Source organism: Ictidomys tridecemlineatus, chromosome 3 (assembly GCF_052094955.1).
Source record: "Ictidomys tridecemlineatus isolate mIctTri1 chromosome 3, mIctTri1.hap1, whole genome shotgun sequence".
In the NCBI taxonomy this organism is placed as follows: Eukaryota; Metazoa; Chordata; class Mammalia; order Rodentia; family Sciuridae; genus Ictidomys; species Ictidomys tridecemlineatus.
Genome location: NC_135479.1, coordinates 19,012,497 through 19,082,978, shown reverse-complemented (window position 1 = coordinate 19,082,978; position 70,482 = coordinate 19,012,497). Strand labels below are relative to the sequence as shown.

General features: G+C 47.8%; 2 protein-coding genes and 1 long non-coding RNA gene across 5 annotated transcripts; 1 reads left to right on the top strand and 2 right to left on the bottom strand.

Annotated features, from left to right (window-relative positions):
* Positions 1 to 6,826: 6,826 nt before the first annotated feature.
* On the bottom strand, positions 6,827 to 7,458 carry LOC144375608 (large ribosomal subunit protein eL21-like). The gene is made up of 2 exons (XM_078041064.1): positions 7,060 to 7,458; positions 6,827 to 6,856 (listed from the first exon to the last, which is right to left on the bottom strand). The coding sequence occupies exons 1-2, from the start codon at positions 7,456 to 7,458 to the stop codon at positions 6,827 to 6,829; spliced, it is 429 nt and encodes a 142-aa protein (XP_077897190.1).
* A 13,941-nt stretch (positions 7,459 to 21,399) lies between these two features.
* On the bottom strand, positions 21,400 to 41,675 carry Meox1 (mesenchyme homeobox 1). 3 transcript variants are annotated; one of them, XM_078041059.1, is made up of 4 exons: positions 41,445 to 41,658; positions 40,614 to 40,941; positions 24,137 to 24,309; positions 21,400 to 22,913 (listed from the first exon to the last, which is right to left on the bottom strand). In XM_078041059.1, exons 2-4 carry the CDS (start codon positions 40,735 to 40,737, stop codon positions 22,791 to 22,793), a joined length of 420 nt encoding a protein of 139 aa, XP_077897185.1. In that variant the 5' UTR covers positions 40,738 to 40,941; positions 41,445 to 41,658; the 3' UTR covers positions 21,400 to 22,790. The 3 variants fall into 3 exon arrangements, with proteins under 3 accessions (XP_077897185.1, XP_005328312.2, XP_077897186.1); XM_005328255.5 differs by having other exon boundaries at positions 40,614 to 41,663; XM_078041060.1 differs by lacking the exon at positions 24,137 to 24,309 and having other exon boundaries at positions 40,614 to 41,675.
* A 13,625-nt stretch (positions 41,676 to 55,300) lies between these two features.
* On the top strand, positions 55,301 to 60,543 carry LOC144375616 (uncharacterized). The gene is made up of 3 exons (XR_013435633.1): positions 55,301 to 55,953; positions 57,884 to 57,972; positions 60,247 to 60,543. It is a non-coding gene; the product is annotated as an uncharacterized LOC144375616 (long non-coding RNA).
* Positions 60,544 to 70,482: the final 9,939 nt, after the last annotated feature.

Here is a 70,482-nt window from a genome sequence, read left to right as displayed (position 1 = left end):
ATCCCCATTTTATAGATGAGAAAGTTGAGTCTCAGAGAGGGAAAGGACTTTGACTGAGATCAGACAGCTGGTGGCTAGATCTGATGTTCTTCTCTAGAATGCTCACCACCCCTTCAGCCAGGCCAGGCATCTGGTTATTTCTTTCTCTGTCCCTCCCTCCCTCCCTCCCTTCCTCCCTCCCTTCCTTCCTTCCTTCCTTCCTTTCTTTCTTTCTCTAGGAATTGACTCCAGGGGCACTTAACTACTGAGCCACATCTCCAGCCCTTTTTATTCTTTATTTTGAGGCAGTTGCTTAGGGCCTTACTAAATTGCTGAGACTGGCTTTGAACTTGTGATCCTTATGTCTCAGCCTCCAGAGTCGCTAGGATTACAGGTGTGTGCCACCACGCTGGGCAGCATCTGGTTCTTGATTCTTGGCTCAGACTCCAAGGCTCCCCATGGTCTCACCAGGGCCTGGGTGTTCAGTCTCACTCAGTGAGGGGGATGATGCACCATGGCTTTAAGCTCAGCCCTGGGTTGTCCATGTTGGTGTCACTATGTCTCCCCAGGTCCCCTTGCCCGGCACTACATTTTTCATTGTGCTCAGAGCTGTTTCCCTCCAGGTTTTTGGCCACACTCTTGTCTAAGGCTCTAAGAATTCTCTGTTTTCAGATAATAAATAACAAGTTTCTCAAGTCTTCCAGAGATGTGGGAAGGGAGACGCTTAGCAGCTCTCAAGCCTGAAGAGCCCTTGGATCTTACCCAAGAGTTCCTGGCATCCTGGTTCATCTGTCCCCAAAGACATCTACTCTCCTACTTCTCTGACCTGCTGGCATGTAAATTATCCCCAATTCTTCCTAGGGAAAATAGAAGGGAGGAGTGGAGAATCAGAGAAAGAGAAAGTGAGGAAAGAAACGCCAAGACCCTGGGGAGAAAAGAATAAACGCTTACTCACTCTCACCTCATAGTTTAGAGCATAGCTTCAGGAGTGGCCCCTGATTGGTGTGTTCAGCCATCTGCTGAGCCCAGGGCTGGATTTCTCCTGCCATACTGCCTTCATAGGGCCAAAGATATGTGGCCACTTGCAGGTCGCATCTCCCTCTGTACCATGCTGTGCATGACTGGGATCCTGGGGTTCCCTGCCCCTAAGGCTCTGAGCCCTTTTCCAGGATCTGCATGGGCCTCTTCCTGGACTCTATCCTCCCCAAATGCCCCAGGTGTGCACCTCTGGGTTCACAGCTGTTTGTAGGAGGACTATGGGTTAGGCATGAGGGCTGGGGCTTCCTTATGCATCTGCATGAAGCCCTTGCCAGGCAGGATGGAGCTGGTGGGGGAAGAGAGGAAGGGAATGAGCCAAGGGTAAGAGCCAAAAGCTGCTTTTCCCCATGCTGTGGTGTTCCATGCTGAACTCCAAGGAGTCCAGGGCCTCTAAATTCAAACTGGCCTTCTGGGCATGATAGAATATTAGTCAAGGTTGGAGGATGGAACAAGTTTAAATTTTGTAAACTTGATTTTTAGCTCTATAGTGTTTAGGCACATGTAGGTGGACCACCATCTGTATTCTTTATTTTTATTTCATTTATTTTATTTTTTTTAGGACTGGGGATTGAACTCAGGAGCACTCAACCACTGAGCCACATCCCCAGCCCTATTTTGTATTTTATTTAGAGACAGGGTCTCACTGAGTTGCTAAACGCCTTGCCCTTGTTGAGGCTGACTTTTACTTTAGGGTCCTCCTGACTCAGCCTCTTGAATCTCTGGGATTTCAGGTGTTGCACCACCTCCCCAGCTCTCCATCTGTATTCTTTTTTTTTTTTTTAAATAAAGAGAGAGAGAGAGAGAGAGAGAGAGAGAGAGAGAGAGAGAGAGAGAGAGAGAGAATTTTTTTAACATTTATTTTTTAGTTCTCGGCGGACACAACATCTTTGTTGGTATGTGGTGCTGAGGATCGAACCCGGGCTGCACGCATGCCAGGCGAGCACGCTACCGCTTGAGCCACATCCCCAGCCCTCCATCTGTATTCTTGCCCCAGGCCCTGCGATTGTTGGGGATTGTCCTGGTTTCCAAATTCTTTTATTCCCCCCACAGATATCATCTCACTTAGTCCACAAGTAATCCTATGAGCTGGGTATACAGTAGTCCCCCACTTTGTCCATGAGGGATGTGTTCTAAAACCCCCAATGGGTCTTGAAACTGATGCCTAAATAGGATAGGACCAAACCTTATATACACTGTGGTTCTGTTCTATACATACTTACCTATAATTAAGTTGAATTTATAAATTAGACACAGTAAGAGATTAATAGCAATGACTAGCAATAACAGAACAATCATAACAGTGTACTATAATAAAAGTTATTTAAAACTTATGGATTATTATTTCTAGAATCTTCCACTTAATATTTTCGGATCATGGTTGACCTTAGGTAACTGAAACCCTAGAAAGCAGGATGGCTATGGGTAAGGAGGGGAAGTTGTAATCCTTTTCAGTGACAAATGAAGTCTTGGGGTGGGGCTCAGGGAGCTGGCTGAGTTTGCATAGCTGGAAAGTGGCATAACTTGGACTTGAAATCAAACTCTCCAACCCACATCTGGCTTTTCCTACTCTACTGTCCCTTCCCCGCTTTCCCCCTTCCTCCTGTCCTGTCCCGAGGACCTCCTTCCCTTGAGGAGGTGACCTCCGTGGGTGCCTAGGTTGAGTGATCAGCCAGGTTTGGAAAGGGGCATACTCAGGCTGGGAAATCCAATAGGACAGACTCACCCCAGAGGAGGGGCCCTACCCTGAGGGCAACCAAGGAGAGCTCAGAAGGAAAGGAAAATGAGACCTTGTTGCTCATCAGATTGGCCGTTCCTGACAGCTCCTGTTTCAAAACCATAACCTCATCAGGAGGCCCCCCTCTCAAATCTCCTTTCTTGTAACAAACTAGAGTTTTCCATTGTAGACAAAGAAAGAAATGTGGCTCTAATCTCCTTTGTTCCATGATTTCATCTTCTCTCTCTCTCTCTCTCTCTCTCTCTCTCTCTCTCTCTCTCTCTCGGGGGGCGGGGCTCCAAGCAAATAGTGGGGAGGGAAGGTGGGGCGGGAGGAGAGTCAACACTCTCCTCTCCGGGGTCTGTGGGGGTCATGGGGGCTTTAGAAAGGAGGGGAGGAGCTGGAAGGGGATAGTCCCGCCCTTTCCCAGCAGCCAACAGAGCTGGAAACCTGGGAGTTTTCTCTGAGGCCACCCTCTGCTTCCCTGCTCCCAGGCCCACATGCCACTGATTTCATCCTCCTGCCTCTGTCCCCAGTAATCCATCATGGATACTCGAGCTGCCTGAGCGTATCCTCATCATTTCCCACTGGATTCTGCAACACCTCCCACAGTGGCCTCGGAGTCCAGCACTATCTGCCATGGGCTCTCTTCCACCAGCAAGTCTCCTCCTGGCCACCCCTCAGGGGCTCTGCACTACCTTCAAGATAAAGCCCAGGCTCCAGCATGACACCCTAGGCCCTCCTTTGTCCTCTCTCTGCGTTTTCTCCAACTCAGTGGTCACAATGTCTTCTTGACACCTTTACTATTCATTACCCCCACACTCCTTACACGGTGCTGTCCTGGCCTCTACAAACATGGTTCCTGTTGCTTTCTGTCTTCCAGAAAGATGGATTACACACACACACACACACACACACACACACACACTGCTTGGACTACCACTTCTTGGGGTTTCTTTAGTCTCCTGTGATTATTTCTATCATGTACACTTCCCATTTATTTCCCCCCAACCATCTACTTATCTCTCACCCACTAAGCTCCTTGAGGGGTGGGTATCCCCACATTTTAATGTTTTTCTTTCTCAGGTCCTACTGAAGCTCTTAGCCAAGCAGCCCTACCCTGGTTTCCAAGTGCTTGGGGAAGCCTGGAAAGCTGTAGTGTCCTAAACTCATCTACCATCTCTCAGTCTTTCCTGCTGCCCAGCATGACCCCAATGCAGAGCCCTTCTTTCCTTCCATCTAAAGATGGCTGACCAACACATGCGCATTGGCCCTTCCTACCTCCTCAACCAAAATCCCCAAAAAGAAGAGGATTTTTTTTCCCCAAAGGTATAAATGCACAAGATTAGGAAGATAGGAGAAGAGGCAACATATAACAGGAATTTGGAAACTTGAGAGAAGGTGGATGGAATGGAATGGAGAAAGCTCAATCTTGCATCAGCCGCAGGGAAAGTTGGGAACCAGTCTGATTTTCATTACCTGAATCCCCAAACTCTTGGGAATGGTGGCATTGGGAAGCTCTAGAAACTCTGGGGAAATATGTGAGGGGGGCTCTGAACTGCTAGTGGCACATGACTTCTCAGGCCCTTTGATAAGTGAGCATATTTATTGGGACTCTCCAGGAAAGGAATTCACTAGGCAGTATTTTCAAAATATATTTACCCACAAAACTTTTTTCCTACTTTTTTTTTTTTGTGTGTCAGGGATTGAACTCAGAGGCACTAGACCACTGAGCCATATCCCCAGAACTTACTTTGTATTTTATTTAGAGACAGGGTCTCATTCAGTTGCTTAGTGCCTCACTTTTGCTGAAGCTGGCTTTGTACTCAGGATCCTCCTGCCTCAATCTCCCAAGCCCCTGGGATTACAGGCATGTGCCACCACACCAGGTTTTTTCTACATTTTAACATCTTGAGGAACACAGCTTGGGTAATACCATTAAAATTTGTCTAGGAAAGAGGGTGGCGGTATGTATCAGAGGTCTTTACTCAGATCAGCTAAATCCAATAACTCAGGGAATTATCATTTACTCATTAATAGTGGGTTTGTTAAATACCTACTATGTACATTGGGCATGGTAGCATAAACCTGTAATCCCATCTGCTAAGAAGGCTGAGGCAGGAGGATCACAAGTTCAGTAATTTTACAAGGCCCTAAGTAACTTAGTGAGACGCTGTCTCAATACAAAAAATAAGAAGGGTTGGGGATGTGGCTTAGTGGTTACATGTCCCTGGGTCAATCCCTAGTACCTCAAACAAAACAAAACAAAAATATCCAAACCAACAACAAGAGCAACAACAAACCACTATGTGGGAGGCTATGTGTGTTGAGGAAACCAAGAACAAGACCATCCTGTTCCCACCCTTAGGAAACTGACCTCCAGTGAGAGAGTAATCAACTGCCTGTCTCCATGTGGTTCTATTCAGGTAGCAGAAGAATCCAGCCCTGTCCTATTCTTCTACAGGAACCATCTTTCTATAGAATATTCAGGAAAAGCAGCTCTATCTCCATGGGCTGTGGCTCAGTTCATGGTCTTTGCATCTCTCCTTAGTGCTCCCCTGCCTCCACCTCCTATCTGGCGATGGCTTACAATTGATAGACTTGCACTCCAGGTTTGGGGAAATGTGGGGTTTCCTGACAGGCACCACTTAAGATGGAATATCATCCATTGCTAGACCATGGATAAGCAGGCTCTTTCTGTCAAAGGCCAAATAGTAAATATTTTAGGTGCTGTGGGCCAAGAGCAAAATCAAGATTATTATGTATAGATTTATATAACAAAATAGAAAACAAATTTCCATAATTTTTTATATTAACAAAATTCAAAATATAATAATAATTGAGTACTTTTTTTTTTATAATTCAAGTAAACTAATGAGAAGAGTGGAATTATTTGGGGGATATAACATTTTGCTTAATTGAGGTTTGCATTTATAAACTGTCTATCCACATATCAAAATGCCCAAAACAATTAACTTATAAAGTTCATTGGTATTGGTTCTAGAGATTCTAGTTCCTTATTGCTCTGGCAAGAGAAGTATGTCATGTTAGGATTGCATGGGGGAGCAAAACTTCTCACCTCTCAGCCAGGAAGCAAAAGGAAGAGCAAGAGGCCAGGATCCCACAATTTCTTTAAGACTTTCTCCCAGTGATCTAAAGATCTCCTACTAGGCCCCATCTCTCTCTCTCTCTCTCTCTCTTTTTTTTTTTTTTTTTTTTGGTGCTGGGGACTGAACCCAGGGCCTTAGTGCATGCAAACCAAGCACTCTACCAACTGAGCTATATCCCCAGCCCTAGGCCCCATGTCTTTAAAGGCCTTCTTACCTCCCAACAGTGTCATACTAGAGACCAAGACTTTAACACATAGACTTTTGGGAGACACTAAACCATTGCAGCGGTTAGTGTAGGTTTCCCTATCCATTTGCAAACATTCATCTATAAAAATTATTCTTACTTCACAGGCCTTACTAAAACAGACAATAGACTATGGTTTATTGACTTTTGGTGTTTTAGTCCATTTTGTGTTCACTATAACAGAATTATCTGGGACTGGTTAATTTATAAACAATAGAAGTTTTTTTGACTCATGGTTCAGAAGGCTGAGAAGCCCAAGATCAAAGGGCTGCTTCTGGTGAGGGCCTTCATGTTGTATTATCCCATAGCAGAAGGCATAGAATAAGAGAACTGGCTCAAGTCTGTCTTCCTCTTCTCATAAAGCCACTGATCCAACCATGGGGGGCCCCATCCTCATGACCTCACCTAACCCTAATTAACTCTCAAAGACTTCACCTCCAAATACCATCTACACATGAATTTGGTGATTAAGTTTCTAACATATGAACTGTGGGGAACACTTTCAAACCACAGCACCTGGCCTAGACAGTTATCCTTGCCTCACTACCTAGCTGTCTAACATGGCCCTGGCCTGTCCTCATGTCACCCCACCAGACCTCTCCTATCTAACTCCCCACCTCCTCCCCACCCGCTCAAGTCTAGATTCAACTTTGAGAACACTGTTCATTTAGTATGTGGAGATTTGAATTTTTTAACAGTCTAAGGGCCTTTATTTTTTAATATCTAGCATGCTATAAATTCTTAGGGTACAGGTTCCAGCAGCTCAGGTTCCTTTCTGTTGATTCTCTCTCTCTCTTTTTTTGGTACCGGGGATTGAACTCAGGAGCGCTTAACCACTGAGCCACATCCCCAGCCCTATTTTGTATTTTATTTAGAGACAGGGTCTCGCTGAGTTGCTTAATGCCTCCCTTTTGTTGAGGCTGGCTTTGAACTCACAATCCTCCTGCCTCAGCCTCCCAAGCCGCAGGGACTACAGGACCACTGCAGCCAGCTCCGTTGGTTTTTCTGGGTGGAGCAGGCTGGTGCTTCTGCTGAACCCAGGCCCCTTTCTCTTTGGCTTCCTTCTTTTTCTGATCATTTTTCTTCACACGTTTCAAGAAGCTGTCTCCGCTCTTAGAGTGCTTAATGGGCTTAACATGCACATTAATTTTCTTGGCAAGAATCTTGCCCTTAACTTTCTTGCCCACAACTATGCACATAGCAGGCTGGGTAACTTTGTAGACTTTCCCAGTATTGCCACAGTAATATTTGTGGGTCATTCCTTTTTGAACAGTAGCCTTTCCCCTGATGTCTACTGTATCACCCTTCTTGTAGATTTGCATATATGTGACCAAAGGAATGACTCCATGTTTTCTAAAAGGTCTAGAGAACATCTATCAGATTCCTCTCCTCTTTCCCTTTGTGTTTTTCATTCTGCAGAATTACTGGAAAATGGTGGTTCTGGCCAAATGGAAGAAAGCATTTAAATCTTGTTGAGCTCAATTTTTCCTACATGCTCCAGGGGTCTGCTGAACTCATGAGCTGAATCTTACCTGCTGTCTGTCTGTGTGTGGTCTGTGAGCTAAGAGTTTTTTTGTTTGTTTTTTAGAAACAGCTTCATTGATATATAGTTCACCCATTTAAAGTGTGCAATCCTGTGGTTTTTAGTATACTCACAGATATGTGCTTTTGATCACTCCAAGAAGAAACTCCGCCCCCTTAACCTGTCATCCCCCACTCCCTCACCCTCCCAGGCCTAAGCAACTACACGTCTACTTTAAGTCTCTATGAAGAATGGTGTTTACATTTTAAGTGGTTAAAGGAATCAAAAGAAGAGCCATGTACAGTGGAGCACACCTATAGTCACAATGACTCAGGAGGCTGAGGCGGGAGGATCACAAGTTCAAGGACTTCCTGAGTAACTTAGTGACACCCTACTCAAATAAAAACTTAAAAAAGCTAGGGATGCATCTTAGTGGAAGAGTAACCCTGGGTTCCACCCCCAGTACTAGGAGGGAAAAAAATCAAAAGAAGAATATTTTATGATGTGGGACAACTATAGGAAATTCAAATTTCAGTATCCACAAATAAAGTTTAATTGGAATACAGCCATCCCATTCATTTACATGTTTGTGGCTTTCATGCTACAAGGCATGTTGAGTAGTTGTCCCAGATATTCCATGGTCCACAAGCCTAAAATATTTAGTATCTGACCCTTTGCAGAAAAAATTTTCTGACCTCTGCTTAGGCCAAACTCAGGGTGGGGTTAGAGAGGAGGCAGGGATAGGTTTCTTCCCCGGATTAGTAAGTCCATTAGGAGAGGTTTCTCACCTGGGAGGAACATGAGGCTCTCCGGGGCTAGTGTTTTTAGCTGTCAGTGTGGGGGGCCTTGGCTCTAATGCTGTTTCCTGCACCTCATTCCAGTCAATCTGGTTTAGTGGGTCTGAGGTGGGGACCTGAGTCTGCCTTTCAATTAGCACCTGTGATTCGGAGGTGTGGGGGGGTGTCTCCAGGTCACACTGAGAAGTGATGTCCTCTGCCAATGTACGCAGACCTGTAGCTCCTGTCAGGGGATCAAGGACATTTCCTTTCTGTTCTTGGAGGCAGACCCTACATTGTTATGACCCTACAATGTGACAAATGCCACTAAGATGTATAGTTGTGTGTAGTTGAGGGGAACCCAGAGGAGGGCTGCTGAGGGGGTCTGCAGGAGTCCTGTGGGAGCATCACCAGGGAGCAGGGGTTCCTGAAGGGACCTGTCTGGTCTCCAGGGAGAAGGTGCAAGAGGTTGGGACTAGACATGCGCAATCTTACATGTCCTTAGCACCCAGGCTGGTGAAAGTAATTGGAGATTCTGGTCAGTTGCTGAGTACCTGGCTCAGGGCTGACCCAGGAAATGTTTTGTTCGTATTCAGGGTCCCGGATGTAAGGGTGAGGCCTATGGAGGAATGGTTGTTCTCCCCTTTGCTCCTGGGCCGCACAGGGTCAGGCTGACTCGTCAGAGGTAATTCTCCTCTTTAGATTTTAAAAAATACCAAATGTGCAGAAAAACAGAAAGATTGGCACAATATATACCTTTATATCCACACTTAGACACAACAACAGTCAAATTTTGCCATTCACTTTCTCTTTTTCTTCCAATATCTCTCTTACTCTTTTTAAGATTATTCATTAAGCCTGGCGCAGTGGTGCACCCCTGTAATCCTAGTGATTTGGGAGGCTGAGGCAGAATTGCAAGTTGGAGGTTAGCGTCAGTCACTTACCGAGACCCTGTCTCAGAATAAAAAAGAAAAAGGGCAAGGATGTGGCTCAGTGGTTAAGTGCCTCTAACCACAAAAATTATACATTAAAATTGGCTCGTGTGTGTGTGTGTGTGTGTGTGTGTGTGTGTGTACAGTTCTGTGAATTTTAACATATGTATATGAGGTTTTTAAACACATTTTAACAATGTATAATGAGGTTATGGAACAGCTCCATCACCCAAACAGCTCCTGGGTGCAAGTCCTCTCCAGATACACCTTCTGCTGCTCCCATTGATAACTCCTGGCAACCACTGCTCTGTTCTTCACCCCTATTGTTTCTCTCTTTGGGAGTGTCATACAGGTGGAACCAAACTGAACACCACCTTTTAAGATTGGATCCTTGCACTCAGCATAACACTTATTTAAATTTTTTTTTTTAGTTGTAGTTGGACACAATACCTTTATTTATTTGTTTTTATGTGGTACCAGGGATTGAACCCAGTGCCTCACACATGTTAGTTTTAATTTCTCTACCACTGAGCCACAACCCTGGTCTCTCAGCACAACACTTTTGAGCTTAATCCAAGTAGTTGTTTGTATTAGTAATTCATTTCTTTTCTTTTCTTTCTTTCTTTCTTTCTTTTTTTTTTTTTTTTGGTACCGGGGATTGAACTCAGGGACACTTGACCACTAAACCACATCCCCAGCTCTATTTTGTATTTTATTTAGAGACAGAGTCTCACTGAGTTGCTTTACACTTTGCTTTTGCTGAGGCTGGCTTTGAACTTGTGATCTTCCTGACTCAGCCTCCTGAGCTGCTGGGATTATAGGCCTGTGCCGCCATACCCAGCTTCATTCCTTTTTATTGCTGAATGGTATTCCGTTGTATGGAAGTGTCACTGTTTGTTTTTTTACTTGTCTCCTAGAGGACATTTGGGTGTTTCAGCTTTTGGCAATTATGAATACAGCTGCAATCAACATTTGTGTACAGGTTTTCTTTTGGAAATATGTTTTTATTTCTCTAAGGTAGACACCCAGGAGTGTATAGGGTACACACATGGTAAACACATGCTGACATTTATAAAAACTTGGTTAAAAAATAAAGTCTGAGGACATAGCTTGGTGGCAGAGTGCTTGCCTAATATACATAAAGCCTTGGATTGGATTGCCAGCACAGACAAACAAACAAATAAAAACCAAAAAAATTTTGGTCATGCATTTCAGATTAGCGATTGCACAGGAAGAGGAGAGAGGGGGTATTTATTTAAAGGATGTAAGATGTTCAGGAATGATGGGGAAGTTTTCAACTAGAGAGATATGGTAGTTGTACAATATTTTGAATGCAACAAACACCATCCCTTTGTTCACTTTAAAATGGTTACTTGCAACTGGGTGTGGTGGCACATGTTTAAAACCCCAGCAACTCCAGAGGCTGAGGCAGGAAGATTGCAAGTTCAAGGCTAGCCTCAGTGACTTAGTGAGGCCTTAAGCAACTCAGCAAGACCCTGTCTCCAAATAAAAAATAAAAAGGGCTAGGAATGTGGCTCAGTGGTTAATGGTCCCTAGGTTCAATCCCTGGTAGTTTCAATCCCAGAAATAACAATTAAAAAAAAAAAAAAGAAAAAAAAGTTAATTGTGTTATATGAATTTCATCTCAATAAAAGAAAACCCCATAATTCTTATAAGAACCACAGATTATACTTGATGGTTATGCCTCTTAACCCCCTTTTCTCTAAAGCAGCCTCTCCTCATGCCCATCACTTTATTTTCTTGACATCGACTTTTGAAGACAGACTGGACCAGTTGTCTTTAGGAATCGCCCTTTATTTCCTTCTCTTATTTAACTCACTCCCACATCCTCTGACTTTCTCATATAGTTAGGTGACCATTTTGGACAAGGAGGTTTCTGGGCCATGTGGGGCACTGCATGCAGCATCTCCTCAGGAAGCACCCTGTGACTTGTGGGTACCCTGTGACTTGTGATGCAAAGTTGATCACTGGATTATGACAAGAGAAGTCAGATCTCTTCATAGGCAATATATTTGTTTCTCTTTGCCACTGGTCAGCAATCTGGGGTGAAACTGGCAGCATGTGAACATCTGGATTCCCCAGAAGAATTCTAAGTCTTCCTAACATCCCTGCCATGTAAATGATTGTATCCGCCTTATGAGTAAAGTTTCAGGGAGACTCAATAATCTGCCCAGCAGGTGCGATGGCACACGCCTGTAATCCCAGCATTTCAGGAGGCTGAGGCAGGAGGATCACAAGTTCAACACCAGCCTTAGGAACTCAGTGAGGCCCTAAGCAACTCAGTGAGATCCTGCCTCTAAATAAAATACAAAAAAGGGCTGAAGATGTGGCTCAGTGGTTAAGGGCCCCTAGGTTCTGTGCCTGGTACCCCAAAAATAAAATATAAAAAAAAAATTTCCCCCAAGCATGGAGAATTGAGTTTGAGAATCTTACTTGTATTGCTCTCCTTCCTTTTAGTTTTCCCTTCTGTAAGCTGCACGTATTTACCTCACAGGTCAGACACATGGTACCTTCCTGAATGTAACCATGCCCTGCCCAAAGTGTGGTTCTGGTGGGCCCTGCCCAAAGTATGGTTCTCTGGAGGCTCCAGACACAGCCTGAGACCCTGAGGGGCTGACAGTGGCTGGGGAGAAAGGACTCCCTCGATGGGCATGATGGGAAGAAGACTGCCCCTCCCTCCCCCATCCTTCCTTTCTAGCCTCATGAATCCAGCAAGAAGAGCTGACCAGATCCCCTCTAAGGCGGAGGAAAAGAAGGGAAAAAACTTCTCGCATCTGTTGAGAATTAACCTCTGAACCATTTAACCAAACATTGGCTTCTCCTGTCATTTGATAAGGTGTATCCAGCAAAGGGAGATGAGAAAATTGGGAGGTTATTCTTTTAAATTACATCAGCAGGGGGTTTGTTCCTGCTGCAGAGCTCAGAGGGTCCCGTCTGGGACATCACATCACCACCAGCACACTCAAGGACAGACTTGAGTGCTTTCCTCTGCCTGGGAGTTCAGGCATTCACAGGGATATAAAAAAAAAAAGCAAGAGGGATTTTAAAATAAAGTCCGTGCACGGCAGGCTGTCTGCCCTGAGCCAGCGCTGCAGCGAGGGTGATTATGGAGGAAGGAATGGTTTGTGTCACCGTCACACGGAAATGTCCGACGGCTTTTCTGCAGAGACAACACCTCTCAGTCTTCCAGAGACTCCGTGTGCAGACTTCCGGAGCTGTCGGGGACCTCCAAGGCCATCCTGCCTGCCCCAGCCCCGCTTTGAGTGCAGAGTTTTTCCTTTCTCGGCAGGATGGGCCAGGAGCAGTCTAGACAGATAGGGACCTCCAGGGCTGGCCAGCCAGTTTCCGCTGGTGGCAGATCGGACTTGTTGCAAGGACACCAGCCTTGGACAGAGGGGTGGGGTCCAGGCTTTGGATGCTGCCAATGGACCCGCCCTCACTCCTGTCCCTTTCTGACCTCCAGTGGATAGGAGCAGGTTCTCTTTCCCTTCCCATGACACACTTAGGCCCTCTTCCAGTCCCACCCAGGCAGCCTTCGAGATGCAATGAACACTGGAGGGAGTTGGGAGTCTGCCCTGAATGCCTTTCTGTCACACAAAAACTAATCTCTTCTCTTTGTGCCTCAGTTTCTGCATGGGTAAAGCAGCCGGATAAGGTGATCTTCAAGGCCCTATTAACTCTGCACATAATGGTGTTTGTTCCTAAGATTCCCCAGGAGGGAGTGAATTTTTTTCTTGAGATTGATTTATTTTTTTCGAGAAGCAACTTTCTCTGCTTCTCCCAGGGACTTCTTAGCCCATGCATGTTTCTGAACTTGTCCCCATGAGTTTTTCTGGACTTGTCTTACTGAAGCTTAGCTCCTTTTCTTAGGACCCTGGTGGCCAGAGCTGGTAAGTTCTCCTCTGCCTGCTCCCTGGGACTCACCATCTTCTATCTCTACATGTAAATTCTTCCCCAGTGGGGGAAAGACAAAGGTGCCCCCTCTCCCTGAGCATTGACTAAGTGCTGGGCCCCAGGCTGGGCTCTTCCATGTGGGTTAGTTAATTCACTGAATCTTCAAAGACATCCCAAAGCCACGGATGAGTCAGTTCAGATGAGGAAACTGAGGCTCAGAAACCATGGCTTGGGCAAAGCCCCAAAGAAGAGGTGACACTGGGAACCAACTGCATTTGTTTGTCCCTAAAGCCAGATTCTTTCCTTTGCATCATGTAATCACCTGGCTTCTTCCTGGAGGAAATTCCTGGCTCAAGGACAGGGGTGGCCAAATGGCAGAGAAGACAGAGCACAGAATGTTGCTCTGAAGACACAAATACTCCTCAGGTAAACAGGACAGGGGAAAAGGAAGCACTCAAATCTCAGAAACTGGTTAGGATGTGGCAATAATTCACCTGAAGTCAAGATTCCTGGCAAGGGACATCACCCCCAGTCTGCTCCCCACCCAGCTTTGTCAATTTGACTCTTTAAAGAGGGCTTTTTAACAAATCCTACAAGAACCCAAGTGACACTGTGTAAGGTGACATCATTTCCATCACAGAGGAACTGTGAGGACTTGGATAAGTTCCTCCCAAGTTCAAAAACCTTGGTGTCTTCATGTGCATAATGGGTGTGCGAATAGTCTCCTTTCTCAACAGATTATGGTGAGCAGCAACAGTGAACAGACTTTTCTAACTCAGAGGTAAAAACATACTATCTTCTTTCACTCATAGAACCCACCCATCCCAAGTGTCACCTGTAGCAATACCTGGCAGACATTATTGGAGGTATACCTGTCACCCACCTTGGACTGCCCTTTAGAGCTTAGTGAATATTTCCATGTCTTCTAGTTTTAATTCTCCCAACAGATCTTTCAGCAGGCAGAGCTGCCCCTCTCCTTGGCTCTAGTTCACAGATGTAGAAACTGAGGCCGACCCTTTATGGTTCCCAGCTTGTCGAAGGGTTGACGTGGTTTTGGAGCACTCTGTCAACAGTTCTCTGTCTTCTTGTCATTTGGAGAGATCAGGCTTGTAAGGGCAACTCTGCAGCCAGCTGCGGCCCAGATGTGGAGACCTGACTGGTCACAAAGGAGGTGGGTGTGTGGGAACATCCTCCCATTTCCTCTCTCGAAGACAAATGGTTCAGGGGCCGCTGGAGGCTCTTCAGGCCACGGTTGGATTAGAAGCCTCCCTTAGACAGGAGGTAGCTTGGTCATAAAAACTATTCCTACCTGATGAGGTGACTTCTTGGAGGATGGACTCAGAGGACAGGGTGCTTAGGCAGCTGCTACCCCTTCCCCTCATAATATGACTCTCTAAAGAATTTTGTTTAGGCTCCAGTTTTCAAAGGTCCCCCATCCTGGGCTGGGGGTGCTAAAAGAAGGAGCCATCTTGGCTCACATTTTTTTTTTAGCCAGTATCTTGAACCCTCTCCTCTGGCCACGAATCAAGAGAAACACACTCAAAAAAGACCCAAAACACCGGCACTGTGCACACACCCATATGTGGACGCACACACAGGCACACACACATACACACGCACATACACCCATACCTACCAGAAGCGGCCATAAGTTCCCTCAAGCTCTCAGAACTCTCATCAGCCCCTCAGGAGAGGAGGGAAGGAAGCTGGGAGTCATATATCATTTCTCTTCAAACAGGCAGTGTCCCCTCTGCCCAGAGCAGGGTTGGGGGTGGTCGGCAGCCATGACTGGCCTCGGGAAAGAGCCCCTCTGGCCCATATTTCACAGACACCCAGACGGGGCCTGCTGTCAGGAGCGCTGTCTAATTTCCTCCCCTGACTGCTGGCCCAGATCCCCCCAACAAAGAGGGGCATTGTGTCCTCCTCCCCACCCCTGGCATCTGCTCCACAGAGATCCGTTGGGGGACGCACAGAGGGGATTTAAGGGATGAAGGCGCCGCATCCTGCACCACAGGCCCAGAAGGGTCACAAATTCTTGAGTTGAAAGAAGCTGGTCCTGGCTGAGGGATGGGGCAGCCTTGCAGCCTTGGCCGTCCCAGTGCCCCCAGCATCCCACAGTCCTCTCAGCCCCCGCCCCCAAAGGCTGTGACAATAGCATCTCTTCAGGTCTGTCAGGATTGAGGATAGAAAAACCTTTTAAGGGGACTGGGCCTCTTCACCCTCTATGAGAAGAAATAGCCTTCAGCATTGGCTGTCTCCTTCTGGAGGGGGACTTAGCCATGTGGCAGGCCACGTACAGGGCACCTCACCATTGCTGGGAAGATCTTTCACGGGTTGGTCATGCAGGAAGGAAAGGTGAGGTTCCAGCGGGGAGAGCCTTGGAAAGACAGAATGAAAGGACAGTGGGCAGGTGAGAAATGACATGGCCTGAGTGGCATTGCCAGGCCTCTGGGAGAACACTGCCAGGAGGTACCCTGTGCCTCCGTTCTCCAGTTCCCTCCTGGGACACCTCTAAATAGGCTGCCCCACCCTAGGTGCCACTGGGTCAAGATCTGAGTGACACCCTATGGAAGGTGTGTGGGGGGGGTTGATTTAATAACTGAAGGTGCACTTAGGGGCTGTGGTGTGTGGCCACACTGTGGAAGTAGGTAGAGGTTCTGTTCTGGGCCCACATGTTGAAAGCAAATCTGGACTCATCATCTTGGAAGCCCTTGACCTTCTTGCTGTCCTCTACTGCCTCTCAGCTGCTTACAGCTGTTTATAGCTGGGTGCTTCAAAAACATTTTGCTCACAGAGCATTTACCATTTGTATTCAGGGCACAGCAAGTACTAGAATGTTCACTTTTTCAGACAGAACATTGGTCTAGGGAGGTAGCAGGCTAGTTAAAATTCACACAGCAAATGAATAGGAGAATAGCTACTAAAACCCAGGCTCCTCCTGCCTGATTCTCCCGGGTTTCAGTCTCCTTATAGACCAGAGTTTGTTGTATCTGAGATAGGGGTAGAGTACATGCTAACTATGTGCAAGGCCCTGGGTCCATCCCCCACATCATTGATGATAATGATGATGGCGACAATGACAAGGTATGCATATGTAAGGAACAGAGAGGAGCTCATGCCCACTGAGGGCCCACTCTGAGCCAGGTACTGTTGCAAGGTCCTCTGTAGACCTTACCCCACTGTCCTGGGGACAGGCTGCCTGTGCCTCCAATGATCATCTCTAAGACTTAACACATACTTGGCACTTGAGAAATATTTTTGTGGAATGAAGAAATGACTCTCATCTTCCCATCAGACTGTGAGTAAAACATGATCTCTTCTTTGCAGAAGCATTTTTCAACAAATCAAGCCCAACTTCTGCAGGCCACTGGGATATGGAAACTGAGGCTCAGTGAAGGTTGGTGGCTTCCAAAAACCACAGAGTAAGTCTGTGGCAGAATTCATGCTGGCCCCTAAGCCTGTCAGTCTCCCAAGTATGTGTGTGTGTGTGTGTGTGTGTGTGTGTGTGTGTGTGTGTGTATGTGTGTGTGTACTTGTGCATGGGACAGGAGCTGGGGAGGAAGGTGATAAGGAGTGAGGGATTTCTCCTCCTGCAATGCAGAGAATATTAAAGGAAAATAACTGGAGAGAGCTTAGCCCCTAGAGAGTTGCCAGCTCAGACACAGGCCTGCAGCCCTCTAGCCAGGTGTGCTGGGTGCTTTAGACGGGATTTGTGTTCCTGGAAAACTGGGTTTAAATCATCTGTAAAAACACAAATAAAACCATCCCTCATAGCCACTGGGGACGCCTGCAGCATGATGAAAGTCTGCAGCAAGTTTTCCTGTGCACCATGAGGAACTTTCGAAACTTGGGATTTGCCCTTCTTGGAACTTCTCAAAGAGTGGTAAATGTGCTGGGTGGGAGAAAAAGCCAATCACAGGCTAAGAACCTCTGGCTAAGAAAAGCCCAGATTCAATGGTGAATGTGCTTCACGGGGGTTCTCAGACCCCAGCTAAGCCTGCTACCTTCCCAGTCACGTTGGAGTTAAGCCCAGCCGTGGGCCCCAGCTCTGGGGACAGCCCAGAGTCCTGAGCCAGCAGCTCTGGTTAGGAAACTAATAAAGACAGAGAATCTCTTGCAGCCAGGCCCGTGGTGAGAGACGAGTTAGGTCATGTCTCTCTCTGTTCAATCGGATATTACTCCCAACCCTGATGTCACCTTCAAGCTATTAAGCATCACCCTCTGAGACGTACATGTGCAGCTCACAGGCCTCTTATCAGGCTGTCCTCTGAGTCTTACTGTGGTCAGGGGTCAGGGCTGAAAGCTGTTTCTTTGCCAATTGCTGGTCAAAGAGGACAGGCTTGTTCAGACTTCAGACAGGGTTGAGAGGGTAGGCAAATGATCAGCAGAGGATCTTGGTTTGGTGACCAGGATCAGAGAGAGCTCCCCTGGGCTCTAGAAACAGGGTAGGCATCCCATCTTCAAGGGTAATGTCTGCTAGACCTTGTGGTCTCTGAAGGGCTGGACTGAATCAAGCCATCCAACTAGCCTCTGGGCCAGAGCTTCTCTACATGGCCCATGTGTCCAGCAATGGGTTGTTTGCAGCTAAGAATCCAGGTGATACCAAGGATTTAAGTTTCCCCATGCATCCATCCATGCAGTAACATCTATTGAGTGTTCATTATGTTCCAGGCTTCATGATAATAGTTAGGAATAAAATGGTTAGAGAAACACATCCCTTCCCTTCCTTCCAGCTTGGAAAGCAGACCACAAATAAACAATCAAAAATTAGAAGAAACTGAAATTTAAATTGAGATCATGGCCAAAAAGGATCAGACACACAAGATGAGAAGACAGAAAGGGATGGTATCGGACATGGGTGTGGGTGATATTAAAGAAGGGCATGGATTTGAGATATTCTTGAAGGGGTTTCAAAACTATTCAGATGTTCAGGGTTTTGGGGAAAATGGGTCTGAGAATGGACAAACAGTGAGAAAAGGAACATGGTGGGAGCCCAGTGCCGAGGTGGCCAAGAGAGGACACAATTGGCAATTGCCTCGTTGGTGGTTGTAAGGGGTTAGCTAGCACAGTCTCCTCCATCTGGCTGGAGAACATACAGCTATTAATGGAAAACTTTTCTACTTAAAGGAAAGAGAGAAATCCACCCAACAGAGGCTTACCCAGTTACTGGCACTGTGCAGCTTTGGGGATCATGGCAGGAGAGTGGATCTGAACATGACACTGGTTTTCTTTTTAAATAGAAGAGCTGTCAGAAATGCATCAGGGCCTGGCCCAGGCTGGTGGGCAGATTTCTGCAGCTCTGAGCCCCTTCAGGCCCTTCATTTGGAAATGAATTCTGTATTCACTTCCTCTTTCTCTTCTCTCCCCACCTCTCTGGGAAGGGTAGCCATACATTCCTTTGTCCCTGATGCTCTCTCAAGGAGAGATAAACCCATTACTGAAAAGTTCCTGTCTGGGAATTCTCAGTTGTTTGATTTTCTACCATGTCACCCTCTCTGGGCACAGTCAGTGGCTCCCATCAGGGAGTCACCAGTGGGTGGCCCTTCTTCCCCTGCACAGCTTTCCCCTAGAGAGACAGTAGTGGGTTTTTACCAATTGGTCCCAGCTACCGTTCAGCCAGCACAGGTGAATCAAATGCCAACGCTGAGGAGGGAGACAGGGAGTATGCAAAAGTTGACAGTCTGAACAAGGGCAGCGGTGGAAGGGGGACAAAGGATGTTGTGGGTGGGAGGACTACCTCTGTGGCAAGTAAAATGAGCAAGACCTGGTCATGGATTTGTTCTGAAAAGCAAAGACATTAGCACCAAGGGTGTGTCCCAGATGCACAGTATAGGCGAATGGGTAGGCTGTGGTGTTGCCAACTAACAAAGAAGAATCAGAGTATAGGCAAGAGGGGCCAGGCCAGCTGAGGGAGATGGAGGTTTCTGGTTCAGGATTTTGAGTTTGAAGTGTTCGCAGTCATCTAGGTGACAAAGGGCACTAGGAAATGGACTATATATAATACCTAAAGATCCCGGATCAGCCATAGGTTTCATCACTGGAGTACTCAGTCTTGATGAGGTTGTGCAGCAGTGACACATGACCTCAGATCCCAGTGGCTTACAACATCAAGCATTTATATCCTCACTGACAAATGTGAAGGTCATGGAGTCAGTTGTGACTTTGCCCCACATCTTTCCCATTCTAGAACCCAGGCTAAAGGGGGAACCTCCACCTCAGGTTTATTCAAGGGAAAAGAATGATGGCAGAGTCACCCTGTGACTCAAAGCTTCTACTTGGACAGTGCATATGTCACTTCTGCTCATATTCTGTTGGACAAAATGAGTCACACAGATCCACAAGGTAGGACAGCACCCCCCCACACTGCTGTGAATACTTCATATGGCAATGGTCAGGGAGGCACATTCCCCCAGTGGAGAGGAAAGAAAATAATTGGGCCTAATGATACAATTGGCTATAAAATGTTGGGGGTTCATACAACTTCTGTTTGGGGGACCTAATCTGTGAAAGGGAATGATAGTACTACCTCTTAAGTTTGTTAATAGAATTAACTTGGTTCATACATGGAAAGCATTCAAAATGGTGCCCAGGGGGGCTGGGGATGTGGCTCAAGCGGTAGTGCGCTTGCCTGGCATGCGTGCGACCCGGGTTCGATCCTCAGCACCACATACCAACAAAGATGTTGTGTCCGCCGAGAACTAAAAAATAAATATTAAAAAAAAAAATTCTCTCTCTCTCCTCTCTCTTTAAAAAAAAAAAAAAAAAGAAAAACAAAATGGTGCCCAACACAGTAAATACTATAAATGTCGTGGGGTAGAGGGGAGGGGAAAGGAGTAAGGCTCGTGTTTAATTGGTACAGAGTTTCACTGGGGAAGATAACCAAGTTCTGAAGATGGATGGAGGCAATGGTTACACAGCAATATAAAAAGTACTTAATGCAACAAGTTGGACACTTAAAAGTTGTCAGAATAGTAACATAATGACCAATATATAATGTTATGTATATTTTACCAAAATTTAAAAACTGTGGGTGATAGGATCATTTAGGGAGGAAATGAAGAGTAAGGAAGGTGATGGGCAGAAAGAAGAGAGCTTGGGAACCAGCTGTGAGGACAATGGCATTGAGAAAGGATCTTCAAGGAACATTTGGGACATGGAAAGAAAATCAGAAGTTGATGTCTCCCTAAGTATGAGAGTTGAGTTTCCTGTAGGGAGGAGTGTTGGATTGCCTGAAGACATTCATGTCACTTGACTTTGAACCTAAACCTTAGCCCACTGAGCTAAGATTCCCTTTGGTACATTGATTTTTGTGAGTCGGCTTCACTCTGCCAGTCCTGATGATGTCACTTCCAGCCACCTACCATACCTGACCTAGGCTACCTCAATGCAAAATCCTGGTCAGGTCTCCTCTCCTTGCTCCCTCCCTCCCCCCAAGCCAGTCCTATTTGTCCTTTGTGGATATCCTGGTGAGATAAAATTGTTCTTTAATTAAAAAGATATAGAATATGGGACTTTTTTCCCCATATGTCATTATTATTGGTGTATGTATATTTTCTACCCTGAACCAAAAAAAAAAAAAAAAAAAAAAACTCCAATCTTGGAATCTCAAGAGACAAAGAGAGAGAGAGAGAGAGAGAGAGAGAGAGAGAGAGAGAGAGAGAGAGAGAGAACCTTACTAGGGATTGTTATTTTATGGTCAAGATTCCTTTACTAATAGAAGAGTTCATCTTTTGATTATTGAACTTTGACTCTTTGATAAGTCATAGGTTGGGGAAACAAAGTGAAACTTTTACAAATGGGAAATGAACACAATTCATCTGTATGGGCAAAAAGTTCTTTTTTTGGAGTTTGTTTTTCAGTGATTACATTTTGAAGAACCTAAAGTAGATTCAATGATTTCTTTCCTTTTCTTGTTTTTCCTAGACATTGTCTGGGAAATCATCCGATGAGAATCAGAAGATTGCACACAAGAACTGTGGTTCTTAGTGCTGCAAAGAAAAGGGCCTGGAAACTTTTTTTTTTTTTGTATTGATTTTATTTCTCCAAGAGATTTCTTACAAAGTGAATTGACCTTGTACAGTTAATTTGATGTTATCTTAAGAAAATAAATGAAGTATGCTTTAGAAAAGAATTATACATGTTCCAACCAGCCATCTCATTTGGCAGTCATTTTCCACAGCTTTTGTGCTTTCTGGGGGTGGGGAGGTGGGGTTGTTTTTACACATAAATGATTAAATCTACACACAGAAATCCAAATTCCAAATTCTTTCTGACCTTCTTCTATAATACCAGCTGAGATCCAGAGACTAAGCACCAATCAAGGGGCGGGGTTGGGGGGGGTGTTCTTTTTCCAAGGCTGCAGTCGCCTCGGGCTGCTTGGCCATCAATCCTCAAAGTGGCATCCCCAGAAGATGTGACTGAGGTCCGAGCAGTGCCCACACATGAACCTAGCCATTCTTCCCAAAGTTATGGCATTTGTGGGACACACAAGAGGGACTTAATTGCATCCCATGGAAAAAGAGGTTGTCTCCTTGTCCTGTTTGCAGTCAGCCCTTTGAGAGCACAAGATGCTGCAGCCAGGGAACCTTCCACTCCAGAGTTCCACATTGATAGGTCCTCACCCAGCAGCCCTCATGTTTTCACTCCATCCCTGGGACATAGGGGCCACTGTCCAGCTCTCAATAGTATCAGCATCTGGAGAGGTTTTCAATCTGGAAATTGTGGATTGAAAAGGAATCGCTGCTGCACTTCCCGGGACCTTTGCTCGGGAGCCTCAGCTCTGTATTCCTGCATTGAGCTGAGCAGCAGGTGCTGTCCTGGGTTTGTTCTCAGTCACCCAATCAAACCTGCCTGAACAGGGACATAAGGACCTATACCAGGCTATTTTTCTGCCTTCTTTCAGTCAATGCTCATAAATTTGCTCACTCAACAGCCAACACATTTGGAGACAGGGACAGGTTACTGATGTGCAGTCCCTGGGTTGCTGTCTTTAGCCCTCCTCGTGCTGGTTTCCCTTGGGGTTTGGGGACAACTAACAACCCCCAAAGCCTCAGATGTAGAGCTCAGAGAGGAAAATGGGAAGGTGGGCCAGGATGTGTGTGTGTCTCCATCATTTCCTTTCTTTTGGAGCATTTGCTTTTATGAGTCACCAGCTGGTTCCAAGGTTTCTTTCCCTGCAGGCCAGGTGGTGTCCAGAACTGGAGGAGGCCTGGCCGAGCAGGAGGAAGGTGGCAGGAGGAGGTGTGGGTGACGGCCAAGAGACCCTGAGAAGCAGCATCCCTGGAGCTCTTTCCAGACTCATTCAGTTCAGTTGGCGCTGGATGATTCCACGAGAGTGTGGGAAGCAAAGGGCCCTGGGGAGGGGCTGCTAAGCCAGCAATGTGGACAGCACTTTCTGGGAAACTCAAAGCGCCGGGGCATCCTGGGCAGCTTCGTTTCTGAGTCAGTGAAAGGTATGGAGAGGCAACTGTGGGGCAGAGGGGGAAAGGTGAAGGTGGGACAGGGAAGGGGCAGTTGGGGAGGGGCTCAGTCCTTAGTCTTTATTTTCTCCATGGAGAACCTCACTCTGAACTTGGAGAGGCTGCAGAGTCCCCATCCTCAGGGTCCTGCCCATGGGGAGAGACAGGCTGACCCCCTTTCACACGCTTCCACTTCATCCTTCGGTTCTGGAACCACACTTTCACCTGAGGGAGGAAGTAAAGGAGACTGATCACTCCAGGGCCCAGGTGACTTTCTCCCCATGGTGATGCTCAAGATAGCCAGGGTACAACTAACTCCAGGGACCCCAGCTTAAATCCCTCACTTGCTGCTCCCCATTTTCCCAAGACCTCAAGAACTGAGGCTAAAGGGAGAACATACCAGTCAGCTGAGAGGTCCACCTTGTATCTCAAGATGAAGCCCCAGACAGGTGCAGGAACCTCTGCATGGGCCCCACTCTTTCACATGTCCCACCTTTCCTGTGCCAACACACCTCCCTCAAAGGTCTGGGAGCAGAGGGTCATCAGCCTCATCTTTTTTCTTTTTTTTTTAATATTTATTTTTTAGTTCTCGGCGGACACAACATCTTTGTTTGTATGTGGTGCTGAGGATCGAACCCGGGCCGCACGAATGTCAGGAAAGCGCGCTACCGCTTGAGCCACATCCCCAGCCCCATCAGCCTCATCTTTAGGTACATTTATAGAGCACTTTTCAGTTTAGATAGTTCTGATCAGCACATTTTCTGGTCTGAGTGTAGGATTATGACCTCAATTAACAAATGGAGACCCCAGAGTCGTGGACTTGGCAGAGACAGGATCTACAGACAGGATCTTCTGATTCAAAATCTAACACTCTGGCAGAGTCCTCTGTCAACTAAATACTGTTATAGAATGTTGTTGGTGTTATTCTATATCAGAACATGGGTATGAGCAGGGTGAGATGTTCTGAGGAAAGGCCTCAGCAAAGGGCCAGGGAAGTTTTTCTCCAAGTGTGCCCAGGAATGAACTGCATATCCTCATGACCTGCAGAACTTATCACAAATGCAGATTCTCATTCCCTCTCATCATTATTGCAAAATTCCAGAACCCCAGGGTTCTGGAACCTGCATTTGAACAAGTGCCGAGGTGATTCCAATACCTGCTCAAGTCTGGGGAATAAGCAGATCAGATGTACAGAGAATCACCTGGGGGACATTTGAGAAATCTGGGTGTCTGGATTCCATCCCAGATCAATTACAATGATCCCAAAGAGTGGAGCCCAAACATCAGTGTTATTAAAATCTCCTCGGATGATTCTCAGGTACAACACAGTTGAGAACCACTGGTTGGGTGGAGGGAAAAGAAAAACAAAGTCCAGGGAGGGGTAATGGGAAGGGAGAGAAGGAAGCAGGTGAGAGAGCAGTGAGAAGGTAGGGCTGCCTGGGCTGTACCTGTCGTTCAGAGAGGTCCAGGTTTACCGCGATCTCATATCTGCGGAGCCGGGTCAGGTAGTTATGGTGAGCGAACTCAGCCTCCAGCTCCCGAAGCTGCTCCTTGGTGAAGGCTGTCCTCTCCTTCCGGGCCTTGCTGCTGCCTTCTGGTTTCCCTCGGTTCTCTTGATTGTCTAGGGAGAAAGGACCCCCAAATGTGAGCTGAGGGGCTAGGTTGGGCAACCTTCTTTGGAGGATGCTGAGAAAGAAGTTACCTCGTTCCTTCATTCTTTTTAGTGCTGTATCCTTCTGACAATTGGGAAGCTTTGGGGGCTTCCAATCTCAGTCCCAACCCCTGCCCTGCAACTTTTCTATTTCCAAAGGATGTAAAGCTGTTCTTGGCTGTTTAATGATCTCTGACCCCAGCCAACCCTAGCATGACATTAGTGCCTGTTGTATGTGTACCAGATACTCTACAACAAATTCTCAAGGCATGTCAGGCCAGCAGCATCAGTCTCACTTGAAAACTTGTTAGAAATGCAAATCCTAGGGCTTCACCCCAGACCCATTGGATTAGAAATTGGGGTGGGGTGGGGACTCAGTCATTTGTTTTAACAAGACTTCCTGATATTTCTCGTGCATGATCAAGTTTACACACTTCTGCTCTAAGACCTCACTACCCAAAGTTTCTCAGGCAGCCAGCAGCATCAGCATTGCTGGGAAGCTGGTCACACAGGCTGGCTCTACTGACTCAGCCTCAGAGGGCCAAGTCTGGAAAGCCATCTGAGCCCTGGGGAGGAGGCTGGTTAGACACAGTGGGACTCTGTCATAAAAGCTAACAGGGCCAGGGGAACATAAACTCTGTGCCAGGCACTCTACCAAACACCTGGCATGCATTAATCCCCTAATCTTCACAATTGCCCAACCAGGTGATTTTAGTATTAGCCATATTTTATACACCAGAAAACTAAGCACAGAGTTCAAATTGATCAAGTTTATCCAGCCAGGGAGTGATGGAGACCGGAATGAAACCCAGGCAGTTTGACTCGCAAACTGTTCAAACGCAATATTTGTAGGAAGACTTACAAACTGTAAAGTCCTGTGCAGATCAAAGGGGCTGTGCTGTGTCTTATCTTTTGAGCTAGTGGCTGGACCTTCACTTCCACGGTGGTACACAGAGCGGCACAGGGAGGAGATCTACACACCCACACAATTAACTAACAATGCGTGCCACGTGGCCCGTGAATGGCTGCAAGAAGCATTCCTGCCATGCTCTAATATTCTGCGCTCTCTTCATTGGTCTCCTTTTACAGGCACGGGGACTGTGGCTCAGAATCAGGGGCTTTACCGAGAGCTGCGCCCCAACCCACTGCCGGCTCCGAGTCTCTGGTCCCCTCGTCGCCTACGCGGCCAGGGGTGGGTTCTCTGTTCTCGGAGGCCAGGTTTAACCCGACCTGGGTGGTGGGCGGAGGATGCAGACGGGATGTAAGTCAGGCCAGCCGCCCACACTCTGGGCTCAGCTGCCAAACGGCGGAGGGGCCTGGGGAGGTAGAAACCCCACATTAACCGGGAGATCCAATTAGAACTTTGAGCCTGGCTGGTTCTTTCTTATGCTTTCCATTCAACTCGTTTGCACTTTGGTTTCCCCGACTTCCGCCCCCGGGGCGACTGCGGGGGCACCAGGAGAGAGGGGCGGGGTGGGCGGCTCTGCAATCCCGAGGGGAGCGGGGCCATCGATGCTCCTCTCCCGCTGTGGCCGCCCCGGGAACCCCGAGATGGCCCGAGGGTGCTTCCCGCAGTCTAGATGCCTAGCCCGTGGGTGTCACGGCGCCCTGGCCCCCGGTGCCCGCGCCCGATTCGCGGGGGCTGCCTGCAGGGCTCTCCTGGGGACAGGGGAGGGGGCGAGTTCCCCAGCGCGGGCTGCCTGCCCGGAGGCCTCTGGCTCCAGACCGGAGAAGGCTGGCCAGACCCCTCCGGAAGCCGGAGCGTGGGCCGGAGAGGAAGGACGCGCAGCTCCGGGCCGGGGTCCCCGAGGAGCCCCCCGGCCTTGGCGGCTGCCAGAGCCGCACCCCGTCCTGGCGGCGGTCTGGGGAGGATCAGGCAGCGGATGGACGGCCTCCCCGGGGCACATCCCGGCCCGTGGACGCTAAAGTGAGGCCAGGAACACCCCCCCTCCCCCCCCCCCGCCCTGACTCCTGGTGTCTAGTTCCACAACCTCCTGTCCCGGGGTTCACAGTGCCCAGAGCCTTTCCTTGTCACAGCTGCGGGTAGCCAATAGTCCAGAGGACTTGCGCAGAGGTTTCAATCCTGGTCTTCTTGCTGGAGACTTTGAGGAAGTTACTTAACCTCTCCGGGCTCTCCTCACAAGAAATGGGAGAAATTAAGGCACCTACCTCCCAGGGCTATTTTGGGAAGACTGGATGAGCTAATGTGTGTAGAAAATGCTTTTAAAATCTAAAGTTACTGGACAAATATATTGTTCCAGTGTTTTCACTCCACGAGCTGCCATGGGAAAGCTGGTATAATAAGAGCTGGCATTTCTGAAGGCTTCTCTGTGCTTAAATACACTCACTTGTTTAATCCTTGCCACACATCTCCTCTGGGAGTAGGTGCTATTATTATCCCCTTTTAGCAAGGCTATGTGGATTTGCCTTGATCATTTGGTTAATAGCTCTTTCCCAGGGATGCTTTCCTCACTCTTGCTTCTAGCCAGTAGCTCCTGTACCTGGCACATGCTAAACCATTTGTGGTTATACAGAGGAAGCAGCCTCAGAGAGGCCCAGGAGCTTGCCCAGTGTGCCCAGCAGCCTTTCAGCCACAGAAGGGAGATTTGAATACAGATCCACCTGATTAAAGCCAAAGCTTTCTCAATCTTAGCATCAGATTCTCTATCTTCTGGTTGGCCCTGGCCAGGTCCGGGAAAGGGACCATAGCAGCTCTGCTTGCCTCCCCCTCCAGGGCTCTTAGGGGCATGGCCCTAGGTTGCCACCCATACCCACCCTCCCCTTTGCTTGGGACTTCCTAGGTGTGCACAGCTGCCTTGTGCTCTTCCAGAAAACAACTCCCATGTCCCCCCAAGTCCTGAACACAATCCTCCCTAGCAAAAGTGAAGAAAGGGAAATGACCCCTTTGCAGCTGGTCTGGGACCAATTGTGTGGGCAGCTGGCCACCCCCACCAAGCCAACTCCCGCCCTCCCCCTTTCCTCTCCTGTCTCCTGTCCTGATTTAGGTTCTGGGGCTTCAGGGCCTAATGCCTCCCCATGCTCTGGGAGAACGCTTGTCCTTCATTAACTTTCCAGAGTGGCATAAACTTTTACACTGTTAGGATTGATAAAGGCACCAGAAGTATGGGGAGGCGCTGGGAATCTCAGGGGGAAGTTATTGTTCTCTTGTTTTGCAACAGTATTAAAAATGGCAATATTTTTATCAAGACAGGAAAAGAAAACCATGAGCACTTTCTTGCCATTTCTGGCTGGGGGTGTCCAAGTCTGCCAATTCAGGGGCTCAGTTCAAGTGCATACTACTATATGTAAGGAACTCATGCCCTGGGTAGAGTACATCTTTGTTGGGCAGGCTCCCTCTCCTTTCTGGGCCAATTTCTCCATGTGTAGAAGCATGAGATCAGACAGGACTCTTTCCCCTGGAGAGCTGGAGTTCCTTCCAATATACAAGCCCTGACACCCTCTTTTCCTCTCCCTGTCCCTTTTCTTTGGACAACATCTGGCCTTGATGAACTCTGTGGCCCCTTCCATCTCTTACTGTGTGATCAGTCACAAAACTGTCTCCAACCTTCCCTCAGTCCTGAGCCCAAAGATTGGGCATATGCTAGAGAATTTCTCTCTCCCTCCCACATGCAAAACTTCCTGTCCTGAGCTGAGTGAGGGGTACTGTATTTACAGATGCATCTGAGGACCCATTGGAGAGCCTAGGCCTTTGCACTCACAGGTGCTGGCTCCAAGGAGGAGTTTTCTGACCTTGGGCAAGTCACTGAGGTTCTCTGAGCCCCACTTTCTTCATTTGCAAAATGAGAATAGCTATACCCACTGTGATTATAAAGCAAATGAGAAGGTAAAATGAGACGGATAACACGTACTCAGCCCTAGCGTGGTGCTGGGCCCAGTGAGACTCTGATTTTAATGGATGTGATGTTTGAGATGTGATTCACCAGCTTAAATAAGATGCTTGAAAAGCACCACTTCTCCAGCCCTGTGTGGAAGGGATGCCCTTCCAATGTCTGAGTTTTCAGCAATTTTCCCTTCACTTCTTTTCTACATCTGTGAATACAGATCTGCATATTCTGGACACTATTGGCACCACTCCTTGAGTCTTCCAGGGGGCCCAGACTCCCACGCACAGTTACAGAATGGCCATCCACATTAGTTCTCCTGGTCCTGCTTCTCTCAGGGGTAGCCACTGCTTTTGGCAGGATCACAGAGGGAGGAGGCAAACCCTCAGCTGGCTGCCTCTGTGGTTAGGGAGGGAGGAGCCACCCACCCCAAGCAGGGCCATGAGGGAACAGTCAACAGTACCCCAAGAAATGCAAACAGGATGTGTGTGTGATTGCAGTTTCCACCATGAGCTTTTACATAGTCCAAGGCGAATTATTTCATAAGTAGCTGTCAGGTTTGGCAGGCCTTCCTAAAGTTAGCAGACAGCCTTATCAGAGCTGCAGGAAGGTTCCATCAGCCGAGTGGAACATGCCTTTCTGGAGTCCTGTGTTCCCACTCCCCACTCCACAGCATTATTTTACATATATTTCTATCCAAGACCATACAGAAAGCCACATGTCCCAGATTCAAATAGCACTTTGCAGTTGCTGGTGGATTTCTTTCTCCCATAGAGAAACTTCTTTTGGACTTTCATATCTACTCCAGGATCACAGAATAGTAGAGCTGGAAGGGATTTTAGAGAAGACTTATTGTCCCTGTTCATTTTATAGGTGAGACAGAGAAGGTAAGGGACTAGCCTAAGAATACAGAAAGTTAGTTGCTTACTGGGCCTGGATTCTACGTACTTCCTTATAGGTAGCTATTTATACACCATCATGCTGCTTCCTATTGAATCATTATTATTATTATTATTATTACTTTTTTTCCAGTTCTGGGGGTTGAACCCAGGGCCTTGCACATGCTAGGCAAGTGCTCTACTACTGAGCTACACCCCAGTCCCTGTCCTAGTAATTATTCTGGGAGAACCCCTGAGGACCTGCTTGGGCCCCAATCTCTGTTCTAAATTTCAGTTAGCCCATTGAACAGGTAAGGAAATTAGACCCAGAGGCTAAATGGCTTGTCTAATTCTCCTGGGACAAGTCTAGGGCTATAGTCACATATCACACTGCCCTAAAGCAAGGTGGCAGGGGTGGATAATGGAGGCTGTGTCTACTCCAGGTCTGGGTCTGGGTCCAGGTCTGGATCCCTATTGCCAGGGAAGGGAGAGAAAGGGACTGTTTGGCTATGACCTCAGTAGGTGAGGCAAACCCCCTGAACATGGTGTCTGCAGCTTCTTGGGCTGCCACACTAGGGACACTTGGAGGTGATCATTAGCTCTGCTGTTTTCACCTTCAGGAGCAGGGCTCCAAGTCCATCAAAACCAAACCAGACCTGAAATGAGCCAGACCAAGACCAGTTGGATATTCCCATCTGGGACCTCCTGGGCTTGGCCTGACTTTCTCACTCAGCCCTTCCCGAATAGCCAGACCCTTCCACTCTCTTGCAAGTGCCTAATTGCATATATGGGCAGGGGTCCTCTTTGAGGAGCCCAGCAATGGGGACAGGGAATTCAGGGTATGTTTTCTGGGAAAGAAGTAGATTCTTCTGAATGGGAAGGCCTGGTTTTGGAGAGTCCCAGATGTGGTGGAACTGTGAGTTTAGGCAGTGGTGAGGAGAGTGGGGGGGACTGTGGAATACAGAAAAACCAGGAATAGGGGGAACAGAGGTGGTGGTGGCAACAGGAGGTGAAGATAGTGGGTTTTTTTTTGTTGTGTGGTGGTGATGTGGGAAATGGAACTCAGGGCCTTGTGCATACTAGGCAAGCAAGCACCTTATCCCTAGCCACATCCCCAGACTTGGGGAGCAGCCTTTGAGAGAGGCTGGGGAGGCGCAGGCAGCACTGGGCTTTGTTCATGTTTATAAGTTCCAGATGTCACCCTCAGTTGTCACCAAAGGAAGTAGAGGCTTCAGGATCTAGGGCTGCTGCTCATGTGGCCCCCCTGTACTGTGCAAAGAAAACAGGGAAAAGCAAGAAATAGAAGAGGACAGGGTGGGTCCTGGCCAGAGGCAGGGAGTTGGATGTGAAACTCCCAACTCTGTGTGCCAAGAGGGCATTGGGGGCTCCGGGGCCTGCAGGGGACATAAGGCCTGCCTCTCAGGAAGAAAGAATCCCTCCAACCTTCCTGATTTATTCAAACCAGAGAAATAGGCAACCTGAGTCCCTATCTGGTAGGGCAGTGGGCAGAGTTGAAGCAGTCCCTTCACTGACCTTCTCGTGGCCCATGGGTCCTTTGAACCTTTCCATCTTACAGATGTCAAGATTCTGCTGCCTCAGCAGAAATAGACTTTCTCCAGAACTTCCTGACCATAGCTGGTTAGGGGCCTGAGCAGGCCAGGGTTTGTGCTGGTGCCTCTGAGTTCAGATGTGGCCAAGGCCTCAGTCCTGTTTGGGCCCCAAACTTTGCTTTTCAGAGACAGAGCAGGAGCTCGGACTCTGGCCAGGAGCTCTAGCCAGGAGGCAGGGAATGCGAGGAGGAAGGATGGCCAAGTGTGGAGTTATTTTCTCCTCTAAGCTAGTCACCTCAGGCCCTAAGCTTCTTTCTCGCTGTGGCTTCTGGGTTGGGTGTGGTGGTGCACGCCTATAATCCCAGCGTCTCTGGAGGCTGAGGCAGGAGAATTGGGAGTTCAAAGCCAGCCTCAGCAACTTAGTGAGGCCCTAAGCAACTCAGTGAGACCCTGTTTCTAAAAATAAAATACAAAAAGGGCTGGGGTTGTGGCTTAGTGGTTGAGTGCCTCAGAGTTCAATCCCTGGTACAAAAAAAAAAAAAAAAAAGAGGGGCTATAGCCACTGTGTACCCTTCAACCACACCCTGCCCAGCACTGCAATGACCCTTGACCAGAGAGCATTTAAAGCCAGGCCACCCTGGCTGATGGCAGGTAGCAAAGGCTCCAATTTAGCTCACGTCACTTTGCCTAGCCAGGATTTGAACATGAGCAATTTGGGATGCAGCCAGCATGAAGGGGGAGATGTTGAAGACAGAAGGGGACTCATTTATCTCCACGTCTGACCCCAGCACCACATGAGGGATTCCTGAAGAGTCAGCCCAGCCTGCATGTTTATGCATCTTTCTGACCCCAGACCCCAGCACTCACTCTGACCATGGGCTGAGTTTATGATTAAAGTCTGCCTCTTTGAAACCCTTTTTCATCAGTGAGACTGTAAAAGCACATGACTCAGGGTGAAACACTCATGCCAGGCGGTGCAGCTGCTCTCAGAGAGAAAGTGAGAAAATAAATGCAATTGAGACTATTGACCAGATATTGAATGAGCAATTCCTTGTGTATAAATGTGTCACCAGGAGCTAGGGGAGATGGCACAGGTGATGTGATACCATTCTGATCTTCTAGACCCTTTAGTTTTAAGGGGACAGGGAGTTGTGTGCATCCATAACTCTGGATGCAAGGTCAACTGGGTTTGATGCCACTGTAGAGGTACACACAAGGCACCATTCATGTGTGCAGGGATGGAGATCAAGAAAGGATTTTGACATATTTAGGAAACTAGGAACAGCAGGAAATTACCACAACCTAATGAGGAGCATATGTGAAAAACCCACAGCTAATATCATACTCAATGGTGAAAAACTGAAAGCTTCACTCTAAAATTAGGATCTGGAACAAGGCAAGGATGCTCATTCTTGCCACATACATTCAAAACAGTACTGGAAGGGGCTGGGGTTGTGGCTCTGAGGTAGAGTGCTTGCCTGGCATGCATGAGGCACTGGGTTCGATCCTCAGCACCACATAAATATAAAATAAAGATATTGTGTCCACCTATGACTAAAAAATAAATATTAAAAAATATAGTACTGGAAGTACTGGCCAGAGCAATTAGGCAAGAAAAAGAAAAAGTCATCCAAATATGAAAAGAAGAAATAAAATTATCTCTCTATTCACAGATGACATGATCTTATATGCTGAAAACCCTAAGATTTCACATAAAAAAGAACTGTTAGAATTAATAAATTTAGCAAAATTGCAAGATATAAAATAACACACAAAAATCAGTTGTGTTTCTATACACTAACAATCCAAAAGGGAAATTAAAGAAAACAATTCCATTTACAAACCTAACCAAGGTCTATATACAGAAAACTATAAAACATTGCTGAAAGAAATTTAAAAAAAAATACACAAATAAATGGAAAGACATTGTGTTCATGGATCAGAAGTCTTAATATAGTAAAACAATCCACATTTCCTCAAATGTGTAAGGCCCTGGGTTCAAGCCCCAGCATCACAAAAGCAAAGTAAAACAAAACAAACAAACAAAACCCTAGAAATTCAATAAAATCCCTATCAAAATCCCAATGACATTTTTCAACAAAAATCTTAATATTCATATGGAATCTAAAAGGACTCTAAATAGCCAAAACAAATTTGAGAAGGAAAAACAAAACTGGAGGCCTCATGCTTCCTAATTTTTAAACAATTTTTTCTTTTTTAAAGAGAGAGATAATTTTAATATTTATTTTTTAGTTTTCAGCAGACACAACATCTTTGTTGGTATGTGGTGCTGAGGATCGAACCCGGGCTCCACGCATGCCAGGCGAGCACACTACCGCTTGAACCACATCCCCAGCCCTATGCTTTCTAATTTTGAAACATTACAAAGCTACAGCAATTGAACCATGGAATAAAGACAAAGACAAATGGAACAGAATAGAGAGGTCAAAAATAAACCCTCAAATGATCTTTGACAAAGTTACTAAGGCTACCCGATGGGAAAAGGATAGCTTTTTTTTTTTTTTTTTTTTTTGTACCAGGGATTGAACTCAGGGGCACTCAACCACTGAGCTACATCCCCTATTTTGTATTTTATTTAGATTTAGGGTCTCACCGAGTTGCTAAGTGCCAAGGTCAATGCTTGGCACCAGAATCACGAGCCACCACACAGCTTTGTAGGTTCAAACAGCAATTCTTTTTTTTTTTTTTTTTTTAAAGAGAGAGAGGGGGGGACAGAGAGAGAGAGAGAGAGAATTTTAACATTTATTTATTTTTTCTTAGTTCTCGGCGGACACAACATCTTTGTTGGTATGTGGTGCTGCTGAGGATCGAACCCGGGCCGCAAGCATGCTAGGCGAGCGCGCTACCGCTTGAGCCACATCCCCAGCCCCAAACAGCAATTCTTTATTCCCGCTCTCACACCACCTCCACACAGGTCCAGGGGCAATCGCGTTCTGCCGTCTCCCCCACAATCCACCTACTCCACGAGGCTATCTCCAAATCCCATTTTAATCTCACGAGAACTCAACAGGAACAAGCAGCAGGAACACCCTAATCCCAGCAATAATCTTCAACTTCCAACTTCCCTAAAACCCATTATCTTAAACTGGCAACGCCTTAAACTCAAGGAGCCGGTTACTTCCTCAAACCTGATCAGCTCTAAACCCGGATCCTCCTTGGTTCTTGAGCAAGGTCACCTTATTAAAGCATGCATGCAATGTCCCATCGAATGTCCTCTAAGCAGCATGGGGTACGCTTGGCAAGGAAATTTCGATGCGTCATTCCTACTTGGTAATGGCCCTCAGCAGCTAAGTGCCTCTCTGTTCCTGAGGCTGGCTTTGAACTGGCTATCCTTCTGTCTCAGCCTCTGGAGCTGCTGGGGTTACAGGCATGTGCTACTTTGCATGGCAAGGTTAGCATCTTTAACAGATGGTGCTGGGAGAACTAGACACCCACATGTATGAAGCCAGATCCTGACCTCACACTGTACAAAATTAATTCAAGATGGATTGAAGACCTAAATGAAAGACCTACAAATATAAAACTCCTAAACTCTTTTGGGAAAGCTTCATGATTTGGATTTGGTGATGATTTTTGTAGATATGATTGCAAAAGCACAGGCAACAAAAGCAAAAATAGACAAACAGGACTGCATTAAACTTTAAAACTGCAAGGCAAAGAAAACAATCAATAGAGTGAAAACAACCAATGGAGTGGGAGAAAATATTTGCAAATTATATTTCTGATAAGGGTTAATATTCAGAATATATGAAGAACTACAACTCAATACAACCCTCCCCAAAGAATCCATTCAAGATGGATGAAGAACCTGAATAGACATTTCTCCAAAGAAGATACATAAATGGCCAACACTGATATTGGAGGGTGTTCAATGTGACTAATCATAATGGAAATGCAAATCAGAACAATCATAAGCTATCACCTTAAACCGTTAGGATGGCAAGGAAGGAAGGAAGGAATAAGTGCTGGCCAGGATGTAGAGCAATCTGAACCCTTGGAATATACAACAGTGAGGCTGCTATGGAAAACAGCACGGAGACTCCTTAAAAAAAATTAAGAATTATCATATAATCTAGAAATTCTACTTCTAAGCATATATATCCTCTGAAGAACTGAAAACATGAGCTCAAAGAGATATTTGCAAACCCAAGTTCACTTCAGCATTATTAACAATTGTCAGTTGTATCCATCAACAGATGAATAGATAAAGGAAATATGGTATGGGGTTGGGGATGTGGCTCAATGGTAGAGCACTTGCCTAGCATGCATGAGGATCTGGGTTTGATTCTGTCAGGCTACAATGTTGACAAAACCCAAGGGTATAAATGGTATAAGACAGTCACAAAAAGACCAATACTACATGGTTCCACTTACATGAGATATCTAAAATAACCAACCTTCTAGAAAATAGCATGATGATTTTTCAACAGATATAGTTTTTTTCTTTTTTTGCTGAGACGACAGGAATTGAATACAGGGCCTTGTGCATCCTCTGCAAGCACTCTACCACTGAACTGCATCCCCTACCCTTGCAAAATTTTAATTTAATTGAATATTGAGACAGGGTCTTACTATGTTACCCAGGCTGGCCTTGAATTTGTAATCCTCCTGCCTCAGCCTCCTGAGTTGCTAGGATCAGAGGCAGGTGCCACCACACCTGGCTAGAATTTTGTTTTCACAAAAATGCAACAATTCTAGAAATCTATCACACAACAATGTATCTATATTTAATTACTGTACAGTATCATTTCAAAATAGTTAAAGATAGCAAATTTTATATTATGTTGTTTTGACCATTATAAGAAAAAAGGAGATTTCAAATATAGAATGTCACATGATAAGAAATCTTAGGAGAGTTCCTTTATGAAGTTGCAAATTATAGTTCACCAAAACTTTTTCCTTTTTGGGGGGGAGGTGTACCAGGGATTAAACTAAGGTGCACTTGGCCACTGAGCCACATCCCCAGCCCATTTTTTTTTATTTGGAGACAGGGTCTCACTGCATTGCTTAGTGCCTCACCATTGCTGAAGCTGGCTTTGAACTCGCGATCCTCTTGCCTCCTTGTCTCAGCTTCCCGAGCCACTGGGATTACAGGCATGAGCCACTGCGCCCGGCCCTTGACTATAGTTTTCACTTTTATGATGCTATGTACACGTATAGTCATAATTTTTTTTAAAAGGGGGGATACTCTTGGAAGGGTAGATTTTGAGCTGCGTTTTGAATACGTAGGATTTCAACAGGCCGGAGAACTCTTGAATGCAAACAGCCAGAGCAGTCAGGCAGGAGGGGAAAGTAGGATGTATTTTCCATGCCAGCACAAGGTGTGGCTTTGTGACACCGTGAGTGGAGGTGGAGGTGGGGAGGTGGCCCGTCCTAGGGGGAGATCGGGTGGAGAAGGGCGCGAGAGAGGGACCAACTTGTGGACCGCTTTAAACCTCTGGCACATTTGCAGGTTTCCGTAGTTGGGCAGGGGCAGGTGGAGATCAGGTCTTGGAGAAAGGAAATCGGGTAAGAGGAGCCCCAGGGGAGCGCACTAGCTGGAGCTGAAGGAGGATGGGACAGAGGATGGGACAGAGGGAGTCCGAAGAAGACAGCGCGGAGCGCGAGGGGAAGAGAGCCTACAGTAGTGGCCACAGCGCAGCGCGGCAGGCGCCGAGCTGCTTCGCCTGCAGCCAGGCTGATCACACTCAACCTTCCCTTGAACCCCATCAGGAAATCGCTGCGAAATCCCTCATCCCCATAAATAAAAGACGGCCACAGTAGCAAGGACAGTTTGGGAGAAAACAACAGTGGCCTCACAGCTGTCCCTGTCAGCAGGGGTCTTTAACACCCACTGGCCCCCGGGTTGGGAGTGGTTGATGGAATAACATCGCCTGGATCCTCCTGTGAACCAACAGAATGCCTGGGGTGGGGGAGGGCCAGGGACCCCTCCCGCCTCCCCCACTTTTTTGATCATTTACTGCAGCAAATCAGAGCCAGCTTCCAGAGGGGGCACAGGGGGAGCAGTTGAAGATGGCTGAGGAAGGAGAGGGCAGAGCAGAGAATGTTCTTTTTGTAAACACTTTCAGTTACTGGGCCTCCTGGGCCAGCCAGTATGGAACACATTTGCCAGGTACAACTTGGTCCCCTTCCCCCAACCCCTCTGGCAGATCTCTGAGCTCCAAGATCCTAAGTGAAGACAATTGGATTTTAGGGCAAAATAATTGCAAGTAGTTCCCATGTCTATGCCCCAGGCTCAGAAATTTCTGAAATAGTGTATTTGAGATATTCAATTCCAATCTCCCAGTAAGTATAGCACCCCTTATTCTGAAGGCTGATTCAGGAAATATGGGCCTAATACATTTACATTAAACTCTTCCTATGACTCAGGCGCAGTGTTAATCTTATGGATCAGCACATTTACTCTTCACAGAGACTCTAAAGGAAAGTGCTAATTGTTATAATCCCATTTTACAGCTGGGGAAGTGGAGACTGCAAGAAGTTAATTTTCTCAAAGTCTCCCACCCAAAAGTTGGATGCTGACATTGTCACCTGTCAGTTCAACAGTGAAACATTATGGAAAGATGTATTTGTGGTCAATGCTGGTTGACCTTCCAGAGATGGCCCAGCTGGGACTAGGGTGAGGCACTCACTCTTGCAGAGCACAATTTTTTTCTTTCTTTCTTTCTTTTTTTTTTTTTGAGTGCCCCTGAGTTCAAACCAGGAATCGAACCACTGAGCCACACCCCCAGCCCTATTTTGTATTTTATTTAGAGACAGGGTCTCACTGAGTTGCTAAGTGCCTCGACATTGCTGAGGCCAGCTTTGAACTCACGATCCTCCTGTCTCAGCCTCCCAAGCAGCTGGGATTAAGGTGTGTGTCACTGCACCCAGCTTGCAAAGCATAAATTTAAAGGGCACCCAAAATCTCAATAATCAAGACAAATAATGTTTCAGTACAATAATTTGAATTATTATCATCAATTTTTTTGCAATGGTGGAAATCAAACCCAGAACCTTCCAAAGACTAGGCAAGCACTTTATCACTGAGCTACCTCCCCAGCTAATGAGATGCTTTTAAAAAATCAAAATTAATGCAAAAATCCATAGTGAGGGGATGTGGCTCAATCAGTGGTAGAGCTCATGTGTAGCAGGCACAAGGCCCTGGGTTCCATCCCCAGCTCCAAAACAAATTCCATATGACTAAAATATTAAAATTTAAAATAGAGAGAGCCTCTACCAGGGACTCAGATCAGCCTGGTGGCATGGGGGTTCTTTGTGGGCTTATCCCTTCTGAGCTGAATTCCATATTCTGGAATTGGTTGAGTCCTGCTCATTATTTTTCCCTTCCTTGGGCTCTTATGAAGCTGACCCCTCCTGCCTCCTTCTTCTCCTTCAGTTAAATTCCAAATGAAGACTCTAGCATCTGGGCAATAAATATTTCCCTGCTGAACAGAGAGAGCACCTGGGCCAGCTGGGCCCTATGCATGCCGCTGCAATCCTGCCATTGCTCCTGAAGGGACCCCACATGGGGACAGCCCAGGGGCCCTCCTGAGTGGGAACCTCTTCCCACCAAGAGGTTGACCTTATCAAGAGTGTAGGACAGTCCGCAGAGGGTGTCCACGTGCTATTCAGGTGGTCAGAAGTTGGCACGTGTGCCTACTCTGTAATGGAGTGACCTCAGGCACTTGCCAAAAGGAAGACAGCACGTTCAGCTTGTGCTGAAACTCCAGATGATGAAAGATTTCGCCTGAGCCCAGCAGGCTCTTGGCTTTGCTCATCCTTCCCAGTGCCCTTGGCTCTCAGTTCCCTGGAAAGTGGCTGGTTGCAGCCATCGGGTGTGAGCGGAGCTGGAGGAGCAGCACAGCAGGCGCCACGGAGGGGGACGCTTTTTGCTTTTCTACTGGGCACTCAGCCGAGTGGCTAGTGGCGGAGCATGCCTTGGGCTCCAGAAGCACAAAGTGGCCCAACTCAGCAGATCACCATCCAGGGACAGGAATAGTTAAACTCTGCCTCTGGGGATTTAGCCATGGGGATATAAAGGATCCTTCTATTTAGCAGCCAGGAGGTCATGCTGTGGTTATTGTCACCCACTGTCAGCACATGACAGGGCTTCGAGCATGGGGACCGATTATTATTTCCCAATGACGATTATGCTTCGAATCTGCTGCAGGCTGTGAGATTCAGAGTCACCAAATCTCCTGGTTTGCCTGGGTCCCTGGGGTTTCCCTGGGGTTTTGGACTTTGAATCCAAACACTAGAAAAATCCTGGGCAAATTGAGATGAGGTGGTCACTCTGTTTTGACCCCATTCTTGCAGGATTCCCTTCAAACTTTATCTTTTCTTTCCACACATACAAAATCGAGAGACTAATAAAATCTGCTGTCCTGACTTTGTAAATATTTGTGGGACTCAAAAAAAGAAGGTCTGGGGCTGAGGATATGGCTCAGTTGGTAGAGTGCTTGCCTTGCATGCACAAGGCCCAGCTACTTGGGAGGCTGAGGCAAGAGAATCACAAGTTCCAAGCCAGGCATGGTGGCACACACCTGTAATCTCAGCTACTTAGGGAGGCTGAGGCAGGAGGATTGCAAGTTCAAGGCCAGCCTCAGCAACTTAACAAGGCCCTAGGCAACTTAGAAAGGACGTCTCAAAATAAAATAAAAGAGCTGGGCATGTAGTCCAGGGGTAAAGAGCCCCTGGGTTAAATCTTCAATACCCAAATAAAATAAATAAATAATAAATACAATGAATGAATGAATTTGATCAAATAAAATACAATGGGCTGGGTGTAGCTCCGTGGCCTCGCTAAGATTCCGCTGCACCTTGGAACTCTGGATCAGAGCACATCCCACTGCTGACAGGCTTCTATAGGTCGATCTTCCTCTAGGTTTGAGCTCTTTGAGGTCAGGACCACTTTATTCATCTGAGCACCCTACTATGCTTGGCAAAAGGCAGAAGCTCAGGCAATCTGTGCCAGGACCAAAGCTTTGCATAAAGCAAATCACTCTGAGTGCTCCTTTGCTTGTTGGCGCGCTGCGCTCCTTTCCTGGCCTGCTCTTGCTTAGCTCCAGGAAGGTCCTTTATGCGTTTAGACCAGCAGGTCTCCCCTGAGCAAGCTGTAAGGAGTGCAGCGAGGCGACAGGGGCAGGAGGCCGGGACACTGCCTTGTTCAAGGTGGGGCTGTGGGGCTGGGGGACCAGGCAAAAGTTGAAAGGGCAGTGAGAGAACCTGGGAGCACTTTGTGGGGGAGGCTAGGGACAACCACAGCAGGGAGGAGAAGGCCTTTGCCATCCTCCAGGCTTCAGGGGTCCATCCCCAAGCTGGGCTTTACCGAAATTCCCAGGCTCAGAGCAGGGCCCTCAGGAGCCTGCCTCCCTAGCTCTTCCCAAGGCTGGCACTCCCCCAGCAGGGCCCTGCAGCACTGCCTTCCCTGAAGGTCAGCCAGACCTTGACATGCTGAGCTGTCCCCTTGGCCTGGACACAGCCCAGCTCTGTAGCCTGATCCCTCCTGGGCATCAGCCCCAAACCTCAGTCCTCTTTCTGTCTCTGTCTCTTGCCTCTCCGATTCCCGCCCTGGGCCTGCTTCTTTGCCTATAGCTTCCTGGAGGTGTAGGGTGGCTCTGCAGGGCCACCCAAAGTCCCAGCCTCAGTCCTAAACCTCTGACCTTTGATCTCAGCTGAATGGTCAGGAAATCCCCCCTCTGATCCTTGAGAGTCTGTACCCAGAGGCACCATCCCATGTGTCCTTCAAATCTTGGCTGAACCCATTTTATTCTCTAGCTGGCACATCCTTTCAGGAACAAGAGTGCTAGGGACACAGACATAGCCCCCATCTCCAGAGAATCCTCAAACTGCTAGAATGGAAGAAACCCCAAGTCGCCTGCATTCAGGTAGGTTAGATGGTATTGTCTGAAATTCATGATAAGGTCTCCTAGGCTCAGAAAGGGCGAGCAAGCTCCTCAGTGTCACACAGTAAAAGAATGGTCTACTCCTGTGCCACCTACCTGAACTCTCCTTTTTCCGTCTGGATGATTTCTTCTCCGTCTCACTGGCCGTGCTCCCAAGCACCCCGTAGTCCTCGCCTGGGCCTCCCATGGTGTCTACCAGGCCTGGGCTGCTGGCTCCCATCTCCCTGGAGCCTCCAGCTGGGCCCAGGTTGAGCCTCTGCCGGGCCTCGGAGACAGGGAAGTGCCAGTCAGGAGGCTGCGGGAAGGCGGGGTGCTGCTCAGTGAAGAGGCGCTCCTCTTGGGGTAGGCTGTGTGGGGTGGCCGCCAGGCAAGAGGCCGAGAAGTCGGGGTAGGCAGCTGAGGCTGTCGCTGGGAAGTCTGGTTTCTGGTGGAAGGAGAATGGGGTTGGCGGGTAGTGGGGTAGCCCTGAGGCCCCCGTGCCTTCCGAGTGGGGGTTTCGAAGACAGCCCCAGACAGGGGCAGGGGGGTGGGGGCTCCTCATGCAGCTGTTGGCCACGGGATCCATCTGCTGTCTGCTGCCCACCTCAGTCCTTTCAAAAGTTTGACTCTTTTCACTTTTTATATTCAAATTTTTTTTTAAAAAATGCAAAAACAAAAACAAAATTCAATAGGAGGGGAAATGTTCAACAGCAAATTCACTCCAGGAACCAAAACAAAAACAAAACTAAAGTCTCTTCTGAAATTACACACACATGTGGCCAGCGACACACACACACACACACACACACGTGTGTGTGTGCACACCTGTGTCGGGCTTCACTGCTTGCTTCCTGCCCACCGACACACCAGCCTGCCTATCGGGGTCCCTTGTACATGTATTTGTTGCCGATGGCACTAAACATTTTCACTGTCCCAGCCCAGACGCACCAGCGAGGAGGAGATGGTCCTGGAGCCCGAAGCAAATGCCTGCAGAGGGCTGGACCAGGGCTGCTGAGACACACTTTTAAATCCTGCGGTGGGGAGAGAGTGACAAATTTCTGAAGTGAAATGTGAGAGAGGAGAGGGAGGGGTTAACCCGCTCACACAAGGTCCCCTCCAACCAAAACCCGAGCAGGCAACTATTAATCATCAGAAACCTTATATGCACATCTAATGGGATTTGCAGATGGAGACTTTTAAAGAAACATTGTCTGTATTTTTTTTTTTAAGGAGAGAGCAGCGCACGCACGCATGCTCACACACACACACACACACACACACACACACACACACACGCTGTCTTTAGTGTGCCTCCTGTAACACTATAAAGTTATTTTTATTGCACTGTTAACAAAATTCCCCAAGTCTTGGATTTGGAAAAAGCCTTAAGTCAGATCCAGAATCCATCAAATGCCAAATTCCAGGGAGTGAAGTGGGGAATAAGTACAAGAGACAAGCTTGGTGATTGCATTTGATTTAAAGGCCCTTCTACCGCTGCTTGCAAAAAGGAAGGTGGATTAAAAGAAATCTTTTTTGCAAGTCTCAGTGGCCCACTATGGTCTGTGGTATAAAGAAAGACACACACACACACACACACACACACACACACACAAAAAAAAAAAAAAAACCCAATTCATTTCTTCCTGCCCGTAGTGACATTCTCACCAGCTTTAAAAGAGGCCATCTGATTCTTCTTGCACTTTTTAACCTCTTACTTACATGCCAATTAGCCACACTCTTCTCTAGAGTGATTCCAGGTCATTTTTCTCCATAGCAAAGGCAAGCCTCTTAAACAAAGTCCTTGAAGTTTCTCCAGATCTCCCCCCACCTGCTCCCTGTCCTCCTAACCTTCTCACCTGCTCCCTGTCCCTTAACCTCCCCCACCTGCTTCCCTTTTCAACTGCCAAAGGTCATGGAACCAGAGCATGGAAACAGGACTCAGGAGCTTCTCCCCCTAAATAATCCCTGAAGGGGACTTTCTTTGGCAGACAGTCACTTAGGTCTTCTGGGCTGGTGCCTGTCGCAGGATGGCCAGCCCAAGGGCCATTTCAACTGGCCACCAGTCCGCCGACATCGTGGCCATGCCTTGCTGATCTTTTCAGAAGTTTAATGTAATTTCTCCAAGGATGATGTTCCAAACATGCCGGGGCCACAGCACATCTTCCCTGGGCATTTCCACAGCACAGAACAGCAGGAGGGAGGCAAGAACAGACATGGACCTGAACAGCAATGTCTCTCCTGGTTTGTCTCAAAGACACCAGGTTCCCCGGAGGAGGGCCAGTGGGCTTACGTTAGCTCTGCAGCCTGGAGGCAGCGCTCTGGGGAAAGGTGCAGGAAGTACTTTGTGTGACAGGTCTGGAAAGAGAGCAAGGGGGCCCGGAGTAGGGAGCAGAAGCTACAACTAGTCTTTAACCTAGACTCCAGTCAGCTGTGCATCCCAGGGCACAGGAAATGCTGCAAAAGGATGTGGGGTGAGGTATGCGCACATCCACACTATTCATGAGAAGATACCCGGTCTTCTGGAACTAGCAGTTAGGGTGATATAGACCAATAGGAGAGGGTAGGTCATAGCCACGAACTGGACCCATCTTTCTCATCTGCCCAGGGCTTAGCTGTTGCCCACACAATTCTCCTCTAAGACCCAAATTCTCCTGTTGTAGGTAAAGTATGAATTGTGATTTCATTCTGCAGGTGAGGAAACCAAGGCTCAGTCAGATGACTCAGTTGCTCAAAATCAACTAAAATGGCAGGACTAGAAGTCATTTTTTTTTTCCAGTGCTGAGGATTGAACCCTGCCTTGTGCATATGAGGCAAGCATTCTACCAACTGAGCTATATCCCCAGCTCCTCCAGAGTCATTCCTGAGTGTTCAGCTATCTAGTTTAGAGCAGGCCAGATATAGAAGAAGGAATGTAGGGTTTGAGATAAGATAAGTCCAAGTCCAATTTGCTATTTGCCACTTCCAGCTGTGTGCCCTGGGAGAAGTCACCCCACCTCTCTAATTCTTTGTTTCCTCATGAGGGGTGATAGTCCTAGCCAATATTCATCCATTAATCTTAGCATTTTACCCATATTACCCCAGTGGGTCCCCACCAAAGCCCTCTGAGGCATGGGCTATTCTCATCATCCCTTTCCCAGAAGGCTGAACTACAGAGAGATGCTGTCCACCTGAACCAGGTTGCACATCTGGGAAGAGAAGGCTCCAGGATTCAAACCCAGGAAGCCAGTGTGGGCTCTATCAGAAAGGCCACCCTCCTGGCGCTTGTGAATTTCAGAAGAAACCACTTATGTGAGGGCAGAATGGACAATGGATAAGGGGCTTCCTTTCTATCACCATCTAGGTCCTATTACCTGGGTGATTGGGCTGGGGATATAGCTCAGTTGGTAGAGTGCTTGCTTTGCATGCACAAGGCCCTGGGTTCAATCCCCAGCACCACAAAAGAAAAATAAAAAAACCAAACCTGGGTGATTCTGAGGGAGCGCATGGGAGGGACCAGGGAAACTAAGGAAATTCTAGGAAAACAGCCTTGTGAGGTCCTGGGGGCTCTGTAAGGAATCCATGTGGGGCTGTGAGGAGGATCTGGCCTGTCAGCTTCCCTAGGAAAATCTTCCTGGGGCCTGGCCTGGCAGGCTGTAACCGGATTCCTGCTCCAACCTCTGCATCTGGCTCAGGGACCCCAAGCCAGGGAGGCCCCTCCAGCCTGGCCCTTTGCCCCTGGAAGGGGTGGGTTGGGGTCACGGTGGGGTGGGCGGAGAGGTCAGGAGGGGCACGGGGCGGGTGCACGGCAGGGCGCTCTGTACTGGGAGCACTGGGCCCTGGCACCCCAGCGCCCCAGCAGCTGCCAGCGTCTGTCAGCCCCTGAGGGCGCCGCCGGGGGGCCTGCGGCCTCTACATCTTCCTGACAGGCCCGTCTTCTGAGGCCAGGAAAAAACAACAACAGTTCCTCCCCTCGCGGCAACCCATTTGTTAGATGAAGGCCGAGCACCAGCACCTTTAACCTCCTCAAAGTCAGCGTTGCCCTGTCAAGGCCCAGGGCCTCGGAGACAGAGATGGATGGAAGTGGCTGTTTGTAGAGAAAGCCCTGTGGCCTCCCAGCCAAGCAGAACCTTCAGGAAGGGAGGGGCCAGGCGGCTTCTGGTCCTTGTCCTGGGGAGGAACAGGAAAAGCCTAAGTCAGGAGGAGGTCCGCAGGGACCCTGAGGAGGGCCCTGGGCTGGCCACACCTGAGCGATCCCAAAGAACTTTTGGAACTTCCTCCAACATGTATGACAAGCGGGCGTGTCCTTGGCATGGCCGGGCCTACTTCCCGCTGGGTCGGGCACCCATGTGGGCTTGGAGATGCAGGGGGTTCTGGAAGGGTCTGGACCTGGAGACAGAAGGTGCAGGTTCAAGGTGGGGTCTTGTTTTTCATAGACTGCGTGGTCTCAGGCAGTGTCAATTCTTCTCTGAGTCTCACTTTTCTCACTGGCAAAATGGAGTTGACAGCAGGGCCTTGTGGGGCTGCTACAAGGACAACCGAACTGCTGTCTGAGGCCAGGCACCAGGCATGAGGCCCGCTATTGTGCCTTCTCTTTCCTTGAATATGCTGATCCCCAGGGGGTTACTTCTGGATGGAGGGAGGGGGAAGACACCCGACCTAGTCCCCAAATTTATTCTTTCATGGCCATATAACTCAAAGATCAAGACCACATTCTTGGGAATCAGGAGGGCATGGGTTTAAATGCCAGTTCTTCCATTAATAAGCTGAATGACTCGAGTCAACTCACTTTGTCACTTGAGCCTCAGTTTCCTCATCAGTAAAATGGGAATAAGCTTCTTTCTTCCTCATTAAGCTGCTGAGAGAAGTGAACCAGGTGATCTGTGGAAGCTTTTGACACAGTTGGATACACGGTCGAAACATATGCAGATAATACTTGAGTTCATTGCCTTAAGGACACCTCCAGAAGGCCTCTGTAAAATATGTATATGCCACCTGAGAGAGGACAAGATGAAGCAATTAGTATCCACTCACACAATAGGACATGTGAATCAGATAAAATACCTATTCCCTGGCAAAACCTTGAGAGATGGGACAGGAGACAAATTTTGAATATGTTGGAAATGGCTGTGAACTAGGATATTTGCTACTGGGCCAGGTATTTATTTGGAATATGGATGAATGACCTTTGCTTCCCAGAAAGCTTTGCAGCAGCAGGGTTACTACTGCCTGCCAGACTGCCCTCAAAGGCTTTACGAGGCTCAGACACTATGGTTTATGGGATGAAGATGAGCAAACCATTCTTACCGTTGTCACATTGACGCCTACCAGGGGACCAAGACATCCTATCTCAGGGACCCCATAATGGTTCCCCCACCCAAATCCCCCAAAACAGTGTGCTGATGGAGACAAACTCTGCAGATGACAATGTTCTCTTACTTCTCTATTTTTGAAAACTTTGGAGCTGACCAAAGACACAATAATATGCAGAATGGCCTGGCTTTTGGAAGTCACATAAGCTTAGTCTCCTCAACTGTCAAGTGGAGAATCACTGTATAGATGACGTTCAAACACTCAGCAGGTGACAGCCAATGGACACTTCCCAGGGGGTCTGTGCCTGATGAAGTTAGAGGCAGGTGGACTTACAAAGGTGTTGGGTGAGGTCCTGGCAAGGATGGGCCAGGGAAGCTTGCATCAGTCAAGACTGATTAGTTAGGAAAACCCAAGAGTAACAACAGGGGACACACACAGTTGGTTATCTTACCCTTAAAAGAAGTCCAGAGGTGACAGTCTGGCCTGGCCTGGCAAGTCCTTTAAGTCAGCAGGAAACCTACCTCATTTCCCCTCAGCCACTTGCGACCTTATGCCTAACTATCATGTCCGTGTTCCAAGAAGCAGGAAAGAAGGACAGATGGACTCTTCCCATCTTCCTGCTCCATTCAAAGGAGACTTTTCTATAAGTTCTATTCAACAATCACTCTTTAGTCCCATTGACCAGAACTTTCCACCCAGCCATGTGGAACTGCAAGGGAGGCTGGGAAACTGGAGGCCCTAACAATTCTTCCCTCTTCCCCTTCTCCACCAGAACCAGTTCTCAAGGTAGGGCCACCAGGTAGAATACAGGGTGCCCACCTAAGTATGTTGGGACAGGGACTGGGATTGTGGCTCAGTGGTAGAGCGCTTGCCTCGCACGTATGAGGCACCACATAAAAATAAATAAAATAAAGGTATTGTGTCTATCTACAATGAAAAAAAAAAGTATATTGGGACATATAGTGGCTTAAAAAAATGGTTGTTTATTTAAAATTCAAATTTAACTGGGTGTCTCTACCCTCTCCCCTAAGATTGGCCATACTAATCTAGCACTTCAGAATGGAGAAGGCTCTGGCTTTACCTTTGTGCCAGGGCATTATTTTTTGACGGAAGGTTCTGGAAGGGAAGTTCAAAGGGGCCTTCCAGGGGGAGGTGTGGTAACGGAGTAGACTTACTTGGGCTGTGAACTTCCTTGTTTCTGGAAGAGCTCAGGGTCCCCAGGAAAAGTCTCCTGTGAATGAGAGAAGCTGGGGGAGGAGGGCAGGTGGAGGGAGGGCAGCCCAGGTGGAGGGAGTGAGGGCAAAGGTGAGTGCCCCTGGACAGGAAGTGCTGAAAGAGAAGGCAGGAGGCCTCCATGACTGGGCTGGAGCACCTGGGAGACTCATCGCCCACTTCCCACTTCCCAGGAACTTGCTTTTCCAGCCCTTGCTCTGGAGGCAGCCGTGCCCTTATTTGGGGGAAACCAACTAACCAGATAGGACAGCGAACCGGGAATTTATGTGGTGTGGGAACAGCTCGGGTTTCCCTCACTGTTTATCCAGCAGTATTTTTTAAAACAGAAATCAGCATGCGGGTAACCACAGTCGTGAGTTATGGGCTCTGGCTGCCAGGGTTCTGGGGGCCAGCGCACTGCCCACCAGGCCTGGGAATTGCTGAAGCAATAATTCCCTCCCCAGCTGGGTCTAGGTAGGAAAGGTGGCCCTAGGCAGTTCTCTGGTCACCTCTCCCTCCCGGAGAAGGATGACCAGCTTCCCTGGAGGAGCTGTGATGTTTCCAGGTCTAAAAATTTAGAGATCACTAAGTTTTGGGGCTTGCGAACCCACATGGGGCCAGGCGAGGCAACATAGCTACCCCCTGGAGGGAGACGCTGGGATGAGATGGGAGGTGGAGGTGCCCACAGCTATTTGGCATTGCCCAGTATTGCCAGGTGTGAACATGAGCTGAGTTTCACCACATCTTTCCATTATCCAAGAGAAGTCATAATTTTAGACTTTTTTTTTTTTTTTTTTTTTGGTTCTGGGGATTAAACCCAGGGACCCTTAACTACTGAGCCACATCCCCAGCCCTATTTTGTATTTTATTAGAGACAGGGTCTCACTGAGTTTCTAGTACCTCGCCATTGCTGAGGCTGGCTTTGAACTCTCAATCTTCCTGTCTCAGTGTCCCTAGCAGCTGGGATTACGGGTGTGCACCACTATACCCAGGAATTTTGGAGTTTTTAAGAAGGCAATCTCTCAAGTTTTCAAAATTGGTAATGAATTTAAAAAATTGCTGATTAATTAAAAGAGAGCTGTGGACATGATTTGATTCTTGCGTGGCCAGTTGGCAATCTCCGATATGGTTCAAGCCTCCCTGCTTCCTATTCACAGATGAGGAAGCTGAGGTCCAGGGAGGCCTGGCACCCAACATGGGCAGGTCAGTCTTGGGAACTCTATAGGCTCAGGAGCCTGTTTGGTGCTCTTTGCCTAAACGAACAATTTTGCTGGCTGAGCCAGGAGTCTTACCAAGCAGTTTCAAGTGCTTTCTGAGCAGCTCTGGTTTGCATAGACGTGACATTTACAAACACATTCTTAATCTACTTGATTCTGGAAATGACTCAGAGGGAGCGCAGCTGACATTAATCCACTCTCTTACTGGTGAGGACATGGAGGCTCCAAGAGGCAAAGTGACTTGCCAAAGTCCCAGCCTTAGAAAGATCTGGGGCCAGGACCTTCAATTACAGAGGTAGGGCTTTTCCATCTCCAAACTCTGTCATGCCATAAAAATGCCAGGCTCCTTGGGGGCTATGGCCTGAGCTGGATAATAAACCCCTTCTCACAGGGAACTATAAATGAATGAGACACTTGGGTAAACTGAATATTCTTTGTAACTTAAAGTTAATTGAAAATCCATAGGTTATCAATTTTCCAAGCAGGAGAATAAAATAGAAGGTATTTCAAAGAGCAATGATTCTAGGCAAGGTTTAATCTTTCTTTGATGATTCTGAAGGCCTTAGGGGGAATGTAATGCCTGCGGGTGACATCATGAACATGGATCATTACCATGTAGGGCTGTGAGGAACTCTCATTTCTCCCCTCCTAGCTTTTGGGGTGCTCTAGAGGCCCATAGAATGGAGTGGTGAGCATGAGTCCATGTTCCTCGCTGCTCTATCTTTGCACATTTCAAGGTAGTAGTATGGGAAAAACAGTACTTAGTACTTAGTACCCTTCCTACTGTAAAATGCTTCAGTGTGACCAAAAGTGCTGGGAGTGATCTCTGCTTTTTCAGTTAACCTCAATGAACTTCTGTATCTTCTGTAAAGTGGGAATAATGCTAACTCCTTCTGTATTCACTGTGCAAGGTTCTACATATCAGAGAACCTCAGGTCTCACAAGGTCATAGTGTGCACCAATTTCATTTGGCCACAGAGAAATCTGAGGCCCAAAGAGGGTAGGGGCCTTTTCCAAGTTCACACAGGGTTGCTAGAATTTGGGTTTCTTGATTCTTAGTCTCTTTCTTTTCTTCTCTCTCTCTCTCTCTCACTAGGAAATTGAACTCAGGGGCACTTAACCACTGAGCCACATCCACAGCCCTATTTTTGTATTTTATTTAGATACAGGGTCTCACTGTGTTGCTTAGTGCCTTGCCATTGCTGAGGCTGGCTTTGAACTTTCGATCTTCCTGCCTCCCCAGCCACTGCAATTACAGGCAAGTGCCCCTACATCCGGCTCTTAGCTTTTTAAAAAAATATCACACTGAGGCAGAAGAAGACCCAGGGGAACTAAGATTGACAGACGTTTATGCATACAATGGACACACAGAGCCTTTCTGGCTACAGAGAGGTCAGATCTCCCAGCCTCAGTGGTGGAACTGTCCAAGTTCTGCAGGAGGGAATCCTTAGTTCAGCGCAGGGAAGAGCCTGGGGGCAGCTGGAGCACCACCACTGGTTTATGATTTCATGAATGTCAGAGCTTTTTAAAATATCGTTATTTCGAGTGTGCGCAGCCTCCTAGGGTCTTTCTTGTTTTAATTGAAGAAATAAACAATCTCCCCTAAGGCACACTCAGCTGAGGAGAGAGGAAGGTGCAAGGTTTGCCGAGGACAACAGCAGCCTAGAAGGACTTTGTGTCCGGAGAGGTAGAATATCAAGAAAAGGGAACAAGTTGACCCTGCCCAAGCCCTAGAGCGGCAGTGCACAGGGGCGCATGCGCACACACAAGTTCACCTGCGCACATCTCCCCAGATTCCGACAGGGCCTGTGTAGAGTCCATATGTGTGGGCCACACGCTACACAAAATCAAATACGGATAGGTTCAATGCACCAGCACACTTGTGCATCCATGGCAAATGCTCTTAGACATGCTACTGCACGGACCTGCTCTTCCATTCTGCAGAATTTCTGTCATCTGAATAGAAATACCAACGCAGGGGCAAGAGCGCACACACCCACCCACACACACCCCTATAGTCATGGCTCAGCTATGGGTTCTTTTTGAGATCTCAACATGTGTTTACATTTTCAAACAGCAATGGCATTCAGCTCCTCTTATCAGTTAACCCACATCACACCTCTCATTTTTGACACCCAAAACAGTTAACTTTCCAGTTCTTGGATATTCAGAGCATCTGATGCCCTGGTCAAAGGGAATCTCTGTAGGAACTCTCACTTACTCTGGAGAAAGAGGGAGAAAACCTGATTTCTGGGTTCAGCTGGAATATTTTAGCGTTGTGAACCAGGTGGTGAGATGAGGGACGCCACCTTGCGGTGAAATCCAGAACTGCAACAGGTCTGCCATGGGCCCCGGCCAGAGTTTCTACCTCTCCTGAGCTTGAGGACACACTTTTGATCATAGAACGAGAACTGTGGCCAATGGATGGAGGTGTGAAGTGTCTGTGGCCCCTATGGCTCAAGCTGCATACACGTGCCTGGGAAGTTAGAGAGTCACCTGCAGGTTTCTGAATCACACTCCTCCAAAATAGCCCCAGGCACATCTGCCCTGAAATTCCATTTTCTAAATTTTAAGTGGAAGAAATGTGAAAGTGCTGTGGGCTAGATAGCTGTCCCTGCTATAACTCTGTGATGTCCCCTTCCAGTAGCAGACTGTAAGGCAGCTGCTATCAGGGTCTGTATCTGCCTCATTCACCCACATGGGCCCAAGAAAGAACCTGGAACAGGACCTAGCCTAGCATAAATGGGCATCTGTTTCTTTTCTTTTCTTTCTTTCTTTCTTTTTCTTTTTTTTTTTTTCCTTTGGCACCAGGAATAGAACCCAGGGATGTTTAACCACTTAGCTACACTTGCTGAGTTGCTAAGTGCCTTGCTAATCTGCTGAGGCTGGCTTTTAACTCAAGATCCTCCTGCCTCAGCCTCCTGAGTTGCTGGGATTACACTGCTCCTGACTACAGATGGACATCTCTAGAATAGGAAAAAGAATCTGGGTTTCCTGGAGTTCATGGCCTGGGTTTGAGATGAGAATGATAATATACCCTTCCTACTGTAAAATGCTTCAGTGTGACCAAAAGTGCTGGGAGTGATCTCTGCTTTTTTTCAGATGGACCAGCAAAGGCAGCTGCATCCTTCCTTCAAATTCCCTGGTGACAGCCCAAAGACTTGTGGGATGGAGGAGGTTTTGGTTAGATGTCTTTGCTGAGTACAGGTTTGGCTTGGATAAGGAGCCCTAATGCTGAAAGTCTGAGATTCTCTGACACCTCATTCCTTCATCCTACAGCCACTTCTCAATGTCAGGCATGGGATGAAGGAACAGGGATGTGGCTTGGGGGATTGTGGAGGTGGGAATAGTTAGGGGCAGGCAGGCCTGGGCAGCAGGAGCCACATATAACCATCATGCTATGAGAGCCAGCATGTGCTGAACTCCCTGTGTTGGGGGGTGGAATTCTCAGAGCCCAACTCAATTCACTGAAAGGACCAAGCAGCCAATCACCAGTCAGGAAGTTAACATGTCAAGGCAAGTGGGGGCAGGATGCCAGACCTGAGACAACTAGGTCTGAATCATACGCATAGTCTGGCTCTGAAGCCACTTGACCTTGGCTTTGCAATTTAGCCTATCAAGTTCAGGTTTTTGCCTGTTAAATGGGGATAACAAGCTGAGCTTGATGGCACAGGCCTATCAACCCAGCAACTCTGGAGGATGAGGCAGGAGGATCACAAGTTCAAGGCCAGTCTCACCAACTATCTACAATTTTGAAGGTTATTTTTTAATGTGCTTATTTTCAAAAATGTGCTTAATTATCCCATGAGCAAGTGGCTACAGACAGAGCCATGTTAACAATTCTCCCCACATTTCACAGGCATCGTCCCCTGGGCAGAGTCCTCAGGCCCTGAGCAGAGTTTCACCCATCTGTGCCTGGAAGTCTCACGGCATCACCTAAACTAGTCTGTCAGATTCATTAGCATTGACACCCACTCTTTAGGGACTTGTTCATTTCTGCCTGGGAAGTCACTGAGGTGTCCCCTCTTCTCCACGCTGTCAGGACTATTAAAAATGTGCCTCTGGGGTTGGGGATGTGGCTCAAGCGGTAGCACGCTCGCCTGGCATGCGTGCGGCCCCGGGTTGGATCCTCAGCACCACATACCAACGAAGATGTTGTGTCCGCCGAGAACTAAAAAATAAATATTAAAATTCTCTCTCTCTCAAAAAAAAAAATGTGCCTCTGATGGGAGAGGAGAGCTGCTCCCCAGCTGGTGTTTGTGGAGAAGGGGTGTCCTCCCAACCTGTAGCATACTTGGCCACAGGTCCCTGGCTGAAACTCAGATGAGAACATGAGGAATTAGACAGGGACCGTTACCCAGCTGACTCTTCCCCAGGCCCCAGATCTCCCGGAACTGGATGGCAGTTAAAGATAAAATGTGAGCCTCTGGGAAGCTATTTTGAAATGTGTCCCTTTGGGCTAAAACCAGAGGGATGTGTCTGGCTCAGCCCTCCACTTGGCCTGCATGTGCAAGGAACCCTGGGGCTCCCTAGTGCTCCATTTCAAGTCTCCTGATGATTCTTATAGTCTTTGCTCCCAGGTGGATTCACTTCTGTGGATATTTTATTGTGTACCTCTTCTATGAGTTAAGCATGACACGCAGCTGGCTTTCTAGATGGACCAAGGGATTCATCCATCTTACTAATTTGGGTTTGAACCTTCATTGAGCCACTTTCTGGCAGGGTGACCCTGGGTGAGTCCCTAAACCCCACCCAGGTAAGTTTGCTAATACCACTATTAGTGAAGTTGGTGCACACACGTGGGGACCAAACTGATGTGTCACAGTCCCCAGCTTGTCCCTGTGGGTATGGTAGGATGAGTGGGTAAAGGTGCAACCCTCAAAGAGTTCACAGTTCAGAGAATGGTCCAGGAAGACAGTGGACTCACCAACTACAGACAGAGATCCCAAGTTGCTGCTGGGATTGGATAAGGGTAGGGGATCACAAGGAAGGACAAATTGCCCAGCAGGCCAGGGCTGACTTCTAGACTTGAGTGGGAGTGGCCGGGCCTGCCTCTCCTGCAATAGACTCTTTCAAGCAGGCTTGTCCAACATGGATCAGTGGAATCCTCTCAGAACTAACCTCATTCTCCGTGGGCTGCTTGTAGAAGACACTACTGCAAATATGAAAATCACTTGTCAACCCACAATCAGGCATTGCACAGGTGGCTATCTAGGAGATCAGAGAAGCCCCGGGCTCAGGAGTGCCTGGGGACTTCTTCGGAGCCCAGCTGGCTTTTCAGGAGGAGAATGATTATGGGGGAAGGTGTGGACACAGGGGCTGCAGTTCTGTGGGGTTTCTCTGCAGGGCTGGCCTGGGCAGGTCCAGGGAGAATGAACTGGAGCAGGGTCCTGAAGAAGGGCTAAGATTCAGAAGGCACTAGGAGGAGGAAAAGTGCGCATGCGCATGTGCCCCCCCCCCCCCCGCCCGCCATGCACACCCGCATGCATGCACAGGGGATAGAAAAGAACAGAGCCAGAATGTGTAGGAGAATTCTGAAGTCAGAGCAATGAGGAACAGAAGCAGTTTGGCAAGAGGGGAAGTTTCTGGAGGAAAGTAAGGAGAGGGAATGCTGGAAGGACCTCAGAGCTAGAATGCAGAAAGCAGCAAAGCAGCTGCACCCATGCTGCTGCAGTTGTTGGGGGCAGGGGGAGATGAACTTTGCACAGGGAAATGGGTGACTGCAGGTTGGGCTAGGAGGGAAGTGGCTGGGGACATGGGGAGAGAAATCCCTGGGGTGGGTTGCTGTGGGCTGGGAGAGGAAGGCAGAGGGGGGCAAGAGGCTCAGGAGAGTCTGCAGAAGCCTGGAACCTTCTGAATCCTTATAAAGCTCCCCTGGGAATCTTGCCGCAGAGGCTATAGGTTCCATAGGTCTCTGAGATTTGCTTTGAATTGCTGCCACTGAGCACCCTGGATGTGAGGTCTCATAAATTCATGGGAGAGGGTGCTCTGTGATTAGACCAGGCAGGCCTGGGTGCCCTCAGTGTTGTCATTATGAAGGTCACTGGAATTGTATAGAAATATAATCTCGGAGCAGAAGGAAGAGCTGGAGGACAGAGTGGCCTGCTCCCCAGGCACTGGTGGCCAGTGCGTCTCTGGCCTCTAAGACATTGCTCTCCTTTTTTCACTATCTCCCTTCTTCCTTCTTTCTTTCTTGACTTAAGAACCCAAAGCTTCAAGGCCTGGCTTTGACCTTACTAGCTGTGTGACTGACTGTGGTTATCAGGGAGCCCCCTGAAGCCTGGAAGTTTCCTGCACTGAGGGAGAACAACCAGAAGGTCAAACGGACATTACCAGTACATGATTGGTTGGGTGGTGCCCACGCAGAGGTGAGGCCTCCAATCACTTCCAGCTCTGTATGGCCTCTCAGTCTCCTCCTCAGCTTTCTTCTCTCTTCCCTAAAGAGACATTGCTGTGAATTTCCTGAGCCAAAAGTTCCATGTCCTCCCCTCTGCCACAGCCATCAAACCTGGTTCCTGGAAACGGAGCCTTGTTCTAAGAGGAACAAAGTGGGACTGGAAGGGAATGAAGTCCCAGAAATCTGACCCCCAGAAGTACCCTCCTCCAGAGGAAAATCTGGGTCCTTGGGACAGTGGCAGTGCTGCTTGAGACCACAGCTTTTAACAACCTCCTGGGTTAAGGAGGGATTCACAGTGCAAATTCTTCAACACAGGGACAGATAGCCAGGCCTGGAAGTGGCCAGTTGCAAGGACAGCAGTAGGACCAGGAGGGACTTTGCTGAGTCCTGAAACTCTGGAACATCTGCCATAATGAACTCCTTTAGAAAGATGCAAATCCCCCAGAGATCCCCATCACACCTGGAGACCACCTCTGCATGGACAGCCATAGGTCTCTGAGCCTCAGAGGGGACACAAGGGAATCTTGCTTACAGCAGGAAAGCAGCAGGAACTTGACTATTATGACATTTCACCTTGAACTTTCACCAGAGCCTGACCCCTTGGAGGAAGGCACAAGTCTACAGGGGGTCAAGGGTCAATGTGGGGGTGGGGGTTGAAACCGGGGAAGTCAGAAAGCCCTATGGAGAGTGTTTGAGCCCCTTCTTGTACTAGCCGCTGCATGTACTAGCCGCTAGTCTCGGGCCCTACCGGCTGCCACGACCTCAGCGAGGCGCTCGCGCCCCCTGCCGGCCGATGTCAGGATGACAGTCCCACCGCGCCTCGCTTGCATGCGAGCCCCCAGATAATCCGCGCCAAGCTCCCTGGCGTTCTGCGGCAGTGAGGAGCCATCCAAAGCACCGCACCGTCTTGCCACTTTTTTAGCTGCTTACCTTGGGAAAGCTAATTAACCTCAGAGCCCTACTTGTGTGGTGCCTACTTTTCGGGCTCGGTGTAAGGATTACGTAGAATAACCTGGGAAAGACACCCAGCACACATAGGTGTTTTTAATGGTAGCTGTCATTATTAATATCCATCTCTTGGGGTGGTGGCTCCAGGGTGAGTTCTAAGAGGCGTCCCTTACAAAGGTAAAATGATAACCTCATTAGCTGGCCGGTTACTGATACCCCGTGAGGGCTGTCGGGAAGACATGGTTGTTTTGTTGGAAAGTGGTCCGTTTAATTGTCTTCTGTTTACTTCATTAGAAATGCATCATTTTATTTATATTGCCTATACTAAAGGTTGAGGCCAGGAGAATGCGGGACTCCAACAGGGCAGGAGACAAGAGGATCTGCTTCTGGGAAGGTTTGAGGATTCTTTTTCTGATTATTTGGAATTTGGCTTTGAACAGGTCATAACGGAACTGGAGTTTTGAGCTTCACCAATTTCTCTGGGTTGTGGACTCACAAATTTTGAAGAACAAAATCCACAGACAATCACAGGAGGAAAGAGTAAACGGAGGAGGATTTATTTAAGTGAGGATAGAACTCCCACCATGCAGGAGGGGGCCTGAGAGCAGAAAACCCCATTCTGGTGTGCCAGCTTAGGAGTTTATTTGTGGTTCTGGGTAGAGCATGGAGCAAAATGTATGTTAAACAGGCATTGAAAAAGTACCAAGTCTTCCTTCCCATCTGGGTTCATCCCCACCTTGTTTTCCACCACTGAGACAAAGGAGTTGGCTGGAGGAGATCCCAAGGGAGAGCCTCAGGGTCTTTTACATTTGAAAGAGGCCTTGTGCTCATTAATAGTCAACCAGTTAGCCTCCAGGTGTGGTTGAATGGGGCCCATTATCCTAACTGCCAGGTCATTTTACTATCTTTTCTTTTTTAAAATTCTCATTCAATAAGACAACAGCACCAAAGAAAAGTGAAAGGTTTTGTTATTCTTGTTTGTTTGTTTTCCCCTGTGGAGGGGCAAGAGGGTGTGGACTGGGACCCCAGGGGAGAATGAGGAGTAAGTAAGGGTGTACTGATAGTGTCCTAGACTTAGGGATCAGGCCTGGGAAAGGGGTCTGCAGAAAGGGCGGGTAAGTGGACAGTGAGAAGGACCAGTGAAGACACACCAGCCAGTGACCATGACTGAGACTACCCATGGCCTATGCCCAGGGTCCTACCATTAGATCATCCAGTCTGCCCCCAGGATGGGTTCATTCTGCTCTGTCCCCATCACACAGCCTACCCACGATATTTCAGGACCCCTAGATCCCACCTAATAGAAGGGCTAGCTCCTGGACACCCAGGAAAGCATGAAGAGAAAGTCCCACTCTTCTACTTGGGAAGAAGGCTCCCTCAGGAGACCCAGAGAATATTGATGCCCACCTCATTCAAATCCTCCTAACTGGGCACAGTGGTGCACACCTGTAATCCCGGCTGAGACAGGAGGATTGGGAGTTCAAAGCCAGCCTCAGCAAAAGCAAGGTGCTAAGCAACTCAGTGAGACCCTGTCTCTAAATAAGATACAAAATAGGGCTGGGGATGTGGCTCAGTGCCTCTGAGTTCAATCCCTGGTACCAAAACAAACAAACAAGTCCTCCAGAGTGTTTTAGGCAAGATCTGAGTCCCTGGGGAGGAAGGAGCCCCACCATAGGCCTGAAAGACTCAGCAAGCAGTCCCACCCCAGGAGGTTCTGGGAGAGTAGGGAGGGGAAAGAGGGAGAGGGAAGAGGGGCGGGGGCAGATATTGAGACTGCCCTGATTTGCATCTCCTTGCTGTTCCCCTCTGTATTGGTGGGCAAATGGCCTCAAGTTGGGCTACATCAAAATGGCCTTCCTGACACTTCTCTGCAGTCATCTGCATTGCTGGCCCAGGAAAGACTTTTCTACAGAGAAAAAAAGGCAAATGGCTAAAGACACTGCAGAGGGAAGGAAGCATAGACCTGCTGCCCTGGGTATTAATATGATTTAGGAGATATGCAGGTCACCCCCTCATGACTGAGAGCCATCCTGGAATGAAGCTATGTGGCTATTTCTAAGCAAAACTGTCTGATGAGATGAAATAGCTCAACTCCTGACCATTAAGTCATGAAGGCCATGGCCGTCGTAAATCTCCATCTTTCCGGCCCTCTAGACTGCATGGAGTGTAGCCCAGACAGTGCCAGTTACTTTGGAGGGAACAGGCTCATCCCTGCTGTTCGTGGCCCTGAGGACCAGGCCCTGAGGACCAGGCATGCATCAGTGCCAAGGCTGAGGGCACTTGAATCCACCCTGCATATTTATTGTCTCTTTTGGGTGATCTAGAATTCTCCTGATCTCTACTGGCTCAAATCCTCCTCAACTCCCATCAAAAAGCTGGCCCTGCCACTTACCTATCTGATTACTTTGGGCAGGTAAGTTCATTTCCTAGAATCTTCATTTCTTCATATTAGAAAACATGAGCAATCATATCTAAGTTGTTTGGGAGGGTAGAATGGAATCGTCTTAGAGTGCATCCTGGTGTTCTTTTTTTATAAGGCTTGGCTCAAATTCTGTCCCCTCTTCCTGGGATGCCTTTCCTCTATTGACTCCCCCACTGGTACTATCCATTGCCAAGGTCCCCCTTTCCCCTTGGGCTCCTCCTGACTCATCTCCTGCCACTTGATATGACTGCACATAGGACCCCTTAAGCCTGGTGGCTTCCAGACTCAGAGGCAAGGAGTTTCTAAAGAGCAGAAAACAGCTGTTGGCTTTGCGCTTGAGGAACTAGGAAAGGAAGATGGAGGTAGAGAAGGTAGTGGTTGGGGCATTTCCAGACTGAGGGATGTGGGATTAGGGGAGACTGTTCATGGAGATGAGGATATAACTTCTCTCTGACTGCAGGTAGGAAATTCCTGTATGGCCCCGCTCTTCAGGACACTAGACTTGCAATTCCTCGACTGGCCACCAGGTGTCCTCGTTGTCTCTGGGGCAGTTGCAATGAGAGGAGCCCGTGAAATAAAAGGCAAATGTGTTCCAGGGTTCAGCACTCGGTTAAACCCATGTTAATAAGGTTAAAACTGCATTGGCAGCACAAGCCTGTAATCCCAGCAACTTGGGAGGCTGAGGCAGGATGATCGCAGGTTCAGGGCCAGCCTCAGCAATTTAATGAGACCCTGAGCAACTTAGTGAGACCCTGTCTCAAAACAAAAAATGGTCTGGGGATGTGGCTCAGTGATTAAGCACCCCTGGGTTCAATCCCTGGTACCAAAACAAAACAAAACACAAGACGTAAAACCACTGCAGTTCTTGCTGCTCTGGCCCTGATGCACCTTGCAATGATATTTGTGGAGGGTCCCCGGAATCCACCAAAGGGACCTTGCAGGAGATGACTCTGTTGCTAGCTGTTCCTGCAGCCTTCTGCTGCCAGGAAAGCCAGCTGCCATACAAATGAGTATGAGGAAACTACTTGAATGTGCCCTCTTTTTTAAAAAAAGCTTAATTATCCACAGACACATTGGTTCTTTGTATCTAGTAATATGATGCTTGGGGCTTACTTCATAGTAGCTGCGTGGCGACCTTGTAGTTGAGAAATACTGAGACAGACATGTGATGAAGGTTGCCCTCCTGGGACAAGCACAAATTCCATTCAGGAGGCTGTCACTGTCTCCGAGAGACAACAGTGGTTAAAAGCTTGACTCTGGAGCCAGACTCCTTGGGACCAAAACTTCTCTCTGCTGCCGTTTACTATCTCTGAGACCTTAGGCAAATTACTTCTCAGTATCTCAGTCTCTTCATCTGTGAAATAGGAGCAATAACAGTCCTGTCTCATGGAAAGGGTTTGACGAGTGAATAAATGTCAAGTGCTGAGTCCAGGCCTGGCACATGGTGGGGGCGACATGAGCATTAACTCTCATTATTACTAGAAAAGACGCCAGCCTACTCACTTATTGTTCACTTGTGTCAGAGAATTGATCTTCTACAATCAGAAATGAAGAGTTAGGTGAGAAGGGACCTCTCATCCAAGCAGACAGGGTTGGCTTCATGGATAGGTGATCTGTGCAGCCGCCCAGGGTTCTGAGCTCAGAAAGGTGCTCAGTTTAATGCTCTTCTGTTGTATTCTCAATCATTTATGAAGGGACCCTAAATTTTCATTTTGGACCATGTCTGCAAATAACACTAGACGAATCTCACCAGCAGATTCGTCTGGCTCAGAGGGCCCCTCCTCTCTTACCTCCATTCTCTCCTCCCATCACACACAGACACTCCCCCTGGGGGCATTTGCCCCTGACCGGGCCTTTTTCCCTTCCCCTCCAGCCTTCTAATGAAAAATTCCAAGCATTTGGCAGTGTGGAAAGAATTACAGGAGACATCCATATACCTGCCACCTGGATGCCACCAGTAATGTTGACTGTCCTCATCTAATTGTATCATCCACGGAGAGACGTTTGCCATCTTATTCATGCTTTCCTTGGACCCTGTCTTCAGCTACTGGACCCTTGTCTCTTGACAGGTCTTGAGCTTCCAGCCCCTCTATCTGAACAAGAACGGGGTCCCAGGCTCTGGCAATGCAGGGCAGAACAGATGAGGATGAGTTCTGGAAGGGCAAAGAAAATTCGAGCTGGAGTTTGGGCCTGAGGGTCCTGCTTTTGGTCGTAGATCCTCTTGGTTCTTTGTGTAGTTTCTTAACACTCCACATTGTCTTCCAGAATTCTCTCAGATGTGACCTGTGGGCAACCTCAGCAGCCCTGGGAGGTGACCTTAGAGCAGATTCTTCTCTCCACTCCACAACTGAGGAAACTGAGCCTCAGAGATTCCTTCAACAACCTGCCCAAGAGCCAGGGCTAAAAGTGCCAGAGAAGGCTCAGTGGAAGAGCACTCGCCTAGCATGCAGGAGGCCCTGGGTTCGATCCTCAGCACCACATAAATGTAAAATAAAGATATTGTGTCCACCTGAAACTAAGAAATAAATATTTTAAAAAGGCCCCAGGCCTCTTTCTTTTGATCCCATGAAGTGTGTGTGTGATGGGAGGGTGGTAACTCCCCTGTGGTAACTTGGGGTAAAGAAACTTCCAAATCCAGAACATTCTCTCCAGGAAAAAAGAGGGAGTCTGGGCTGAAATCTACCCTGGATGTGTGGCTGAGCCACTAATGGTCACGTTTCCTTGCTTGGGTCTGGCTTCTCCCCACCTCTCCCAGCATCCCCACCCCCTCCCAACTGCCACAGGCAGGTGACACCTGTATTATTGCTAAGGGTTAAAAAGCCCCTGAATCAATAAAACCCATTAATGAGTGTTGGTACCTCCAAGGCTACAGATAAATCCCCTCTCCTCAGTGAGTTCAGCCCCATAAAACAGCGCTCCCCTTTCCATCCTAGAATTCATTTGATGGAAAATGTAGAGAAATTTTAAAAAGGTGACTTACTAATTGCCTGTAAAATAAAAGGCAGATGGAAGCTTTATTACAGTTGAAGGAAGTCGGGAATATTAAGGTAAAATGTCAAATAACAATTGATTTTCTTTAGACATAAAGGGGCGATTTATGGCTTCCTAGTTACTACAAACGAGAAATTATTTGAAGTTCTAAAAAGTATGAGGAGAAATAAAGATTAAATAGAAGATGAAATCATAGAGATTTCTCTCGGAGGTGACTTCAATGCCCCTGGGGGCTAGAATTCATGTGGCCAGGGTCCAGACAGCTGGGGCTGGGGCTTGGCTTGGTGTTTCAAGGCCCACAGATGGGGTCTTTTAAAGGATGGGGTGAGAGCTTCTTGCTTTGTGCTTAAAAACTGGGAAAAGGAGGTGGGGAAAGCGGGTAGTGTTTGGGGCAATTTCAGACTTTAGGGGAGATGGGATTCTTTTTTTTTTTTTTTTTGTACCAGGGATTGAACTCAGGGGTACTCGACCACTGAGCCACATCCCAGCCCTATTTTGTATTGTATTTAGAGAGAGGATCTCACTGAGTTGCTTAGTGCCTTGCCCTTGCTGAGGCTGGCTTTGAACTCCTGATCCTCCTGCCTCAGCCTCTCAAGCCATTGGGATTATAGGCATGTGCCACCGTGCCTGGCTAGAGATGGGACATATCTCCCATCAACCCACCACCATTAGCAGATATTGGAGATCTAGACAAGGGAAGGAGTTGGCTGCCCTGGGACCACAAGGACATTTTTCCATTTAGGTAGGGTGCCATTTCTGCGAGTCCCTGGATAGCAATGGCCATACATCTACCACTCCAAGTCACAGCACTACCCAAAGTCCTGTGGTAGCGTTGTCTGGTCTGGGTCAACTTGTTCTCTACTTGAAAGTCAAACAGGAGAGAGAAAAGGACTCACTTCCTGGCTACCAGATCCTGTGCTCTGGCTTATCTCAGCCTGGGGTCCCCCAGAAGCTGACCTGTGAAGGAGATTCCAGGGCAAATTGTTAATTTTACAGATGTTCACAAAATCCACTAAAAGTGTGGGGAAGTAAGTCAGGAAGGGAAGGTTCACCCTGCAGGGGACGGGAAACTTGGGGAGCCAGTTTGAAATTCATGCCTCCGAGCTACTCCACCCAAAGGCTGTTGATTGAGGCTGCCGAAGGAGGGGGAGACATGAGTTCTCTGGCACTTTCAGCTGTTGCAGGTAGTCAGAAGCTGGGTCCATGTAGCTCCAGGACGGTAGGGCCCTGGAAGGTGTGGGCTGGGCACCCACAGCCTCTCCCTGTGTGCTATGCTCTATATGCTAAACCTCTAATTCCCATCACATGCATATCTGACCTCACTCCCCAACTTTATGGAAGAGAGGGCTGGGGCCTGGAGAGGTCATGTTCTCACAGCTAGGGGTTGGGGAGAGCTAGGAATCCCACCCAGGGTGTTCTGATTTCAGAGCCACTCGCTTTCTATGGCATGATCTTTGTGTAATCAGACGTATCTGGGAGTATGTTCAATTGCGGATTCCTGGGCCCACCCGGGAGATCTGCTTTGGCAAGGTGGTATTTATGGGGAAAGGGGTGTGGGGAATAAGCCCCCAGCCAGGCCAGTGGCCAGGCACCGAGAAGGGCTGGACTCCAGCCACCGCCAGCCTCTTTCCAAGCTTCCACCTCCTCCCCGCTGCATTTGAGTCTGTTCCCTGGGTGTTCTCTGGAGCACAGTCTGCACCGTGGCTCTGACCCTGGGTGCTCAGGAATGGAGAGGGGAATCTGCACACTGGAGAAGCCCCCACAGCACAGATGAGAAGTGGGAGGCTCCTGAGGCTTCTGAGGTGATGCTGTGGTGACTGAGACCCAAGGAGGGGCTGCAGGGGAAATGCCCAAGGTCACTGTTTCCTTAGCTGCTCAGATTGAGAAAGTGTTTGAGAGAGGTGGGTGTTGTGGGGGGGGGATAGTGAAAACCCCTTGCAGATGGGGAGGGATTCCTTGCCTAAAACTGAGGTGGGTCAGGTTACAGAAAGCTGAAGGGGTCTGAGGGACCAAGGAAACCCCCATGCAGCTTAGTACTAAAGGGTAATAAAGTCACCAACCAGGTAAAGGCAGGCAGGGTGATGACCTTGAAACCTCTGGACAGGAGGAGCCACCTGATGCCAGGGGTGATATGAGGTGACCCTCAGGGTTGAGATCCCTCTCTAGCACTCTACACTACCAGGTGTAGACTCCTATGACAAAGCTTTTCTCTCCAACACTGTATCAGTTTCCTACTGCTGCTATAACAAATGATTACAAATTGGCTTAAAACAAGACATTTAATATTTTAGGATTCTGGAGGTAAGAAGTTTTGAAAGTAAGGTGTCAGCAGGCTGTGTTCCTTCTAGAAGCTATAGGGGCGAATCTGTTTCCCTGCCTTTTCCAGATTCCAAAGACTGCCTCGTTCCTTGGCTCACAGCCTCACGTCCCACCATCATACCCCCCTTCTTCAACTCTCTTGCCTCCCTCTGTCCTTATGGATCCTTTGGATTATTTTGGACCCATCCAGAGAGCCCAGAATAATCTCCACACCTTAATAGTCTTAATTTAATCATATCTGGAAAGTCCCTTTAGTCATATAAGGTTAACAGGTTGATTGGGGAATTAGGATGTGGGCATCTTTTTGTTTGGTACTGGGGATTGAACTCAGGGTCATTCACCCATTGAGCCACATCCCCAGCCTTGTTTTTGCATTTTATTTAGAGACAGGGTCTCACTGAGTTGCTCAGTGTCTCGCTATTGCTGAGGCTAGCTTTGAACTTGCAATCCTCCTGCCTCAGCCTCTTGAGCCGCTAGGATTAAGGTGTGCACCACTACACTCAGCTGGGTTGTGGGAATCTTTTAGGGATAGGAATAAAGACTTGAGGTTTTTATTTTACATCAACCTTGGCAATATGTGACCTCAAGTAAGGCATGTCTCCTCTCTGAGCCTTGGTTTCTCCACCTGTGTAACAAGTTTGTTCTCTCCAATGTCATCACTCTGATTTTTTTTTTCAATGGGAGAATATCTTGGGGTGGGAACAGGTGGTTATTACCCATTTTGGGGCCTCCCCAAGTCTCACAATGGTGTGTGTGTGTGTGTGTGTGTGTGTGTGTGTGTGTGTTAATCTTCTACATTTTGGATGTGATCCTAATCTAATAAATGCTTAAGAAATTTCTACAGAACAGATTAATTTATACTAGAAAAAATATAATTGGTTGATGTTAAGGCTACTGCCCTGACAAATCTGCCTTGGCTATATATCTGAGAAAGTAAAAGACCTGATCTAGTTGCACATAAATATGCCATCTCCCCCACAGGCCCCGGGCGAAGCACTCCGGGGAGGTTTCCCTGGGTGATTTATTCTTCATTAATAAGCTCTATGCTATATTAGGATCAGATTTATTACTCTGCCTCTCTAATATTTCTGACATTTCATCTGAAAAGAATTCCAAATGAAATCTTGAAACTTTGCCACCTTTTCCTGCTGGGGCTTGGGCACTGTGTGTTCAGGGGGAGCCGGTGGAACGAAGTGGCCTGAGAAACAGGGACGCAGGGTGTTTCTCATGGGAAGGAACAGTCGGTTTGGCTTTGGGAGGGCCTGGCTAGGCTTGCAAGCAGCTTGAGAGGCAAGCAGTTCAGGCAAGAAGGTTCCGAACCACAAACACAGCAACACGGGCAATACCTGAAACATTTTATTAGTGGCTGACCATTGCACCTGGGACAGTGCAATTCATTCTTTCAACACATTTTTTTTTTTTTTTTTTGTACCAGGGATTGAACTCAGCAGGGGCACTCGACCACTGAGCCACATCCCCAGCCTTTTTGTATTTTATTTGGAGACAGGGTCTCACTGAATTGCTTAGCTCCTTGCTTTTTGCTGAGGCTGGCTTTGAACTCACGACCCTCCTGCCTCAGCCTCCTGAGTAGCTGGGATTACAGGTGCACCATCACGCCCAGCTGCTGTTCCCATTTTATAGACAAGGATGGAGGCTCAGCATGAATAAGGAGCTGCACAATGGCACAACGGGTCAGATTGTGAAGTGTGTCCCAGCTATTAGTCTCTGTTGTCCCCCTTGGTTGCACCAGGACCACCAGGAAACCCTAAAACAACTGTTGCCAGGGTCTCATCCTCAGAGGTCCAATTCAATTGATCTGAATGCAGCTTGGGACTTGGAGGTCCTCCATAATTCTACTTTGCCACCAGGCTAAGAACCATTGGCTTCAAGGCCAAGTTCAGACAGTAAATGCAGAGATAACCTCTTATTAATTCCAGCATGGTCTCTTGGGGCCTCCGTTTTCTCGCCTATGACACGTGGATAAAACTATTTGTCCCGTGCTGTGAGAGGACCCCCTCCCTGACCTCAGCCCCCCCACTGGGATGTGGGCATCTTTTAGGGATGGGAATTAGGAGTTGGGGTTTTTATTTTACATCAACCTTGGAAATCCCTCCTGACCCCAAACTGGCTCTGGTTATTTCACTTCCGTGTCACAGCCACTGAGGCCACTGCTTACAGATAGAGTTCACAATGACAGATGGAGACAGACCCAAGTGACATCGAGTCTATGACGCTCAGCTTTAGAGCACCACAGAGCCAGCCAGCGGCCCCACCCACGCCTGGGTGCCTAACACTGAGGAGCCAAAGGGGCCACAGTGTGGGCTGCCAGGGCATTGACAGTTTTCCCAGGGAGATCACTAGCCATGGGGAAGAGCCCAGAAGCAGACCCTTATGTCACTTTGTAGTGAGAAATGTCCCTGGAAGTCGCAGTAGCCAGTGGTGACTTTTGCATCTACTCCCAGTACTTAGGGTGGCAGGAGGGAGGGGGTCTGTCAGCTGCCCCTTTTCTGAGCACGGATTCACAGTGGGCTCTGGCATAGCCGGATGACAGCACTCTTCTCACCCCGCCCCACCCCATTCAGAAGCTAGTGTATCCATGAGGAGTGGGGACCAGAAAGGGGGCAACCGGAGGTTGTAACTTCCTGGCTGAGCAACAGGTCCTCAAATAAGAGCAGAGAGGCTTCCTGAAAGAGGAAGAAGGTAGAAGCTGAGGAGTGAGGCCAGGTACAGGGTTTAGGGGGTGTCAGGAAGGTGAGTCCGGGCAGAGGATGCCTGTGTTCCTCCCAGTGTCCTCTCTTCTGTGGAGGAAAGCAGAATGGATCCCAGCAGGGAGGAGGAGAGAGCCGGAGGGGAGCCCAGCTAGGTGGCCTGGAAAGGCAGGGACATGCAGGAAGTGCCAGGAGGGAGAGTGGTTCCAAGCTGTGGTGGGCTTTGACACCAGGCCTTGGCACTTGGACTTGGGTAATGGGAGTCACAATAGCTTCCTAAGCAAGGGAAGGGCAGGGTGAGAATCCGGCTAGGGACTGTGGCAGGTGCCCAGAGATGCCACTGGTCATGGGGCTGGGTGTACAGCTTACTTGCTTTGAGACTTGGGACAGTCACGGTTCCTTGAGCCCCAGGTTCATGCTTATTTGTTTCAGGGAGATCATGACCATGCTGCAGGATAATTGGGAAAAATCAATAAGGCAAAGAACAAGCAAAGTGCTTTGAAAACTATAGACCTCAATGTGGGTTCTGTCATTGCTACTCTTTGAAGGACTTTCTGACAGGGTGGGGACAAGATTGAGGGAGGCCTCCCTTAGGAGGCCAGTAGGTGAGAAAGGACCTGTGAGGACTAAAGGTGAATCAGACAGAAATGCCAGAACCAGGAGATGCCTTGTGTGAAGGATGAAGGTGAAAGTCACAAACGGTCAGACCCAGAGAAAGGGAGGGGTTGTCACTTATTGAATCCTACTAGATGCCAGGAGGTTCTTAACAGGTGGGGAAACAGAGGTACAGAGAGGTAATTTGCCTAAGGTCACCCAGTCAGTAAATAGCAGAGCCTGGATTTGAACCCAGGAAGCTTAACTCCAATGTCTTTCTACTAAAGCCACATTTCTCAAATTTGCCCAATTGTAAGAATCACAGTTTATTACAAATATTGATTCCCAGACCCCTCCCTCAGAGCATCTGTGTCAGTGGGTCTAGAAGATTCATTAGAGAAGCTTCATGTTCACATCCAATGGAGGTGATAGCTTGTCTCAGGCAGTGGCCAAACATAAGCAAGTCTAGATATCAGAAAGAATGACACTATTGGTTTGGATCTGGATGTCCTCTGAAGGTTCATGTGTTGATGGTTTGGCTATCAATGCAGCAATGTTCAGAGATCTGGTTTTGGGGAAATGATTGGACCATGAGGATTTTGACCTCACCAGTAGATTAATCTATTAATGGATTCATAATTTGATGGCATTATTGAAAGGTGATGGGGGGAAAATGACTATGGACTGAGACATTTGAAACCATGGGCCAAAATAAATCTTTTCTCTTTTTTTTTAACCCTTGTGTATTAATTATGTCACAGTAATGAAAAACTGACTAACACAGAACATTGATACAAGGATTGGGGGGCATCACTTTGACTATATCTGACCAGGTGGTTAGCAGCCTTTGGAATAGATTTGTGGGAGGGTTTGGGGAAGTCTGAAGATGCAGGCTAGAGACACCTTAGATTATTGTAAGTGGAGATTCATGGGCAATTCTGGTAGGAGCTCAGAAGGCCAGAATGCTGATAGGAATACAGACAGTAAAGACTGTGCTCATGAGTTTTCAAATGGGAATGAGGACCCTATTGGGAACTGGACTAGAGGCCATCTATGTTACATTCTGGCAAAGAACTTGTTTACCTTTTGTCAGTATCCTGAGATTTTAAGTGATGCTAAATTTAAAGGTGATGGCTTAATTAATCCAGTAGAGGAAATTTCAAGGCTATATGGTATTCAGGTGGTAGGATGGGTATTACTGGATATTCTCAGCCAGTTTTACAGTGAGAACCAGAAGCAAGAGTGGAAAGATTGGAAATGAAGAGCAGAAAGATTGGGAAAACTTGCAGTTTGGCCAGAAAAGTGCATGTAAAATTGGGGCTAAGGAAGTTGTGGTTGCTGAGGAAATTAGCATCTTTAAAAAGAAGCCAAGAACTTTGCATCAGGACAATAGAAAAGATGCCTTGAGGGATTCTCAGGAATTGGCCAGACCCCACTCCTGGTACAAAAATTTATATTAGGGTTCTCTAGAGGACACACACACACACACACACACACACACACCACACATTGGTTTATATAATCAGAAGCTGGATAGTCTTACCGTGTCCATCTGCATGATGGAGAGCCAAGGGAACCAGTAACTGCTCAATCCAAGAAGCTGGAAACCTCAGAATAAGAAGGAAAAGCCAGGAGTGGTGATGCACACCTATAATCCCAGTGATTCAGGAGGCTGAGGCAGGAGGACCACATGTTCAACGTCAACCTCAGCAACTTAGTGAGGTCCTGAGCAACTTAGTGAGACACTGTCACAAAAACAAACAAACAAAAAAATAAATAAATAAAAGGGCTGGGGGTGTGACTCAGTAGTTAAATGCCCTGGGTTCAATCCCTGGTACAAAAAAAAAAAAAAAGACCCAATAATGCAGCCCTGGTCTGAGGCTGAAGGCCTGGAAGCGCCCAAAGAATTGCTTTGTGAGTCCACATTGAAAGGCCAAAGAAGTCGGAGTCTGATGTCCATAGGCGGTGGCAGCAGCAAAAGTCACACCTGTGTAAGGGGACTCAAGCTTACACCACTAGCAGGCGTCTTCCTCTTTTTGTTCCTCTAGCCTATTGGGTAGTGCTGCTCACATTCAAGTTGAGTCTCCCCTCTAAATTTGCTGTCCCACAGGTCAAAAGTCTCTGGATACACCCAAAAGTGTGCTTTACTAATCTCGTAGGTGTGTCTCAATCCAATCAAGTTGACAATCAAGGTTAAGAATCCTAGATCCCAGGTGGGCTCAGTGATGCACGCCTGTAATCCCAGCAGCTCGGGAGGCTGAGGCAGGAAGATCACAAGTTCACAGCCAGCCTCAGCAAAAGCAAGGCACTAAGCAACTCAGCGAGACCCTGTCTCTAAACAAAATACCAAAAAGGGCTGGGGATGTGGCTCAGTGGTGGAGTGGCCCTGAGTTCAATCCCTGGTACCCGACCCCCCAACAAAAAAGACTCACAGATCTGGATTGCTAACATTTAATGAGAACTGACAGGGCCAGGCTCTAGGCTAAGCTACACACACAATGCTCTTTAACCTTCACAACAACCTGTGAGGAGGTATACTAGTCTCACTTTGCAGAGGCAGAAACTAAGGCCCAGAGAAGTTGTGTGACTGGCCCAAGATAACTCAGCTCAGGGAAGCTGATATTTAACCCTTTCTATCAGGATCTGAACCTCTTTATCACTCCACTCTCTCCTATCTTGTCAGAGGTGTGGGATGGCGTTGGGCACTGTCAAGCTGGCAAACAAGATTTTTCTGCATTGAGCAGTCAGTGCCATTTCAAATGTATCCAGGACTGTGCATGGTGAAGAAGGTTCTCAGATATCGCCATCAGATACTTTCCCTGTGGCTGTACTCTGTCATTCAATGTATACTAAGAACCTGTCCTTCTCTGGGTCCCAGTAGAGAGGATGAAGAAATCAGTCCATTCCCTTGGGGACCTGAAAATGGGAGTCCTTTGTGTTTATTAAAAGAGGGTCTCTGAACCTCAGCATTATTGACATTTTGGATCAGATAATTCCTCGTTGTGGGGGGTCGTACTCTGCATTGAAGAATGTTTCGAGGCAGCATCCCTGGCATCTGCTCACTAGATGCCTGTAATACCGTCCAGTTGTGACAACTATAAGTTGTTTCCAGACATTACCAAAGGCCCCCCCGGGGAGGAACTGCCCCCAGTGGAGAACCACTGCATTAAAGGAAAAAGAAAGAGGAAAGAAAAAGAAAGAAAGGAAGAAGACAAAGAAGAGTGACACTTCTGTACCTTCTACTCATGGACTGAACTACACTAGCATTTCTCAAAATAATGGATTCCATTTCCATAGTAATAGTTTTTGTTTGTTTGTTTGTTTGCTTCTGTTCTTTTAGCTGCTGCTGTTTTATTTCTTTTTTTTTTTTTTTTTTTTTTTTTTTTTTTTTTTTTTTTTTTTTTTTTTTTTTTTTTTTAAAGAGAGAGTGAGAGACAGAGGGGGACAGAGAGAGAGAGAGAATTTTAACATTTATTTATTTTTTCTTAGTTCTTGGCGGACACAACATCTTTGTTGGTATGTGGTGCTGCTGAGGATCGAACCCGGGCCGCACGCATGCTAGGCGAGCGCGCTACCGCTTGAGCCACATCCCCAGCCCCTGTTTTATTTCTTAATAAAGCCCAGTGCAGTTGATGCTGACAGGATCTAGTTTTGTCAACTGCTTAGAAAGTTCTAGAAGCTTCGACAGTCGGTGATGCTGCAATCGAGTTCTTCTCATCAACACTCCAGTGCCCCTTAAAAGTCTTCTAAATTTTGGGGTTCTCAGCCAGGCTGTACCAGAATCATTTGTACCTAAGAAACACAGGTCTCCTGCCATTGAGACTCTGCCCCTCTAGGTCCATGGTAAGGCCCTGGCATCTGTGTGGTTTTTAAACTTCACACGTAAGTT

Excerpts from the sequence above, each read along its gene's own strand:
- LOC144375608 (XM_078041064.1), bottom strand. The coding sequence starts at position 7,458 with ATGTTCTCTAGACCTTTTAGAAAACATGGAGTCATTCCTTTGGTCACA. Across the intron at positions 6,857-7,059 it reads GAGCTGGCTGCAGTGGTCCT|GAACCTGAGCTGCTGGAACC; the intron begins GTAGTCCCTGCG and ends ATCAACAGAAAG.
- Meox1 (XM_005328255.5), bottom strand. The coding sequence starts at position 41,082 with ATGGATCCCGTGGCCAACAGCTGCATGAGGAGCCCCCACCCCCCTGCC. Across the intron at positions 24,310-40,613 it reads ACGGAAAAAGGAGAGTTCAG|ACAATCAAGAGAACCGAGGG; the intron begins GTAGGTGGCACA and ends CTTTCTCCCTAG. Across the intron at positions 22,914-24,136 it reads TGGACCTCTCTGAACGACAG|GTGAAAGTGTGGTTCCAGAA; the intron begins GTACAGCCCAGG and ends TTCCTCCCTCAG.